Source organism: Amphiura filiformis, unplaced genomic scaffold, assembly GCF_039555335.1.
Source record: "Amphiura filiformis unplaced genomic scaffold, Afil_fr2py scaffold_179, whole genome shotgun sequence".
Classification (NCBI taxonomy): domain Eukaryota; kingdom Metazoa; phylum Echinodermata; class Ophiuroidea; order Amphilepidida; family Amphiuridae; genus Amphiura; species Amphiura filiformis.
This window is the reverse complement of record NW_027305643.1, coordinates 38,351-110,439: the sequence shown is the minus strand read 5'-3', so window position 1 is coordinate 110,439 and position 72,089 is coordinate 38,351. Positions and strand designations below refer to the sequence as shown.

The 72,089-nt window shown below is 37.8% G+C and overlaps 1 protein-coding gene and 3 long non-coding RNA genes across 4 annotated transcripts; 1 reads left to right on the top strand and 3 right to left on the bottom strand.

Annotated features, from left to right (window-relative positions):
- Positions 1–2,178: 2,178 nt before the first annotated feature.
- On the bottom strand, positions 2,179–8,899 carry LOC140145234 (uncharacterized). The gene is made up of 3 exons (XR_011858007.1): positions 8,871–8,899; positions 6,749–6,869; positions 2,179–2,200 (listed from the first exon to the last, which is right to left on the bottom strand). It is a non-coding gene; the product is annotated as an uncharacterized lncRNA (long non-coding RNA).
- An 18,702-nt stretch (positions 8,900–27,601) lies between these two features.
- On the bottom strand, positions 27,602–32,825 carry LOC140145231 (uncharacterized). The gene is made up of 3 exons (XR_011858006.1): positions 32,778–32,825; positions 31,528–31,639; positions 27,602–28,490 (listed from the first exon to the last, which is right to left on the bottom strand). It is a non-coding gene; the product is annotated as an uncharacterized lncRNA (long non-coding RNA).
- Positions 32,826–32,850: 25 nt separating this feature from the next.
- On the bottom strand, positions 32,851–45,057 carry LOC140145230 (uncharacterized). The gene is made up of 4 exons (XR_011858005.1): positions 44,859–45,057; positions 40,390–40,488; positions 34,252–34,432; positions 32,851–32,965 (listed from the first exon to the last, which is right to left on the bottom strand). It is a non-coding gene; the product is annotated as an uncharacterized lncRNA (long non-coding RNA).
- Positions 45,058–45,363: 306 nt separating this feature from the next.
- On the top strand, positions 45,364–67,734 carry LOC140145239 (maleylacetoacetate isomerase-like). Its single transcript, XM_072167009.1, has 7 exons — positions 45,364–45,370; positions 45,842–45,903; positions 47,437–47,517; positions 50,929–51,006; positions 53,422–53,469; positions 65,730–65,911; positions 67,201–67,734. The coding sequence occupies exons 1-7, from the start codon at positions 45,364–45,366 to the stop codon at positions 67,349–67,351; spliced, it is 609 nt and encodes a 202-aa protein (XP_072023110.1). The 3' UTR covers positions 67,352–67,734.
- Positions 67,735–72,089: the final 4,355 nt, after the last annotated feature.

Below are 72,089 nucleotides of genomic sequence, written 5' to 3'. Positions count from 1 at the left end.
ACCAAATTATAACAATTTCCATCCAACCATTATTTGATTTTGAAATTTCAAATCCAATTATTTTCATCAAATATATGGCATGAAAATCACCAACTAAAAAGTGCTGAGCATTTCCCAGGGAGGTGAAAAGCGCATATCTAAGGCTATTAAGACCCCCTTTTCAGCATTGCTGTCACCCAAAGACCCCATTTTCCCCCATTTATCACTGGTTTTGTTACTTATTTTGAAATAACAAAGCCATTTAGAACTAGAAATTCAATGTTTCAGTCTTCTTTTAGCACACACAAAAAGACCTCATTTTAAAAAGGTTTCACATAATAAAGTCTAAAAGTCCTGACTCACTCAATCAATGACTCAGCGGTTTTGTACATTTTGCTCTTTTTTGACAGATATTCTTGGGAGGTGAGCACTTATTTGCTGGAACAGCCCAATGCTTATGGTTTAGGCATGAATTCTACATTTATGTACATTCCACCAGACCCTAGTAAATCCCTGTCATGGTCAGATAACAATGAAAGAAGATGAGAGAAAATAAAAGAAACTTGAGCTTGTTTTTGCCTCACAAAACATTTTTTAACATAGGTTTAGGAACCATGGGGAAGGGGGCTTGTGGGGGCTCAGCCCCCTCAATAACTTTGGTCTGGGGGCTCAGGCCCTCCTATAATTTCAGATAAAGTAAAAAAATATGACCAGATAAGCGGGAAAATGGGTGTTTTGACCTATTTTGCAAAATTTCCTGACACCGGCACCCCCAGTATAGGTCACCAATTTTTTGTCAGCCCCCTCCCCATGTTGAAAATCTTCCTAAGCCTAGATGTTTAATGTATCTGATTTCAACAAGGTGTCATTTAAAAATTGAAGTTTATCCTATAGTGTTTAAGGCAGATGTGTACTCTAGACATTGTTTCTTTCGCAAAATTGAGTTTTTTTTGATATGTTTGTACTTTGTCATGTTTTTATAAATACAAGGAATGAAAATCCAGATTAATAAACTCCAACTGCAATATTTTAAGGATTTTATTTCACTATTCCACTCGTGTTTGAAATTGAAAAGGAAAGAAAATCTTTGTTGTACCAGCAGAATTACCGCGCATACAACAACGCCATGCGTTCTTGCGTATCAGCGCAATTTGTTACTTGCTTCAACATCGCTTCTGGCGTATCGACAGCTTATCTGCATGCTTGGCGCATCAAATGGAAACTTATTCATGGAAACTACTTACAAAACCTAGTGGTCAAATGGCTCCGTAGTCAAGCAGCAAACTAAATTCTGTGGCCTTTTTTTTGAAGACAATGTGCCACCCTATCCTAACATGTTGTTTGGGTCCCAAGTAACATATTTTTTACATGTTTACAAAAATCCAGATGCAGCAGATGGCGGCCATCTTGTTTTTCAAAATGGCGACCATTTTTTCAATAATTTCCCAAATATTTCAAACTGCCCTTCCCCATTGTGAATTTATTGATACAATAGCAATTGTTTTAGGCCTAGGATATTATTTATGATATATGTAACGCTTTTAATATTGCCAGCGATTTTGATATTCAAAATGGCCGCCAAAAAATTCAAAATGGCCACCACATTCAACTTATTTCCTCTATACATACAATGAGGATTATAAAATATAAATTTAAGCAATAACATGTTAATTAATATACCAACAGATACACAAACTCCATACTACACTGCAAATACACACCACACCACCCCACACACCCACCCCACACACCCCACCCCACATTCCAATGCTTACCTTTTATTCACTCTCTATGATAACATTTTATTCCGCAATTTCAAGATGAAAGTGGTTAAAATTTCTGGGATGTTTGCACCTTTAACAAAGCCTTTGGATTTCCGGGTTTTAGCAGTGGTTGTTAGTGACTAGAAATTAAGACTTTTGTGGAGGATAGCTTGGGAGGTGTGCACTTATTTACTGGAATAGCCCTCCAATGCTCTCAAAATATTTGCTTTCTTTATTTTCCCCCATTTTTTTTAAATTATGGTATTTCACCGTAAATTACCACCCCTTAAAGTTACTTACAGATTCAGCACACTCAGTTATCTGGTATTGCACAGTTTAGTCCTGAGGCCATCACTTGAGTGAAATGAGTGAAATCGAGGTGTTTGTTTTGTCCTCATTAACTTCTCAGATGCCGCCAAAACAAACAAGGCTGTTTTTCACCTGTAGTCTTGACTTTTCTACAAAAAACAATACAGTAAAATATCATAAATGAAACTAAACCTAAATTATGTAAAGGATAAACTGTAAAGCAAGGTACATAATTCTCCATGCATATGTAACAAGTATAAATAATATGCTCTGTTAATTAAACTGAGCCTACTAACAACATCAAAGACAAGATTAATCTGGCCAACATTTCTTGTAAATCTTGAATCTTCTAATATCTAACTTAAAATACATAATTTACTGCTTGAAATATGAAATGAAATGATTAAACAATACAGAGAATACATACAGAGAGATCATCAATACATGAAAGTTCCCATAATGCAGCTATTGCCCAATTTTGGTTGCAACATAAGATTTGAATTGTTTCTAAATCCAAAATTCAGATTAGAATGTGTGGAATAAGATGTGTGTATATCCTTGACACCTTCAAGTGAATATCCATTAAAATTGAACTTCTCTATACAATTTAAGGTTTATCCTCTTCAGTCATACCACTTTTCTTAGCATATATCAATAAATGATGTACTATTTATTTACAAACATGTCAAATTGGTTCACTGTGATGTGACACATTTTGGGTGCATCTCATATAAGATACGCTGCATCACATTCCAATTTGTGTGTTTGAGAAATTATGATATCACTTTTTCTGCATGACACTTTATTTTCTGCACAACAATGAAAGGAAATTAAAAACAATTGCATGTTCTAATTGGGTAAACAAAATCCACTGATTTTTTCATTTTTGAAAAATTCCCTGATTGGCTAGAAACCCTGTTTTATATCAAACATCTCTTTGGTTACATTTACAGTCATTTTATGGTGTCATTCACCAGAAAATACCATGGCGCTTATAAGAAATATACACAAAAGTCAAAAAACAAAGAGAACAGTTCAAGAAAACAGAGATGTGGTGCATTGGCAGATTTATGTTCACATGTTGCGAATTTCATGCCGTAGCAGCTGCAATATCAAATCTGCTTTTTTGCCAGTGATTCTGTGGCTATGTCTTTGAATAGCGAGCGGATACTGTCAGAAAAGCAGAGCTCTCAAGGTATGAGCAGGAACATAAGCGTGTATAGTCCAAAATTTGGTTTGGACTTGGGTGTACCCTGTACAAGGACCTATCTACATACAGAGGAAAAAAATTTTAAACAGTACTAATGAGTACTTATTGGCAAACTGGAAGCCAGTGCAAGGTTGTCAGGAGTCCTCCAACACTGTCGTGCATATGGGTAAAGTCAAAATAATGGCACCCGTTAGGTTGCTGATGCCTGCTGTGCAAATGAAAAAGACCAGCAAAGAAATTCATCTTTTAAAATGTGTTTTATGATTGGCCCTTTAACCACAGCAATTTGTAGTGTCATATAGCTGTCATGTAAAAAATAATATGCCCAATTTTCTTTCCCATATGCAGTCGGTCCGACTGCCTGATCAGGAAGTACTGCCCGAATTAGGCAGTATGTTGCCGAAGTCAGGCAGTATGGTATCCAATGCAATGCTCTATTTCAAATAGAGCATCTTTTAACTATCTACCGTTATTTCTTGGTTTAGAGTAAAAAAGTAGGTAAAATATATAAAATTATCAATGAATGTACAATTAGTAATAATTTTTTATCAATTTTAGTTAAAATAAAGTTAATTTGCATATTTATATCAAATTTTTTTAAAATACCGTTAGAAATTGTTTTGATATTTAATTTATTTTTCTCCCGGTGGATTAGCCGGTGAAAAAAATTGTCAACTTCTATGCAGCTCATGTTTGTCAAAGTAAAATGTTCCCCCGATCTTTTATAAAATCACCATGAACAATTTAGTCCTTAGTCTGTTGAATTAGGAAGGGTTACCAAAGCCTGTGTTGCTTCTAACTTCGGCAACATGCTGCCTGATTCGGCAGTACTTCCTGATCAGGCATCGGATGGCCGGACTGATATGGTCAGGAGTGTTACATGTTAAGCGTGACAAGAAAAGAGGTACTTGTATTTTAATCATGTATGTAAAAAATCTACAAGTTAAAAAGTTTTGGTTTTCATGACATTTTGTGAAGTGTCAGCTATTATTAAGTTCCACATTCTTTCATATTAGTCACTTACTTATGAACATGTGAAGACCACATGGTCACGAAAAATAAAAATATGTTCCAAAAATCACTCGTCACCAGATTGTGTAGCATTGTAAGGTAATGATGACAGTAATTATCTATTTCAGTCTGTTTTTAGTAAAAACAACATTTGGGCCAAACTTAGAAAAAATAAAACTTGCATGATATCAAAACCGTTTTTTCTTTTTTAGAGGCGGGTTGAAAAAAGAAATTCTGTCTCGTCAGGAGGTTACATCAGAATTCAACTTGATTTTTTTTCATACACCAAGGTGGCAATATTCATGTGTTACTTTTTATTTTATTAGTGCATTGTGATAGGAACTCAAAAACAAGAAAAATATTCACCATTGCTTGAACATGTTTGCTACAGCTCTCTAAATAGTCAATGTCAGGAGTGTTACACAAATTAATTCTAAGCTATTCACAATAGGTAGCCGCCAGTGGTTTTGCGATGTAATCGTGATGTATCATGGGTAAAGTCGACATCAGATCCAGCATAATACAAATATTACCATGCTATTACATAGGAACATCGTGACAATATTTTTAGTTTGTCAATATAACGGTATTACACGCCGTCGATAGAGAAAAAAATTAATTGTGCACATTTCAAATCACATTATTAAGTATTATTGAGTATAGATTCGCGTGTAACAAGGTCTTTATTTTGACAAACTAAAAATATTATAATAGTATGGTAATATTCAATAATTGCACGGACTTGGATGTCGACCGTTTCCCATGATACATCATGTTTACGCCATAAACCGCTAAGCGCATACTTATTGTGAATAGCGAGAATTAATTGGCAATAATTCAAATTTCTGAAGAAATTACCAGTCTGTTGGTGTTCTTTTAGCACTGAAAATTTATTCCTGAAGCCAAACTGCGGTAATCATGATGTAAAGACCTTCATATTCAAGAAATATGTACATAAAACATGGTTTTTTCATAGCTTTCAAACCAAAATGTTACACTCCTGACAATCAATTGTAAGTAATATAGGCTCAACAATAAAATTGAACTAATGTAATTCAATTTTTTGCCCTTTTGAATAGCCATAGATAGTGTTACCAAAAAATTACTAAAAACTACGTTAGAAAATGTGATTTGCAAATTTATATATATTTGAGGCTTACGGTAGGCCTACTGTAGCAAAGTGTCAGGAGTGTTACAACAACATGCAAGCTGGGCTCAAAAATAAAATTGAGCGTAAATCACCTAAATTCTGTGCCTTTTTGAGAGGGAATTTATAGATTTTTGTCAACAAAAATTACAAACACTGTTTTAGAAAATGTAGTTTATAAAATATTTCAGGCCATACAGGTGATTATATACAGTGTCCAGGAGTGTTACACACATAGCACTAGTTTGATGGATCCTTACATCAATTTGAAGAAGAAAGTGATGCTAAAAACTTCAACACAGTTTTTTGCACATCATATTGCATTATACAAACTTAAACAGAAAATGCGTTTAAGATGTTTTTTTTTGACAAATGTGACCATCCACCACAACTGAGCCCCGGATGTCTCAGTGCCACTATTGAGATATGCCTCAAAACAATAAACAATATAGGAAACAAAGGATTTGTTGACTGTTTTATTGATTTTCACTACTTAAATGTCAAGTACTATAGACGTGATATACGTCATTTTAAAGCTAATTTCACGCAGAATATTTTGGTTGAATGTCTCAAAATGATCATTGGTGACTTCCAGGGCTCCAGTTGTGCTGGATGGTCACAAATAAAACTTTTATTCCAGATTTCCACAAATTTTTAGGTGTTTTAATGAATTTTTTTTTCGAAACTTTGTTTCCATGAGAAAAATTCTCCGGGAAAATTCTACATGACTATCTTATAGTTTAGTGTCTAAGTAAAATTAAAACTCAACGAATTACATATTTGCATAATTTTGTCAAAATATAACAAGGAATGGCATGGATCTTTTGTGTTATGTTTCTAAAAATTTTGGACTACTTTTGCCAATAAACCAGTTGAAAAAATACATTTAGTAACATTACTGAAGTATTTTTTTTATTTTTTCTTGACTTTAGATAGGTTGTGCTTACAATAAGACAACAATTACATCTCTGAACACTGTTTGTATTTTTTACCCTTTTGTCACACTTTGGTGCCATTATTTCTGATTATACCCATATGGCACTAGTTACTAGTTGGTGATATAATATGTCACTTATTAATAATATGTCACTTGTTGGTGGTAATATGTCACTTCTATCTGGTACCAATCCGAGAAAATGAATCACAGAGAATGGCAAAATAGTATGTAGGCCTACTCTTTCAAGGCAGATAGCAACTTTTCTAGGCGTTGTTGACATGGTACCTTCAGGAAAGAAAGTTCCTACTATGAAGACCCTAACTTTTGAGTGAGAACTTTGTTAGTGTTTAGTAGTGTATATTTGTACTGTAATGAATGTATAATGCTCTTACCTCCCATTTTCTCCAATCTTCTCTTTAAAATGTTTGGCTCTTGCACCCAAATGGCTTGCAGAAAAGCTGGGACATCACCTTCAATTTCTTCACTAACATATTTGTCCTTGGCTTTAGTTCACTGTCAAAATCAAGCATAAATAATATATAAATAATATTCTTTATGAACAAATGCTGTGTTCAAATTGTTTTGTTTTTACCAGGCAAGCGGTGGCCGACAGTAATTTAATACGGCAACAGCCAATAGCGTAAACAAAATGACAATATGATGGCAACACTGCCTGCGTTGGGCTTCCGCTTGTCACGTGCCATGGTGCGTTTTAGCTCTATTTGGCCCGTTACAGAAAAAAAATGCCACGAAATATATTTCCCAGTGCAATGTATAGATTTTCACATGAAAATCAATAATTTAGATTCAAAAAATTAATGTGAAGAAAAAAAATATTATAGCCGGTAGTGGAAATCGATCTCGGGACCTTCCTGCGTGGCAGGCGGAGGCGTTAACAAAATATTTTAAATGTTTTCGTTACACCATGTCAAAGCATACATTTGATACATGTGGGGAATCTTTTTTTTGTACATAACATATATACAAAGGTCGTAATGCGTTATTCATACTTAAAAAATTCACTTCAAAAAACAGTATGTTTTGTATCTTAAAATTAGGTTCACTATCGAACCCTCAGCGGATTAAGACTGATAAAATAGTTAAAAGCGCTTGATAACATGCATACACTTTTGGAATTATTTGAGACATTTTTGAAACATTTTGTTTACGTGTAAAACCAATAATGACACGTCAAAATTCAGTCAATCTTTGCCGGCCCCTGTTTTTTACCTTTAGGTGCACTTTTGTACCTCATTTTTTGTAAGTTGCCCACCCCACACAGTAGGCCTAACAATGAATAAATTTCTATCAAAAATTATGGTAGCATTGGTGACAAGTAAGATAGGGCCTATGTATATTATTGGGGCAAGGACTACAACTACTGCACTGGAAATTTTATTTCAGCACAGACAACAGTTGTAGAGTTATAGTCAAAATGAGGAAAACCAATATTTTGATCAATAAGTCAATAACTATGGTACTTGCCTTGAGTTGCTGAATTTTCAGTGCAGTAGTTAACTTATAGTAGGCCTACTTGCCTAGATAATATACATATCTTACTTGTCACCTATTCGGCTATAATTTTTGAGAAAAATGCAAAAAATAGGCATAAAATTAGTTAGGGTGTAGTACCCCTTAATGCATTTGAAAATTTACAATGATTAAAAAAGGGCATTTCAATGACCCACTTTTCTCAAAAAAGTTGAGATTTTTATACCACTTGAAGTCTTGAACCGTCTGGCTACAATTTCCTACATAATGTTTATGTACCAAAATTTCTTGCAGATTATTTCGTTTAGCAAAAATATCGTCAATTAACAGTGGCCTATATATGGGAGCAGTACTTGTAATACACATATTCATGCATAACTCTGAAGCGCAAAATCTGAATCAACTGAAATTTTGGAATATAAGCCTTTTAAGTGATTTATCTGCTGAAAAATGTCATAAAAATAGGATGCTAGGTCTAGGATCACGAAATACTCCTGTAAGTGACTGAAGTAGTTTATAGTTCCATGCTCTATCTCTGTCCACACAGTAACTATCGTCTCATCGTGGATAGCAGATTTCTCGATCAAATGACACACAGACAGTAAGCTTACTTCAACCCAACAAATATAGCCAGCTGCTCAGTCTGATATTGAATATTGTGATCTCTATGCAATATGGCTCTACATGCATTATAGGCCTACCCATTTACATGGCATACGCGCATAGCACTTGCCCGCATAGCACTCACTGACTCAGACATGTATGGCCGTACATGCATAGCCGGTCTCGTTTGTTACTTGCATACAACGAGACCAGATATAAAGAATGTGTACCAAGTGCCCAAAATTCTGAAAACTTCAGAAAAGATTTGGAACTCATACCGCCATATATATATACCTACTATCATGACTATAAAGGAAACAAGTCAGAACTTGGGTGCAAGTAATGTACAATTTCATGAAATATTCATCGCTGATGATGAAACCAAAATCATTTCAAGCATATTTTAGATCAAATAATTACCTTCGATTCGAAATTGTAGTTGCTCTTGCACGATGAACACCTTTTTGCAGCATTATTATTCCATCACGGTTAATGTTTACGTGTGGGTTCGCGAGCATCCATCTTTAAATAATTGCCTCTTAGTCTTTTACCAGTCGTTTCTCTAAATCCACGAAATCTTCCTGTCGGGTTGTTAGCGGTTTACCGCACCATAGCTGAACCATGTTATTGTATGATACCAGGGAAGAACAGATTATACCCCTGGCCCCCGGGGGTCAAACCTTCTTGGGATTCTGAAATATAGACCCAAAATAGGCATTTTGAACAGAGTTTTATGAGGATCGTCACCGTGTGGAAATTTATAAAAGTAATTTTAATACCGGGAGGGGGAGGTACCAGTACATTCTTTATTTTATTTCTCTTTTATTTGACACCACTCGAGATACAAAAAGGACCCAAAATATGAATATTGACCCAGGTCTTATGAGGAGTGTTACCCCCCCAGTGGGGATTTTTTTAAATATAGGGCCTATTCTTTACTTTGTCCTCTTTCATTTGACAAGCTTGGGCAGACATTCGATTGGAAATGCCCCGAATGTAGAAGTCCTTGATTTTTTCGAGACTCGTTCTTCGATTTAGGGGACACAAGTTGCGCGGATGAAGATGACTCTCCATTCAAGAGGAAGGGAAGAACAGACATTGAGACTAGTAATAGAAATCACCTCAACTCGCTGAAAATCCTTGTGATAAACTTCAAAGCATCATGAATAAAGTGGCTGAAATTGGAAGCATTAATCCAAGGAATATAACCCTGACATCATACAGGGTACAGAGACGTGGCTCTCTCGACATACAGGGAACTCTGAGTTTCAGGAAAGACAGGAAGGTGACAGGCATGGGGTGTTCTTTTGCTTGTAAAAAGGGACGCATATAGTCACATAGAACCAGAGTTTGACTCTGAATGTGAATTATTGTGGAGCCAAGTGGAAGTAAAGGAAGGAGAAACCTACTGTTGGGCACCTACTATAAGCCCCACCACAACGACATGGACGCAGTTAAAGGTCTCCCAAAATTCACTTACAACCATCAGTTCCAAACATAAAAGTTTGACATTATTCTGAGTGGCGATGCAAAATCAACCAAATGTTAACTGAATAAACCAGACCGTTATTCCAGACGGTTATGCTTCAAAGGAGGTAGCTGAAGAACTCCTTGACACAGTCTTTGAAAATGGGCTGGACCAGGTGGTTCACAAACCAACTAGGGGCCGGGAGATAACATACTTGACGTGGTTTGGACAAACAACAAAGGAATTATTAAGACCGTTGATGTAGTACCTGGTATAATTGATCACAGCGTGGTATTGCTTGAATTGGATTTAGCTGGAAAAAGGAAAAAAGAAATCCACCGCAGAATCTACCTGAAAAACAAAGCTGACGAAGACAAGAAATTAAAAGAGGACCTGACTCATTTCAAGAAACTTACGAAGCTGACTGGGTCAACTGTCCAAGAGAAATGGGATGCCATTGAGAATCAAATCAAATCTGTCATGGACAAACATGTTCCATCAAAAATGGTCTCTAACAGGCACAGTCTGCCTTGGTTCACGAGGGAGCACAGAAGGTTGTGTAGAAAGCAACAAACGGCGTACAACAAAGCAAAGAGTTCTGGAAAATCAACCGACTGGGAGAAATACAAACTTTGCTCGAAAGAGAGGGGAACATGTTAAAAAGATTACATTGAAAGCTGTCTTAAGGACAATACCAAAGAATTTTGGTCATTTATCAAGAAGCTTCGCCAGGATGGAGGAGGAGTACCAGATCTCAACAAAAATCCTTGCTTTACGAACAAAGGGAAGGCTGAGGCTTTCAGCGACCAATTCAGCAGTGTTTTCACTACGGAGGATTCTACTATACCAAATCTTGCCAGTAGCACCATTCCTCCCATCAAGAAGCTGATCATGTACGAGAAGAATTAGGTACTCAAACAACTTCAGAACCTTAATCCAAATAAGGCATCTGGGGCTGACGGCATTCCAACATGGCTACTCAAGATGGCGAAGCGACAGGAGATTGACACCAATATTCACCAAATTTTCCAAGAGACCCTTGATAAAGGGGGAATTCCACATCAATGAGGTGAAGCCAACGTCAGTGCAATCTACAAAAGGGTGAAAAATCAAAGCCTGAAAACTACAGGCCTGTCTCATTGACCAGCGTTCCGTGCAAGGTGATGGAGCATCATCCATTCTCATGTAATGGGACGCTTGGAACAGAACAGTATTCTTGTTGACAAGCAGCATGGGTTCCGTGCAAGCACTCGACGGAAACTCAACTTATCCTGACATTAAATGGCCTGACCAAAAGAGCATCAGAAGAGGTGAAGTCGCATATATAGCCATCTCAGACTTCGCCAAAGCGTTCGACAAAGTGCCACATCAACGCCTCCTCAAGAAACTTGAGCATTATGGCATCAGGGGTGACATTCAGAAATGGGTAACAAACTTCCTTACTAGACGTACACATCAGAGAGTGGTCTGTGAAGGGACACCTTCAGAGCTGAAAATGTGACTTCAGGGGGTTCCACAAAGGCACAGTCACTGGACCATTGTGGTTCAATGACCTTCCTGCAAACCTCACACAAGTACAGCAAGGTTGTTTGCAGATGATTGCCAATGTGCTTTATACATCTAGCAGTTCACCTGAGGAGCTGACAGTCTTGCAAGACGACCTGACAAGACTTCAGGAGTGGCAAGACAAATGGGGCAGGAAATTCAATCCCAGCAAGTGCTCTGTTATGCATATGCAGATCACCCTCAAGAAAGAAAGACCGCAGATGAACTCACATTCTGTGGAGAAGAAGAACGCAATGAAGTGACTAGCCATCCATTTAGGAGTTCAAATCGACAATCGTCTTCAGTGGAAGGGCACATCAAGATGGCAGCCTCAAAAGCAAGCAGGATCCTGGGCTTCCTTAAGAGAAACATCTGGTTTGCATCACAGGAAACTAAAGTAGCAGCCTATACAGCGGCAGTTAGACCCGTATTAGAATATGCTTCCTGTGTGTGGGATCCATACAGAAGAGGAGATAAGTCCAGCGGAAAGCAGCCAGATTGCTTGAAAGACTACGAGCAGCGCAGCAGTGTAACAAAAATGCTGGAGAAACTTGAGTGGAAGACCTTAGAAGACCGACGCGGAACAAACAGACTGACCATGGGGGGGGGTATCCAAAATCATGAACGACTTGGTCACGCAATCGACGAGGACGACATGATCACCATGTCAACGGAAACCAGAACCAGGGTAGTCATAACTGCATAAAATCCTCAAGATGCAAGGAACAAGGACATCTATTTAAACTCCTTCCTTCCTCGTACTGTGACAGACTGGAACAAGCTCCAGGGGACACCACTTCAGCAGCCACACTTGATATCTTCAAAAACTTAGAGTCCAAAAGTAATTTAGGTACATGTAGTCATATCAATATCAGCTTGAGCAGCATCAAAGTTGGCGAAAGTACAGCAAGACAGACCTGCCGACTTAACCAAGACAAGACAAGACACCACTCGGAAGTAATACCTTCTTGGCATTTGAGATATGAAGAGGAACCAAAATATGAATATTGACACAGGTCTTATGAAGAATTTCACCCCGGTTGGAAAGTTTTTATTATATTCCTTACATTTATCACTTTCATTTGACCCCCACTCGGGGGGTCATACCTTTCGCATTTTGAGAGATATGAATAGGACCCATATGGATATTGACCCGGGTCTTATGATGAGTGTCACCTCGGGCAGGGAAATATTTCTATTGTAATTATTATTCTTTACTTTCTTCTTTTTCATTTGACACACTTGGGGTCATTACCCCGTCATACCATGTGGCATTTCAAAAAATATGTCCATTTCAGACCAAAAGGTAGAGTCAGTAAGTAACGTTAATAAGTTAGTAAGCAAGTAACATTACTATTATAGGCTGATACCATTTTACGCTACCTCCTCACAGTTGAACCATAAATATCTGTACGCACAATGTTCTAATATCTGTGGTTGTGATAAACAAGACTACAGGAGCATAGGCCAAATAAAAAAGTTTCATGCCCTCCCCCGCCATGTCACTTTCTGGGATCAGTCCATATTTTTCTTCAATTTTCAGTTTTAATATACTAAAATAGTAAAATGTTAATGCTAATAAACTAGTTTATTAATTAGCATGAATCCTGCAAGTGCTGTTTTTGTGGAACTCTAAAACTCCTCATAATAAGTACAAAAGGGGTCTCATCATTTTCCCTAGCAGATGCTGAAAACTTCTCGCAATGTCAATTTTACGTGAAAAATGCTGTATTTTGCACAATTTAGCTTTACACGTACGTACTCACACCCACACACAACACCCTTCCTGCTCCCTTTCCAAAAAGGTATGGACATGAAACGAATGTCAATTTATGTGGCCATATCACAGAGCTGTAAAAAGACAGATTAAGGGGTACTACACCCATTGATTTTTTTTTTGGCATTTTGTGAAGAAATTACAAAAAAAAAAAATTAACAAAGTGGTATGCAAAATGACAGGCTAATCTTCTTGTTTTATTGGTGGCATCGGTATCAATGTAGCTTACATGCTTTTAAAGGTAGAAGCCAAAGGTGAATTTGTACATCACTGATGTTTTAAATTCACTTCATTTTGGACAGCTTACTATCAACGGATTTCGTTAAAGTTTTGGAATGGGAATAGGGCATAAGTGGTTCCTGATTTCTTTTATGACTTCATGAACTTGGTGCTCCACACCTATCAAAAAACGAACTGGTTAAGAAAATGCTTCTATTTACAATGTTAAGCTATATTTTGTATTTTTTAACTTGCGACATTATTTCACTGAAACTTAATTAAGCCATAGGTAACAGGTTACCACAACCACACTACAGCAATGTTGAAAAACTTGTATTTCTTGTCACCTATACCACCATATTTAGGTCGTTTTTCCGTAAAGCTTCAGTTTTGTGATTTTGGTAACTAGTTTTATATTTGTTTGTCAATCCATCTCAACTAGGCAATCTAAATTGTACTCACCATTTTACATCCCAAGGTATTTTAGTATATCCACCTTGCACTTTTCAATATCCAGTAAAGACAGAATATCAAATTTTACGCCTCATTAGGATATCACAGACTCTCACATGTATTCAAAATGGATGCTTAAATTTGACCTGAACCAAGTGACCTATAACCTGACCTATGATGAACTCTTTTTAAATCTCTTTTCCAAACAACACATTATAGAAGGTACATATAGTAACTAAATTGACTATGCATCCATTGGGTTAGAGTTTATTTAATTTATTCAGTGTTATTTTGCATGCACGCGCGCTGAATAAATTTTCTATAGAAAATATAACAAAGGATTTAATGTATTCTACTCATGTACTCTACTTGAACATGTTGAATAGAATAAATTATGGTTTTGTTATGAAAACACATCTGAGTTACTAGGATAAAGTTCAGGACATGCAGTGATGAACATATTTATGTACATCATAAATTTGCAAGGAAAAAAGAAGAGGGGTACTGATGAAAATCAGGGTATTATACCCCCTTAAACAACAATGATCAACATGATGAAAGAAATAATTGAACATGTTAAAGAATTTATTGAATTTTTACACCAAGATATAAAGTATTGATTGCTAAAAAACTTTTTGGTTGGCCGTAAGTTAATCTATTAAAGGGGCATTTCGTGATCCACAGCCTCATCCCCCCACTTTTCTCAAAAAAAAAGTTGAGATTTTTATATCACTGGAAACCTCTGGCTACATAATGTTTATGTACAAAATATTTCTTGCAGATTAATTCGTTTTGCAAAGATATCGTGAAATTTGAATTTCGTTCTGGTGCACCAGAACGAAATTACAAACTTTAATCTATGGAGCAGTGTAATACACATAATCATGCATAACTCGCAAACGCAAATCGGAATCAACTGAAATTTTGGAAATAGGCTTTTTTCGTGGATATGTTCTGAAAAATGTCATAAAAAGAGGATGCTAGGATCACGAAACACTCCTTTAAATTAACCACTGCAGAGACCTGAATGAAACACCGACCACCACCCCCGCCCACCGGAACACCCCCACGGGCGAGTTACCCACCCATCCTACGCCACTGGTTAAACACGACTAAGTTAACGGAATTACTTAGTTCTTCTGAGGAGAGTGTACATCTAAGAAATAAATGTGAAATAGAACCTTTTTTGTCCTCTCAGAAGAACCTTCTCTCTTGAACCTCTCAAAAAAGGTTCTTTAATTTGGAGAACCTAAAGGTTCTCTGAAGGACCGAAAACGGTACTGTATCACATTTTGGGGGCAATTTTCGAGTATAGTAGAAAAATTATAAATTTAATTATACCTAAATTAATTAAAAAAAAAAAAAGCTCATCGCACAGATTAAAGAAGACTAAAGTAAAAAAAAAGTAAAAAAAAAAAAAACACCCTAAAACCGCACGCGCATTCCGGCGCATTCACTTTAAGGAAGGGTTTTGAGACGAACTATTAAATTAAGGTGACTTATATATTTTGACTAGGAGGTGCAAAGGGAGACCCCAGGGAGAAATAGGCCCTAAAGGAGAATTCCTACATGCTAATATGTAACAAAAAGTGAATGTCACAAAATAATGAACCAATTTGACATTATCGTTGATAACTCCTATATAAATAACTATAATAGCAAACACGGTAAAAAGAGCATTATGCGTGTGGATGTTTCGGGGTGGGGGGGGGATGTTTCTTGTTATTTCATGTATAATTGAAAACTTGGCATCTTTGTCACTACCATAATATAGGCCTACATCAGAAAGATATACAAAAAGTGCTGGGGACAATGGGGGGAGGAGAATTTTAGCTCCTGAGTCGAACATAATGATTTTGAATTTGAATAGCAACTTTCATTTATCCCTTATTTTTTACCTATTCTTTATAACAAAGCTATTTTAGAGTTCATTCAGCGATTCTTCTTGCAGACTGTTTAAACTATTGCTGTTTAAACCACTAACACGTATGAACATTCACTCGAAAATTATTATTTGTTCTTGTCCCGTTTTAGCGTGCCAATATCAGAAAATATTACCAAAATGATATTCATAACGTAAGTTCCCGGGACTGGAAAGCGTACACGCAAGCACTGATGCATAGTGTAAAATGTGCTGGGCTTTTACTAAAAAAAGCCAAGCCAAGCCTCTCATTCGTTTTAACATGCATTTTCTTCGTCTTCAGTAAAACGATTTTGCAGGCTTAAAAATAGCCTCACTGAAGGCTGGTTCAAAGTGTATATTCGAAGGCGAATATTCGGTTTCGAATAGGCCTACTTTTGGTCGTCAAAATATATGCGGCTTCGAATATAAAACTATGAACCGGAGAAAGATATATTTCTACAAGTCACAGCGTTGCCCGACTGTTAACAAGTATTACCCGTTGACCTAGGTAAGCCAAAAATTTAGAGAACTTTAACGTAGTCAATACAATAATAGGTAAACTCAATATTGAACTACTGTCATGATTTAATGTCTGTAAAATAAAATGAATAAATTAATTAATAAGTTAATAAAGAAATAAATAAGTCAATAAATAAGTCAATAAGTGGCCATGCGTTTTTAAGTGGAGATGTAACATTTTGGGGTTCGTAATATAGGCCTACCCCGGGAGGCCTACAGCCTATGTATATAGTTAAATTTGGTGTCAAACTGAAAAGAATGATGAGACCAATACAGTAAGTATAATAAATGTTGTAAAAACTATTAACATTTGAATAATTGGTATATAATTAGCATAATTTGCGGGGTTGAGGAGCAAATTGAATATAAGTGACCCCAGTGGTCATATAATGCAAAGGTACATTTCTTTTTTTCACATTTGTTTACAATTCACTTCAAACTGCATACTTTAACACCATACAATCATATTCAGGTAATTTAATTTGCTTTGAGAAGCAATTTTGCATATTTTATTTTCTGTAATTATCAAACACATGGCTAATTGTTATCTAATCAAGTATAACATTATAATTATAATTATAGGCCTATTAATAGTAATGCGTTGAGTTTTTAAAAAGTAATATCCGCCTTTTTTCCTTCTTTTTGAAATGACATATTCGTTACAAAAGCAAATCAGCATGGAAAACATTTTTTTTCGTCAGAGGCAGATATTTGGTCTATTCAGTGTGATAAAGCTACAAATAGACGATCTTTTAAATTAATTTTTAAATGGCTTTTCGTTTTTCAACCTTATTGTTTGTATTTGTAATGTTCACACAATCTGATAATGTCCCAACTTATACCTAATGTGAATCGAGCCATTTAACCGGTGCTTGTAGGACAACGATTTTGAATTAAACATGTTAATTGTGATATTTTAATTCCCCTAGAACACCACAGTTAAGTGTCAAGTCCAAAATTGTTTCGTTAAAATTACTCGAAAACCCTCCTAAGAGTTGTAACTGATATACATTTCATAATTTTGGGCAAAGGATAGCCAAATAGTTGACCGAAGTCGTATATTTGAACCAATATTTGACTGAAATCGTATATTAGCATTACCGCCCCTTCGTGGCTTTATTGCAAACAAAAGTGCTGCTAAATGTGAAACAGATTACTTGAAATATATATTTCCAGAGTTGAACAAGTTTCAACTCTACGAATATATTCTGAAATATGTCTATCTGATTGGTTGATGGTCAAGAGGATTACGGCATCCTCAAAGTCTCTTGCTGTAATTCTCTAATCGATATCTATTCTAGGACCGATCTTTTGAAATCCATACAACCGTGTCAAATGAAATAGTCTCGGATCATAATTTGTGCACGATACAACGTTGATACTTCAGATTTCGGAATCTTATTTAAAATAGGCATAAATCACATTGAACAGGTTAGATAATAAAAAAAAAAAAAGTAGATAAAAATAACTATGGGTCGAATTTACATTAATCAGTGTCCTGGGCCAGGATAACATCTTTCGCATTCTAAAACAATACTTCACCAAATGTCCTTGCTTTCATTTTCTCATTTAATTTATATTTATTTTATTAATTTCTTTATTCACTGCCTATGTGGTAAATCGGTATTGCCAAATATTTCTCGTCCATTACCCGTGTTAATCTATTTATTTATTAAAATGCACCATCTATTAAATTCCTGTAATACAATGTATAGTCCTTGTGTATTTGATAACAAAGTTGTTTTTTTATTTTGATTGGAATTAGGGTTCCATAAATTTACAAGGGGTCAGTTTTTTTACGATTTCATATATAAAAATATGTTTGGGCATGGCGGAATTAGTATATGATTAAATATAGACATACTCTTAGGCCCCCTTTTTTAATGTTTGTACATTATTAATATTAATATTAATGTACTAAATGCAAACGAATGTATATATTATTGGATCGTTTTGTAAACATTAATTTTGGCGAGTACTCATAATTATGTCTGGAAAGTCAGGGAAAAAACTAAGGAGTATCGATATTTCCTGGGAAAGTGGATCAGATGAGCATTGAGTAAAACATTCGCTCTAAATGTTTATTTGATTTTTATTTTTTATGAATTTATTACTACTACTGGTAAAGTGCAGAAAAAAAAAAACTCCAAACGCATTCTAGGATTTTTCATCAGCAGCAGTAGAAATTTCTCTTTGCATAGATTTTCGGGTGATCTCGCTTGGATTTAGCAAACAATGAACCGTTCACTTGTACATTTGTAGGTTATGTTTGTAAGCCTAAATATCATATTATTTGCATAAAACATAACTTACCATCACTACAGCATTGTAATGCTATTGCCTGCCAGGCATTTTCCTTTTTCTGGACGTCTTTATATAGTCCCTTACTTTTTATGTCATATAAAATGGATACGCTTGTACCGCACTAATAACGATTTTTTCTTCCAGTTCGTTATCAGCCATTTTGAACTATCCAGGCGTATTTTGCACAACTGTGCAGGGTTAATTTTGAGTTTTTGAAATCATCGTTCTTCGAACGATATTCAGGTGACCTCGAACCTTTCATATAAATCAATAGTATCTCGCTATCAGTTGCGCGATATTTAATCCGATTCAACTCGGCGTGTCATCATGCATTTTTATTCGTTGCCGTATATATTTTGACGTCACAAAAGTATTCGACAACGAATATTCAGCTGATTTGGTGTACTCTTCGAATATTCACTATGAACCGACCCTGAGGCTCCCCATGACGTGACATATTATATCATGTATTCATTTAGCTACCGTATTATATTCAGCAGATTGGTAATCGAAACTGGTAACTAGTGACATAAAGAAATTTGTAAATTCCTTGGTCTTGTTTAAGGAGAAGAAACATTTATTTGTTGTTATTTTCATTTTCCCTTTACTTTAAAGCCGGATGTTTATTCTCTATCAAAAACATATAAATTTGTAGGCGGGTTTTTCAAATGTCGGAATGAAATGCGCGCAAATTGAAGTGGAGTAAATTACAAAATATCCAGGAAGTTGGACATATTGGAGTTTAAAAAAAACTGGAGTTGGAGTCGAGTGAGGTAGGAAGGGCTTAAATTAATGTTAGAAAGTTAGTTTGAACAGAAAAAAAATTAAAGTAACGCACGCAGCAAACATAAAAATTAAACGGTAGGCCTATAGTAGCGAGTCACTTCATTTTTTCACAGAAGGTATAACTATTGAATGTGGCATTTATAAAAACGTTCAATGATGGGAAACTTGGTGGTCTGGTTCGTACATAAATATCGATTCTTTGCTCTATTGCACTTATTTTTACTTACCCTGTATATTTAAACAGTTTTTAATTTTTTCTCTTTCATGTGACACCACTCAGGGGGTCATAGGCCTACCTTCTTGGTATTTGGAAATATGTCTATTTTAGACCAAAAGGTTGCTGAGTAAGGAAGTGAGAAAGACTACGACCATTTCATGGTTTAGCAAAAACTAAAGTAAAAAAAAGAAAAAGAAAAAAAGAAGGGAATTGAGACGCATTTTTAAATCAAGAAAGACTTATGTAATTTTGATGAGGAGGTGCAATGGAGACCCCAGTAATTCCTTACATGCTTTCATGAAATAGGCTATGTAACAAAAAAAAAGTGAATGGGGGGGGGTCAAGACCAATTGTAAGGGGGGGGGGTGTAAACATTGACAAAAACGGTCCAAATTCAAAATGGGCTAAAAGTACAAAAAAGGCCTAACAACCTTAAATACCGGGCGGCCACCATGGGGGGGGCTTAGCTACGCCACTGCTCCTGAGTCGAACATAATTTGCATCTTAATAACAACTTTCATTTATCACTCATTGTTTTACCTATTCTTAAAAACAAAGTCATTTTATATTTAGGGTTCATTCAGCGACTTTACTTGCAGATTCATTTAGGCCTACTAAGCAAAATAACGTCAAAGAAACTTACAGCACAGTGGCCTATGTAGGAAAAATGAGGCATAGGCCTATGCCTATTCATCATGCATAATTCAACTGAAATTTTGGGAATAAAAGTTTTTGTGGATATAGGCCTACTCAAACATTAAGAGGATAGGTCTACTAGAATCATAAAAATACTCCTGGTACACACCCGGCGTACACGCGTTATGAAATGAACGTGCCCAGATATATATCCCGTATACATGCTATGCAACCCGACAAGATTTTTCTGTACTTAACGTAGCGCGAATAGAGGGCGGTATGTTTCTGATGAAATGAACGTAAAATCGAGCCCACACTGTGTGAAACGACTCAAACAAGCGGTACCCTAAACGAGCCGTAAGCCTATGTCCCGTATGCTATGCTACAACACGACAGTTTCTCTGTACTTTTAAGGGATCTAGAATGAGCGTTTATGGCGTTTCGACAGTATTTTTTGTGGGACATGAGAGCACCTCAGACGTATCGAATTGCATTCTGAATACGTAGCATGTCTTTCTGATATCAAATAATTTTCATTTTTTGAAATTCACGATATAGGCCTAATACAAATTTTATGACAAATTATTAAAAATTTGATAATTTGATATTTTAAAATTTTTGATATATAACAGTCCTAGAAATAAATTTTATAAATCTAATGATATATTCTTACAGTGTATGTAGCTGGGAGGAAAAGCCGACGATCAATTGAAAATTTTGACCTTTTATATTGAAGATATGGATTTTTTTCCCAAAAAAAGACCTTTTTTTTGGTGTTTTGGGGAAAAATCCATATCTTCAATACGAAAGGTCAAAATTTTCAATTGATCGTCGTATTTTTCATCCCACCTACATACACTTTAAGTATAAATCATCAGATTTATAAAGTTTAGGCCTACTTCAAGTACTGTTAAATATCAAAAATATAAATTTTTAATGATTTGCCATAAAATGTGTATTACATTGCGAATTTCAAAAAATCTAAATTATTTGATATCAGAAGGCCATTCTTCGTATTCAGAATGCAATTCGATATGTCTGATCTAATGTCCCACAATAAATACTGTCCAAACCTTGTTTGTCGGGTTTAAAAGTTTAGATTATGTTGCATTTAGGCCTATCCCAGCAAACACAAAACATTTTCGACTTATGATCCGCAAAAGGTTAGAAAAATGTTATTTAATTAAGTGTTGGCAAACTATTTGGCAACAAATGTTTGCAAAAATATTTTATAGGCCTATAACATAACATTTTGAAAACATTTTAAAAACATTGTTGTAGGCCTATTAGTGTATCATCGGAATTTCAAACGAAACGTTTCATGACCCCTGGTCCGACATTATAATGTTATTAAAACGTTTTTATCTAAAACAAACCCCAAAAAATAACTTGTTTAAAACGTTTTGAAACGTTTTTGCGTTTGCTGGGACAACATTGTAATTTTTGAGACGATGTTTTGTAGTATATTATCATCTGGCACAGGTCCTATCATACTTGCCATACAGCTGGCGAATGGAGAAAATGGGCATTTCAAGTACCCAATTTGAAAATAAGACCAAGGGTTAAAATGGTGACTGTGTGCTATTTTCTAAATTGCATCAGGCATGGTTAAAACATAGGAGACTGATTTTTTTTTTTAAATTCGCGACATAATACAAATTTTATGGCAAATTATATATTTTTTATTTTTGAGATTTAAACTGTCCTCGAAGTAAACTTTATCAATCTATCGATATAGCCTATAGGCCTGTGTACTTAAAGTGTATGTAGCTGAGAGGAAAAGTTCCATTTCACGCCATATTTTAGCTTCTGGAATTGGCAATCATGGTAATAAGTAGGCCTATGTGCGCCTTTGTTTGTAAAAAGTTAGGCTATGAGCGAAAACACATGATTCACTGTACAGGATCAAATAGCAACGTTTGCACATAATACTTCAATTATGAAATGTCAAGATTTTTAAAGTATTTTAAGTACATATAATTAAATTTGTAAAGTTTACTTCGAGGACTGTTAAATAACAAAAATTGAAAAAAATATCAATATTTATTTTTGAGACACCCTGTATGACTGATTAGAATAGATGTGCTTTAAGAATTAATTTACAAGGTCAAAGGTCACTTAATGGATGCATCATGTTTATTAATTCTCTATAGTATTGTGTTTGTTGGGTGTTCTACGTTATGGATATGTTTATAATACCATGAATAGGCCTACTGTAAGGGACCGATCGTTATTTACGGCAGGGGGGGGTAATGGGCGTTTTGGAAAAATATCGACACAAAAAATTCGCGTTCCCCTTCGCGTCCGCTCAAAATTTTCGGATTCCCCCTTGTTTTCCCGAATTTTCCATTTAAAACTTAACATTCCCCCCTCCTGGTTCACCGAAAATTTCGCATTCCCCCCTCAAGACCCAAAAAGATTTCAGATTCCCCCCCCTCAAAACGCCCATTACCCCCTGTCGTAAATAACGATCACTCCTAAGCAATTTTAGACTGTGCCATAATTTTCATCTCGCGAAAAATGTTACACATTACCGGCCCAACTCAAAACGCATGGCCAAATACATAAATAATTAATTAAATAAAGAAATAAATAAATATATAAATAAATAAATAATAAATAACATAACATAACATAACATAACATAACATAACATAACATAACATAACATAACATAACATAACATAACATAAGAACTCGCAATTATGAATGTCACCCCGGGTTGTGAAATATTGTTATTATATTCTTTACGTTAAGTTTCTCTTTCATGTGACACCACTCAGGGGGGGTCATACCTTCTCGACATTTGGAGCCCGGGATCACTTCAATATGAAATGGATATAGGTGTAGGGCTGGTACTTTCGCAGTAAGGGACATTTGGTGAGAGCAAAATATAAAACTAGAGCGGTTACCGCACCATAGCTGAACCATGATGCTTCAACAGTATTGTGGAATATCACTGTAACCCGGGGGGCTCATACCTTCTTGAGAGATATGAAAAGGATAAAAGGACCCAAAATAGGAATATCGACCCAGGTCTTATGAGGAGTGTGACCCCTTGTGGGGAAATAATTTTAATGCATTCTATTCTTTATCTTTCATTTGACACCACTCGGGGCCATACCTTCTTGGCATTTCGAGATATGAAAAGGACCCAAAAGTAAGGGACATTTGGTGAGAGCAAAATATAAAACTAGAGCGGTTACCGCACCATAGCTGAACCATGATGCTTCAACAGTATTGTGGAATATCACTGTAACCCGGGGGGCTCATACCTTCTTGAGAGATATGAAAAGGATAAAAGGACCCAAAATATGAATATTAACCCGGGGCTTATGAGGGAGTGTCACCCCCGGTGGGGAAAATAATTTTAATACATTCTTTACTTCTTTCTCTTTCATTTGACACCACCCAGGGGGTCATACCTTCTTGGCATTTCGAGATATGAAAAGGACCCAAAATATGTATAATTATTGACTCATGAAACTATTTTCATATTCGTTACTTTGTTTTCTTTCATTTGACACCACTGGGGTACATACCTTCTTGGCATTTTGAGATATGAAAAGGACCCATATAAATATTGAGCCAGGGCTTATTATGAGTGCCCACCGGGTGGAAAAATATTTTTATTATATTCTTTACTTCTTCCTCTTTCATTTGACACCACTTCGGGGTACATACCATCGTGGCATATACAGATATGTCCATTTCAGACCAAAAGGTTGGTAATTAAGTAAGTATTATAAGTAAGTAATAAGTAACGTACACTAATATAGGCTGATACCATTTCATGGTTCAGCAAAATATGGGGTCATTGCGTAAGAGCATGTGTTTTGGCATTCAGGTGCATATCAATTTGTAAGCGCTCTTTTATCACAGTTCATTGAATTTATAACCGCATGACAAAACAGGCGAAAATAGTAACTTTTTGCACAAGATTTGCAATTTAAAGAGAATTGGGCATTGCTTATTCTAGTGACGCTAGTGTATGGACAATATAAGTGTGCTTTTTCATTTAATGACATAAAATTTGACAAATATTTTAAGGAACACTTGAGGCTTTGACTTTTAAACCTACATTTTGGTCAAAAAATGTGCTTGGACAGGTAGTTTTCAACAGATTTACCGCATTCGCCTTGCTATAACATTGAATTGCGTTATCTGTTGACCTAGTGACGAAAAAGTGTTTTTAGGGGAAGTGTTAGCTTTCGTTTGATATAAAAACCAATCAAAGAGGCCCATTTTTCAGCTAGAAGCTCCACAGCTCTCTTATTGCTATGCACTCAACCGCGTAGTGTAATCAAAGACTGGTGGAGACATTCACTGCTTGTTCTCTGCTTGGAAGCTCTTGGACGAAAATGTGTGCTCAGGTGTATCGAGGTGGAAACTGAACGCATGATGGTTTATAAGAGAAACGTTTTTGTATAGAAACCTTTCCATATGAGAGCAAAATGTACAAACTATGGGGTCATTGGGTGAGAGACGAACCATTTGGATCAAAATTAGGGGGCATTTGGTGAGAATAGGACCTTTTTTAAAATGGGGTCTGGGTGAGAGCAAAAAAAAAAGCCTCGAAAATTGAATTTAGATGACTCGTTGGTGTTCATATGTAAGTATACTAGTATAGGGTCTTTGGGTGACAAATCGAAAGGAAAAAATATGGGGTCTTTGGGTGACAGAGCATATGCACATCAAAAATATGGTTTCTTTGGGTGACAGTGGTGCTGAAAAGGGGCTCTTAACAGGCCTATATATACGCGTCACCTCCAAAGTGGGAGTGCCTCCCCCCGGATTTGGAGATATGTCCATTTCAGACCGTTGTTGACTACGTCAGTAAGGAAGAAAGTAAATTAGAATAATAGGCTGAGACCATTTCATGGTTCAGGAAAAATACATGTATGTTTGACTCCACGGTTAGCTCTGCCACAAAAACCATTTGGGGGGGGGGGGGTGAATCCAAAAAACATTCGAAATGTCCCCTTCCCCCATCTGAAAAATTCCTGGCTTCGCTGCTGCTTGGTGGCAAAGCCCATGATTGAGGGAAATGCTCACTCCTTCGTAGCCGTCTAGCGTCTCTGGATCATTGTGTCCATTCCTCCTGACACCTTGATTTTATTGGACCAATCATTTTCGAATTTGGATATTTTTCCTAAAAACTTGCCACCCGGGCCCCCAACCCCATCAGAACAAACCTTCACTGAAAACTACACAATTTCGGGCAAAAATAAATTGCCGAATTTTACACCCATGCCTCCACAGAAAAAGATCCTATCAATTTTAAATTTGCGTTTTCTTTCATGTTCGATCACACCTTTCCATGAAAAAAAAGCTCACCCATAAAATTGTCTAATAATTGATCAGTCCTTTACTGTAGGCCGTATGCAGACTTTTTACTAGACGTATAATATTTGATGTAACATATCTCTACGTTATTTAATCTATTGGCATTCTATTTCCAGTAATGTTTAACAAATGTTTGATGACGTAAAAGCGATAATATATTTCTACCAGATATTATACGTAACATATTATCGATTTTACGTCATCAAACATTCGTTAGAACTTAAACATTACTGGAAATAGAATGGGACTAGATTATATAACGTAGATACATCAAATATTATACGTCTAATACTCAGAGTCTGCATACTGCCTAAACACCAGTCACCATGAAAACAAACTCATAGATACATGCTCTTTTGTATTCTTATTCAATGTCATTTTATTTTTCTAACATGCAAAAAACACACAAAAAGTAACTACTCCAAAATTGTAGTCAGTGTATAATTCAGACACAAAATACACAAGTTTGCCAAACCTAAAACAAGTGATACATTTTTATATTAAAAATGTTATTTTTAAAATCAGGGTCAATAGGAAACTAGAAAATATGCACTTTCCGCTGATACAAAGATCTCCATTTTGATGAGGAGAAGTGGAGATGCCGTTGATTATACCATCCTTTTTTAATTCACAGGACTAGATGAACATTTTTGACCACTATACGCTGGCAAAGTTACGTAATTAATCGAATTAATTACCATAGCAATAGGTACGTGAAAACAATTTTGAACATATCGCGCTGCACTACAAGCAGGTTACACTCATCACTGAATACAATACTGGTCTTTTCAAAGATACTAATCTTACAGGTGCAAGTGATCAGCATGATGTGGTTCAATGCAGAGGTACCGTGTGAACGTATCAGTGCAGCAGCGTAATCCGATTATTACGTAACTTCGCCAGCGTATACAATTTTTTACCCAACTTAACCAGGGCCTAACCAGCTTGGTTGATTGGTTTCTATCCTGAAAATATTCTTTGTGGTCTTGACTATATACTATTCTGCCAAAGTATAGATTTTTTAGCAGTGTGCACAATTGTTGCAATTTTCCTGTTTGCACTACCAGCAGACCATTTAAAAATAACTTCATGTCCAGGGTCATGAGAACACATTTAAAAACTTTCTTAGTACTAATATTGCTGGCAAAAAAACCCCCAAATAAACATTTGATTTTTGAAAACAAATTTTGAAAATGTTCGGAATTATTTTCAAAACTTCCAGTCAAAATCAATACATTTTGGCCAAAAAATGCAAAAAATTAATTGAGTAACTCGGCAAGATTAAAAATAAAAATCTTTCGCAATGCAAAATCTAGGTCGGGCAACCTAAGACATGGTGACATCCGCAACTTTTGTCACATACGCAACACTAAAAAATTATGGCCAAAGAGGGCTAGCCATTTTTAAAAAATTTGATAGCGGGCCAAAGATGTACATTGTATTTCTAATTAAAGCTTTCGAAGATGTTAAATCTCAAAATAATAACAGAAATAGCATTTTTATTGGTTGCGGATGTGGCATTCGTGGTGGGGTGGCCTCAAAATGAGCTCTTGTTTACATACATGTATGTTGTTATTTTAAGGTCATGTCTGCATTATATCAAACATCAGTATATTTGTAGACTTTATAATTAATATTGTCCAGCATCCACTGTTACATACACTACAGGTACATGAATAACCTACAACACATCTATCTCTGCTAGACCTAATAAGTTCCTTGTATAGACCCTATCAAATAAACTCACTCTGGAACGGTACTATAACAATTGAAATAGCAGATATTGTTGGTGGACACTTTTAAGTGACAGAGGGAAAGGTCTTCAGTTCGATTCCGCAACCATTCTTTAGAATTGGCCTATGGTACCTTATGGTTGACAGAATTTTATTTAAATGAGGACACAACGTAGTTATTTGAATTCTTCTACACGTTCCTGTGAATTGAGCAATGCAATTGTTGCTAAAGCTCCCTACCATTCGCAAGGAGCTGTGAACTGCATTTTTTTTGCTGCTTCAACCAACAATACATCGTATACCCTTAAAGGGGCATTTCGTGATCCACAGCCTCATCCCCCACTTTTCTCAAAAAAAGTTGAGATTTTTATATCACTGGAAACCTCTGGCTACATAATGTTTATGTACAAAATATTTCTTGCAGATTAATTCGTTTAGCAAAGATATCGTGAAATTTGAATTTCGTTCTGGTGCACCAGAACGAAATTACAACGCATTGTCTATGGAGCAGTGTAATACACATAATCATGCATAACTCGCGAACGCAAAATCGGAATCAACTGAAATTTTGGGAATATGTTTTTTCGTGGATATCTAATGAAAAATGACATAAATAGAGGATGCTAGGATCACGAAATACTCCTTTAAATGAAGCAACATAATTTGTGGAACTAATAATTAATACTAGCGAGCTGGTTCCACCAGTAACAAACTACATAATCATCTAGATTAATGTCATATAATCCCAGATTGCACTTATACATGTATATGAGATCAACATATTCTCTTCTAAAACTTAATTCTGTTAACGTTTCTTTGTACTCAGTCTTGGGTTAAAAGTTTAACAGCAGGTGACTACTACTAGCTAGTCCTCTAAGCCTAATTGATAGGTATAGGCCTACTGTACATGTACATGTTTACATGTAGATCCTACCAGCCATTTTGTTGACAAGTTGTCTATTTCTGTCAAATTTTAATTCGCTTGCCTAGTTGAAGTGCCAACATGCTATATGGCACAGGTGTTTGCATTTACTTTACACATCGTCATCACTCATCACTACAGTATCATCATCTCGATCTATCTCTTGCTTTAGCTTGTTGATGCAGATGATTCCTTCCAAGTTCAAATTTCATCTGTAAAGAAATAAACCAAAATATAAATTAAAAATTTCATTTTTGAAAATCAGATTGTTCAAATTTAAATGTGATTTTTTTTATTTAGATCCGATTCTTTTTTATTTATATTGATTTGTTTAATTTTTTTTTATTTTGAGAACTATACCCCATGATAGAGTCAAAAGAGACCAGTGAAAAGCTAGACATAATGCGCAATCCTATCAGGTATTAATATTCGAAACATGTTTTTACATTTTCAAAGAAAATATTTGGTAAAATCATGGGAAAAACCTGTAGCATTCTACATCTTGAAGGTGAATTTTGGCAATATATAAAAATGACATCATAGAGGTATTTTAATTGTATCCAGAAGTTGTAGAAGCATTAGGGATGAGGTAAAACCATCAATTTAAGAAAGAAATTAACTTACATTTATGATTTATCAAAAATTGTTTTTTGAAACAAGTCATGTGATTTAAATTGCGATTTGATTCAACATGATTTAAATCACGAAACCCGGAATGATTCCATGAAATTTGATTTGTTTTATGATTCTCAATTATCCAGTAGCTGAAATTTACATAGTAGTTGATTTACAGAGCTACAATTCAACTGTAAAGTAGGTAGCTGCAAGTGTAACTTGAAACAAGAATTGTCTTTAAAAAGGCATTAAAGACAAAGTTCACGGATCAGGTATACAGGCTGTATCAAAATGATTATGGACATGACTGGACATAACGGGATGCGTTATGTGTCATAGGTCATATAACAGGGCGCATTATGTGTCATAGGTCACATAACAGGGTACGTGATGTGTCATAGGTCATATAACAGGGCGGGTTGTGTCATGTCATAGGTCACATATGATAGGTCACATAACTGAGCGCACAGAATTAAAGACACAGAATAGGGACTTGACCACCATATTAATACAGGCATGAATGGAGCAAAAATTGGGGTATTCGGTTTCCCTCGGAATGCACTCGAGGCATTCGTTGTCATGCAAGTGCGACATGGATGAAGGGTGCATTTGAGAGACGCACTTGATGCGACCTGCACACGAGTACTAAGATGCTTCAGGTCTGAGGTGAGACGCCACATTGTTTTCGTTCGTCTCCGCGCACCGTCGGCAAGGACCCGAATACCCCCAATTTTCTCCCCCTAGCTGACGGAGCGATTGTATGTGGCGGTATAGGGAGTCCCGGTTCTCCTTCTCTAATTCTGTGGCCATAGGTCATATAACGGGGTGCGTTATGTGTCATAGGTCATATAACGGGCACGTTATATGTCATAGGTCACATAACGGGTACGTTATGTGTCATAGTTCACATAACAGGGCATGTTATGTGTCATAGGTCATATAACGGGCGCGTTATGTGTCATAGGTCATATATCGGGGTGCGTTATGTATCATAGGTCCATAACGGGGCATGTTATGCATCATAGGTCACATAACTGGCGCGTTATGGTATGCATCATAGGTCACATAACGGGGCATGTTGTGTCATAGGTCATATAACGGGGCACGTTATGTGTCGTAGGTCACATAACCGTGTGCATTATGTGTCATAGGTCACATAACAGGGCATGTTATGTGTCATAGGTCACATAACAGGGCATGTTATGTGTCATAGGGGCATGTTATGTGTCATAGGTCATACATCAGGGCACGTTATGTGACATAGGTCACATAACTGGGCGTGTTGTGTCATAGGTCATACAATGGGGTGTGTTATGTGTCATAGGTCATATAACGGGGCACTTTATGTGTCATATGTTATATAATGGGCATGTTATGTGTCATATGTCATATAACAGGGTGCGTAATGTGTCATAGGTCATATAATGGGGCGTGTTATGTGTCATAGGTCATATAACAGGGGCGCGTTTTGTGTCATTGGTCATATAACGGGGCGTGTTATGTGTCATAGGTCACATAACCGGGCGCATTATGTGTCATAGGTCACATAACGGGGCACGTTATGTGTCATAGGTCATATAATGGGGCGCGTTACGTGTCATATAATGGGGTGCATTGTGTCATAGGTCACATAACGGGGCACGTTATGTGTCATAGGTCACATAACGGGGCACGTTATGTGTCATAGGTCACATAACGGGGCACGTTATGTGTCATAGGTCACATAACGGGGGCGTTATGTGACATACGTTACATAACGGGCGCATTATGTGTCATATGTCATATAACGGGTGCGTTATGTGTCATAGGTCATATAACAAGGCATGTTATGTGTCACAGGTCACATAACAGGGTGCATTATGTGTCATAGGTCACATAACGGGTGCGTTATGTGTCATAGGTCACATATCGGGGCACGTTATGTGTCAGAGGTCATATAACAGGGCGCGTTATGTGTCATAGGTCATATAACGGAACAACTATCATACTATAGCCTAACCTAACCAGGGGAAGATGAGAGAGTTTAATGTCCAAATTTGTCATTATATAGTGCCCCAATTATTGACAGAAAATATAAGCAAATGTTATGGGTAGATATGTATCAATTTCTATGAAGCATGAAGGTTATGGTTAAATCATGTTCAAGAATTATAAACTAATTTTTATTTGGCCCCACCTCACAGTGGCCCCGGCTTTTGGTAGTAAATTGGCTTAATGAAAAGTCCAGTGTATTTGTCCTATATGCCCAGCCTCATACACTGTACAGTCACATTGCTAGATTAAATGGGCTAAATTGTTCTTGATATGTGAGGCAGGATTAGAAAAGACATTCAAACGAGGGTATGAGATATTAAGAAATATTTCTAGCCTCTTAACCACAGGGTTGGTGGGCTACAATAGCTATTCAAAGACACATGGTATATAAGGGATAAATTGTGCATAGGAGATGAGAGTGGAAGTGAAATTAGAAGTTCACTCCATGAACAAAAACAAGGTATAATTCTGGACCATTGTTTGAGGTATCAGTAATCATTCTGGACCATTTTGAGGTATACATTTATGAAGTCTATTTGCATTAGGCTGTATGACCTAATCCTTTTATCATCCAATAAAGCAGTTACGCATTGTACATACCGGACTTTTGATGTTCAGTTGAGTTCATCACTAAAACAGTAAACATTCTGATTTGTAAGCCAGTTGCTGCATTACTAAACAGTTCACTTCAAGTTGACATCACTGATATCACCTAGTGTGGAAATTCAAGAAATAAGATTTTATAAAATGGAGCAACCTTTTACAAGAACAAGCATTTATCCTCCAGGTTTCTGAAAAAGGGCTTCTCCATGCTGCACTTGCATGTAAAAGAATCCTAGCTCCAAAGTTACATGGGAGGTGGGACTGATCAGTACCAAATTCAAAATGTATTTAAAGGGAGTCTCCGGCAATCACAACATTATTCCTTATATGTTAGAAAAATAATTATCAAGCACGAATCACATGGTTTTATTTAAAACAAACTCATAGTGACTATAAAAGGAATAAAACATCCGTTTCTCAACACGCGATATTCAAAATTCCCAGGCGCCGAGTGCAATGATGTCCCAGTAATACAATGAAGGCTGACGGCAATTGAACACAAAATAACCATTACGTCATTGCACTTAGACAATTTCGGCCCGGGAATTTTGAATATCGCGTGTTGAGAGCTGACTGTTTTTATTCGTGTTTATGGTCAATATGAGTTTGGTTTAAATAAAACAATGTGATTTGTGCTTGATAATTATTTTTCTAACATATAAGGCACAATGTTATGATTGCCGGAGTCTCTTTAATAGAGGTTATCTGTGTTCTATAAGCTGCATATCCTACATTGACTCCTATACCTTGTTTAGGACTTTCAAAAGAAGTACCTGCATGTGCAACCGTGACTATTTCAAAATAGCCCGCCAAAGTCATGCAGGTAACTCCGAGGTTGTGCATTGAATTAGTTTGAATGAGGAATACTACGGGAACCAGCGCCTTTTGTTCGAAGTCACGCATGAGTAAAGTGGATAACTTCTATTATCTGGCTATTTATTTGCACGCTTAAAGTAAACTGCGCAGTGAGCACCCTTTGGATAAGTGCTGCAAATTTCTTCATGCACACATTGTGTACATCCCAGCTGCGCGATGCTTGGTGCAATAATAGATCAATGTAATACGAACAGCAAGCTAAATACACACATTGTAAGCGCTGGAGTGAAATCACAATTTTCTTCATATTACCTCATTTGTTTAGCTCAAAATTAAAAGGGGGCAATGTGATTACTGTGATAAGTGAAAACTAACATTTAGGAATCTATGAAAATCACACATTATGGCTTTAGTCCAGTGCTAGCACTCACTTTATCTGACCCATATAATGTTTCGTCCAACTCCAGTGCTGGTCGAGATTTGCTGTGAACATACCACGTTGGATGATTTTGTGTCGGTAAAAGAGAATCATTGAAGCACTTTTTCACCAGTTATCAAGAGCTGTGTAGCCTAGCTGTGTTGTGCCATGCAAAACCAGACCGAAGTGAGAAACAAATCCCTGAGAAAAACAAACAAATTGCATATGTATAACAGAATAATCATTTTATAAGAGTTGGAAAGAATAACTTTTTGATACTAAGTAAATCCCTATAATCTAAGTATTCTTCTTCCTGGTCCTGGTAAATGTGTGTACGTGTGGTAGAGTTTGAAAAACACTGAGGGTGTCCCTATGAACTATGTTACAATATTGTTTTACCTTTTAAATTGACAAATCTCAATAAGAGCCAAATCAAAAACAGGCCAACATTTTAGGTGTTATGATAAAAAGCATATATAGTGAGAACCAATCAGAGCAAGCATTAGTAAATTACTAGCTGTGCATAAATATGGTATAATTGCACTGGCGCGCAGTGTTTTCGGACGTGTTTATTTTCTTTCGGGTGGATGCATTTATATTTGTTTGCATTTTCCAACATTTTTACTGACAATTTTGTTATAAGAATTGCAAAAATCACAGGTTTTTTTAGTCGTGTATGAAATAGGTTAATAAATACTTATCGCGTGTTACTCGAGAAATTGTAAAAATAATGCACTTGTACTGAGATGTTGATGCGTCTAATGCACTCCCCCTTTGGGGCTCGTGCATTAGACGCATCAACATCTCCGTACGCGTGCATTATTTTGTACAATTTCACTCCCAACAAGTGATAGTCCCTGGGATTAAGTCCCACTTTTGTCACTGATCTACATACTATATAGATAATGGGGTTCAGAGCTGTTCAGACATCTATTTTAAGAGTTACAAGTATATATACAATCACGGTACATCATTTTGTCTCCTACAGTTTGTCCACTCTGAAGTACAAAGTGCCAACGCACGCGTATGCCGTGCGTTAACAGTGCGTATATAGTGCTGCGTCTCTGCTGCAGGTATGCGTGCCTTCAAAGTCGGCAAAATGTGTGCGTCCGCGTCGGTACTTTGTACTTCAGAGTAGACTGACTATAAAAGGTGAAGGAAGTGTTTGATATTCGCATAGAAGTAGTGATGTTACACATTACGTTTTGTAACTTGGAGAGATTTGATAATGTCCCACCTCCTTTTCAACCAAATCGATGGTAACACTTGTAGTGAGGGATCAACATTTAATCATAAATTGCCTCAGGCAAAACTCACATCCTGGGAACTAAATACCACACCAGGTCATTTTTATGTATTACTCATTGACCCATGTGTGCCATACTGCCTTTAGCTATAATGACAGCCATGGTGATGTGGTCAACTCATTGACAGATACCAACCTCAGGAGGGAATCATTTTTGATCAATTCTCTTTGTGATACTTGCCATCTTGTCATCCGTGCCCTCATCTTGTCTAAAATCGACTATGGACTAGCTCCTATAGGGTCAAACATAACTGACATTCAGTGTATTCAACGCATCCACTGGGCTGTGAAGATGATATGTCAAGTGCGTAAACATGCAAGATCATGCCACTCCATGTTTGGAAGAACTGCATTAAGGTTGCCTGTGGAAAACAGAATTTGTTTTAAAGTACTTTTAATCATTTACAAATGCATGAATCATATGGCTCCTATAATTACATCTCCTCTTGTATCACTCTCAATCAACCTGGTAGAGCTGGACTGTGCTCAGCATCTGACACAACACGACTGACAGAGCACAATACATTGTACATCTAAACTGCTGAAGTCTGCGGAGCGCAGGGCCTTCTACTATAATGCTCCCGGAATGTGGAATCGTTTACCAATCAATATCCGTGAATGCTGTTTTTAAGAAGGCTCTTAAGAAACATTTGTATAATTCTTTCTAATTGCTCTGTTGCTCTCTATATATTTTGCTTGTGTATTTTGGGCTTTTGACACCGGGTTTTGCCACCTTCAATATTGTGTGCACTGTGCAGCGCTACGCTCTTGTAGCAGCACTTTATAAATGCTAAATATGTATGTATGTAGGTAGGTAGGTGAGTGAAACATAATGAGGATTAATTACCATAACAAAGTTACACTATTTTTGAATGTAATTGTCCTTCACTATAATCAGGCCACACTCACCACCTGTATATTTGCTCAATCATTGATTGAATATATAATACCGCTCTTTGAAACATAGCTGCAATGGACTCGGCATAATATGAAATTACTATTCGTAGTGTAGTAATAATCGGATTAACTACAACCTTGGCGAAAAAGGTTGCCACACCTGAGCGTTAATTGGCCAACATCCTTCCACGCTCCCCTATTGCAATGTTGATTTGGACAAAATCGTCATCATTTCTACATTACAGTCTCCCAACATTGAAAAATGGGGGGTGGGGAAGGGGCAAGTGTAATCTGAATGTGCATTTGCAACTATTATACAAAATAATACCGAACTATCACATATTTAGCTTCGATTGCGTGCTTTTAACACCAGAACGTGCTGGTGTGGCAACGAATTTCCGCCAGAGTTGTCTCTAATCACGTATAAAAAAATCATCTGAAATTACGTTTTCGTTCATATCTTTAGAACGGAATGCCGGATTCACGTGCAATTTTCACAGAGTCTTAGCCTGTTTATGTTCTCTGTACTAAATATTATTATTTTCATGTAATTTATACATGGCTTGGTCTATGTGTCCTATTATTTATAAAGATGCCAAAATAATGCAAAATATGTGAAAAATATCAATCGCCATTACATGCTGTCTACTGAAGATAGTACGTGTACGCAAAATTTTAAAACTATTTTAATGATGACGAAATAGCGTGAAGTTTAAGTATTAGACCTAATAATAATAATAGCAAGGATCAGAAGAGGAAAATTATAATCATAGAAAAGTCATCAGACGGATTCGAACCCCTGATCTCGCTGATCTACAGATTTCAAGGCGGCGACGTAACCGCTGAGCCAAGAAGAAGTCGTTGAATTCGTGAGCATTTCTAATGTATTAATGTTAATTTAAAATTATGCAATGCGTATATGTACACTAAAACAGGTGATTTAATTCTCATTCACCTACAATTTCAATTGTTATGCCGTTCTGGTTGGTTTAACCTAATACAGAGATGTTATAACCTTATAGTAGAATTAACATGTCATACAAATGCATTTAAGATCAGTAACCCATTGCACATATGGAGATGAGGTTGATGATTTAACGGTGGACGGTCGACACAAACAAATTAAAAGAAATTTAGATTATTTTCTTTATTTAAGATTTGTCCAACGTGGGGAAAGGTGGTGAATCAAAATTCCAAGTTTATTTTTATAACCCTAAATACATTGCCAACATATATAATCGTTGTAAATCGATGAAATTATGTGTATTGGACACGTTTCAGGTCAATTTGATACCATATGCATTGCATAATTTTAAACTAACATTAATATATTAGATATGGCTTGGAATTCATTCACATCTCCGTGGCTCGGCGGTAAAGGCGCCGACTTCTAAACTACAGGCTACGGGTTCGAGCCCCGCTGTTAGTTTTGTTAAAATTAATATTTTTCCTCTCTTAATCCTTCGTATTATTGTTGGCCTAATAGTTAAACTTCGCGCTATTTCATCATCATTCAAAGATGATGAAATTTTCGGTGTACTATATTCAGTAGACAGCATGTAATGGCAAATGAGAAGGTTTTTTGACACATTTTGCATTATTTTGGCATCTTAATAATTAATAATATACATAGGCCGGTCCGCGTGAAAATGATATGAAAAAAGTTATTTACGCTTAATTTTAACATGGATAAAATGGACAATATCCACTAAAAACCTGTGTGTAGCAGCAACTTGATACGATTTTCCGTTACTGATATTTAACAGAAAATCATGCAGTTTAGAGCCCTAATTACGAAATGTGTGTAATTGAGCATAAATGGTGATTTGAGGGACCACTCCCTAAATAAACTAAATAAACCAAGTACTTTGTCAACAATTTTATTATGATTCAAAAGAATATTATCTACTCCCAAATCGTGTACAATATGAAGATCATACGACATTCCGTTTTTGAGTTATGAGACAAAAACGAAATTTAGATGAAATATTTTGCATTCGGCAGAGACAACCTTGGCGAAAAAGGTTGCCACACCTGAGCGTTAATTGGCCAACATCCTTCCCCGCTCCCCTATTGCAATGTTGATTTGGACAAAATCGTCATCATTTCTACATTACAGTCTCCCAACATTGAAAAATGGGGGGTGGGGAAGGGGCAAGTGTAATCTGAATGTGCATTTGCAACTATTATACAAAATAATACCGAACTATCACATATTTAGCTTCGATTGCGTGCTTTTAACACCAGAACGTGCTGGTGTGGCAACGAATTTCCGCCAGAGTTGTAGCTACCATATATAGCAATAGGTGCACAATTTTTTAATATATGGCGCTGCACTAGTACGCTCATGCGGTTTGTACCACTGCAACAGCATTGAACCACAGATGTCAAAGAGCACATAAATCATATGCTTTGGAACGGGGAGGGGGGCTCAGCCCCCTGAATATTAATTTTTGTGGGAGCCTGAATACCTTTCAGCCCAATAATCCTATAGGTGGAGTTACCAAATTGTGATAAAATCAAGGAAAGAGTGTTTGTGACCTATATTGGCCCACTAAAAAGTTTTAAATTTTTAGCTCCCCAAATGTAAACAAGAGCACCAATGGTGCTGTAGTAGGTTTGTTATGGGTTATGGTCAGGAATTGAAATTCATTGTGTTGGTGGTTACAGTGTGCAGGTTTTATTTGTTATGTTGTTTGTAAGTGCAGTTGTTAATTTATATTAGTTTGTTGGCAGGGCTGTGATAAAGAGTGTAGTTTAGTTTATTACCTTCATTGCACATAAAAATATCAAATTGTGGTGTGCTGCAAAAGGGCAACCGCGAACAGGCACGCAGGCCCACTAGATGGGGTCCCTTATACACACACCAAGTAAAAGAACTAAAATTACACAGTACATAATTATAAACACATTTAAAAAACACTATAAAATACATTAGAAATACAGTATTGTACTAAAATTGAGTTGCCAAATTACTTCAAGACATCGCAGAATTCAAATAAGCACCAGTGAAATTGCACAAAGTAGGTATACTGACAAGTTAATTTAAGATGTAGTTGGTAGTGGTGTAACTCTCTTATTGATTGTAGATATTTGTTAGTGTATTTGGTGCTGTTGACAGGTTTTTGGCTGGTTGCATTGGGCAGGCAATGTAGATTTGGTATAATTGGATTGTTTCATGTTTGCTGGTTTGTAGTTTATAGTTGAGGGTATTTTATAGGGTTGAGTTGTGTGGAGTTGGTTGCTGGGAATGTTAGGACTTTTGTTGTGTGAGTGCGTATTTTTGAAGTTGTGGAGTTAAATGTACCATCTATAACCAATATATAGTAACCAATATACAGTAACCTGTATACAACTGCGCCATACAAATAAATATATAATATATTGCACAATAATCTGGGAAAATGTAGTTTTGCCAGAGGTAAGGTTCAATAAAATTGTAGCATATTTGTTCATTTTATGTCACATTATGTTAAAAATATGCATAAACTAGGTATGTGGGAAGTGAACCTGTGTACTTTGTGTGCCGCTAAATATGGGTGGTTTAATTCTTGGGTTTGCTGTGAGCAGTTACATCCATTTTTTTTTATTGAAACATGTAGATATTTTCATTTACAGTGTATTATAGATCTGTAGTTACAGCCCTTTATACGTGAATTTAGTTTTTTAATCACATTGTAAATGATTGGAATTAACTGATTGGAATTAAGGGTATTAATTTGCTCCACAGATAATTCCATTATCTGTGTTTGCTCAGTCATTTTATTGATACGAGAAATGTACAACAACTTAAGGTGGTTTTAAATGCAAATTAAAGATCTACACGGGACTGTTTTCATCTTTGGCACAGAAGATAATATAATCAGATTGTAAATGATTGAAATTAACTGATTGGAATTAAGCGTATTAATTTACTCCACAGATAATTCCATTATCAATGTTTGCTCAGTAATTTTATTGATACTGAGAAATTTACAACTTAAGGTGGTTTAAAATGCAAATTAAAGATCTATGGATCGTTTTCATCTTTGGCACAGAAGAAGATAATTATTTTTAAAGATTTTCGGCAGTGTTTTCAGCACCCTACCTCCTCTGATTATTGCTCTCCAGGGACCGAGAAATTTCAGACCTGGATACTGCTCTCATATGGTTGAAATTGCACATGTCCAAATAAATTAGGAAATGGTGTCAAATCGTTCAAGAACATCACAAATGACCTCCCTGCTGATTTTCCCGTAAAAAGTTTGTAAGTAATGTGGAATCTGTGGCCAAAAAACAAAAATTTCACTTTGACCCCCGGGGGGAATTCCACTGGTATTTTTTTTACGGGAAAATCAGTGGAGGTGCGCAGGAACATGACTCAACATGTGAGTATACTTTTATTGGGACAAATGAAGTGATTTACGACTCGAAAAAACAGCAAAAAACTTTCAATGTGATTGGTCAGAAGCCAATAGCGACTGCTTGGTTACCATGGCAATGGTTTTATTACCTTCATAACATGGCCAACATATCCCTACATAAGTACAAACTGACTTGAGATTGTATCATGAAAGGTTTTGGAGATATTTGCAAAAATGTTGGAATTCATGATTTCCCTAAACCTTGCCTTTAACACCACCTTAACAATGACCTAACAAGTAGGTGTTAATATGTTAAAAAGACATCAAGTCTGGACATTAATTTCTTACATGCTATAGTCAATCACTTTTCCTCACATTTCTAAGTTTATATTTACAGTGTACAGGATCTGTTCTAGACCAATAAATGATTAAATGTTGTAGCATTAAATGTGTTAATTGAAAAACTAGAAAGGTGTTAATATGTTACAAAGACACAAAGTCTGGACTAGCATTAAATGTGTCAGTGCCAATGATATAAACTAAGTTTTGCTACAATCGTTCTGAATGTGCACTAATTTGGAGAATTTGAGACACTAATTGCTCATGGCTCGCGCACAGAAGTAGGGGCCTATAGACAGCACGAGCCCAATTGGTGCTTTATCTATTGACTTGCCAAATGCAAGGCAAAGCAACACTGAAAAGCAAACAGTAGCCGCACTGAAGCAGTAAAGTTCAACATCACTTTTACAAAATCGCCAGATCAAGGAGTTTGTACAGTGTTTGTAATATGAAAAGCACCACAAATAGTCTGCATAGGAGACTATTCCATGAAATTTGGTAAAAATTTTCGTAACAAAATGCTCCAAAAATGACACTTTCCGTCCGAATTTTCCTAGCTAAATAAGTAACAATCATGAACGATCATGCAAAGATTGCTGCCTCAAATTACCAGATCCATTGCTCAAACGATGTAGCAAGAGAAAGAAAAAAACATGCAGAAATCTGGACCATGACAATAGCATCATTTGCGTTGCAAATGTGCTAAAAATCTTCCTAAGCCAATGCAAATGTTGATTTACCTTGTTTTGCAGATGCAATCAAAATTCAGTATCTTTTGTCGCTGTCATAATTCCCATTCAAAAAATTGGTGGACCAGTACAATAGATTTCTCAGCCATTCTAAGTGTATATAAAGCAAACATAATGTAAAACATACAAAATAAATCATTTTAAGCATATTACTATTGTATCATGAGCTGGACAATGGTCTATCTTTAGAACTCAGCAAGAAAAGTAGTGCTATTTTTATTAATTCAAATTAATCAATTAATTTTGATCCCATGGTGGATGCCATTCCTGGGGAAGATATTTGGAGAGTTTTAATATGTTAAGATGTCACATTAGGAGTTACACAAACATATTTGATGAGATTTGGTCATGGCATAGAATGTTGGGTGCAGCCTGTCACTCAGATTCAGAAGACTTGGTAGTCAGAAGACCTGCTATTCAGAAAACCCATTTTTCAGAAGGCCCGCTAGTCAGAATTTTCTGAGCAGCAGGCCTTCTGAATAATGGACTTTCTGAATAGTGTGCTTTTTGTTGTATATTTTATGTAAAAGTCTCGCTACTCAGAATTTTTTTCCCGACTAGCATTTTTTGGCTAGCGGGCAGTATCCGATCCTTTACCCATTACGCAGAATGCCCACTATGACTATAATATAGTGGCCTGCTTTTATCATTTGAAAGAACTGAGTTAGCCCTAACCTTAACCTAACCTCTAACTCTAATGTTACCCTGAGAACTGGGTTTTCTGAGTGGCAGGTTGTCTGGGTGTGATTCTTCAAAAGGGCTCATTAATTTGTTAATCAGAAGACCCGCTACTCAGAATATATTTTCTGAGTAGTGGGCCTTCTGATTAATGGGTTTTCTGATTAGCGGGTCTTCTGGTTAGCATGTCATTTTTTAAAAGGAAAATAAGCCCACAATTCTGAATAGCGGACCTTGGGTGATAGGTTTTCTGTTTTCTGAATAGTGGGCTTTCTCACTGAGTGGGGATACAAAAAATGTAGTCAATGTGAGTTCAAATATGGTGAGTTGTTATCTTCAGAGTATTGGAAATCAAGAGTTAGCTAATGTAGAAGATTGGATATGTAGCATTTTATGTGCATTGGTTATGGTTGGAATCGGAAGTGAAAGAACCTTATTAGTGTGTTCTTAATGTGGTGAGTTAAGTCAGAGTATCATACTGGAGTTGTGTTTGGTAAAACTGTGATGTGTATCATGCACAGGATATGTTTGTAGGCCTACTTTTAAAGTGTGGAGGGTCATTTAACTTGAAAGTTACGTGTGGTGAGTTGTCAGCAGCAGACTCAGACTTTTATTTGATTGTATGTATTGAAAATTGATCAAAAGGAAAGGATATTTTATGATCTGATTTTGGCAACTCACCATATTTGACCTCTCAAAAGGACCTACTCCCACTAAAAAATACTAATAATGGGAACATGCCCCATGAAAGCCTTTCCAACATGGGGGGACTGATCGAGCCCTCATCCATGGACCAAAGTTCTGCGTAACTTGATGGGCGTCCAGGGAGTGTAGACCCTGTGGGGTGGGTCCCATACCTCACTTCGATACTTTTAAACATGCTCACAGTTGACAGGAGTTCAATTTAAACAGTTTGACACACATGTTTGTAACATAAATGTGTGTCAATCAAACCATGAAGTTATATCATCCTGACAACTGTGTGCGTGAATTTAAAACAATCATCATTGCAGTATGACCAAGATTGTGCACATTGTAAAGTTTTTGAGTTTGGCAATCCGGGGGGCACTCCCACTTTGGAGGTGATGCATATGTAGGGCTGTTAAGATCCCTTTTCAGCGTCGCTGTCACCCAAAGACCCCATATCTTTTACTAACAAATTATGCTCTGTCACCGGATGCCCGGAAGACACCCTATTTTTGCATTTGATCTGTCAAGTTCAATTTGAACAGCAGCTTTCATTTATCACTGATTTGATTACTTTTAGCCATTTAGATTTAGATTTAGAACTAGAAATTTGATGTTTGAGGTTTCTGTGGCGCTGTTTCGGCTCTAACACAAAAGTTCCATTAAAAAATTGTTCTCACCCAATGACCCAAATTTTTTTACATTTTGCTCCCACCCAATGCCAAAATCATGCTCTCATCCAATGGGGGCATTGAGAGGGCAAAGTGAATTTTTTTGGGGGGCAAAACCAACAAATTTTGTGCAAAATTACTGCAAAAGGTGACATTTTCGTAATTTTGGCTTTTTACTGGGGGAGGGGCAACGGGGCCGGGTAGGGCGTTGGCGAGAGTTTTGGTGACCGTATGTGAGACGACAGGCAAGACCAATATTTTGCGTAGTGGATGCCGGCGCACACTACGATAAAAATTGGACCTGTCTGTCGTCCATCATACGTAGAGGATAGTAAAAACAAAAATTCCTATCATTTGTTGTCATTCTTTAGTCAGTTACCGTAAATTATTATTTTAACTAAAACTAGTTTCATTTAATTTAGGGGAAAATAAATTAACTATAAAACAAACAGCCATGAAAACTTCCCTTATTCTAAAATTAACAAATTCAGTTGCGCGTACTGTGTGGCGTATTACTTCGCAGAACTTCGTGCAGCTAGTGCGCATCTCTCGACAAGCGTGTTGCGTAATGATGCATGTACGCGCACCATATCCTCTACCATGTTTTAGACGACATACAGGAACTCAATGAAATGCAGTGCTTACAAGCTAAACCACAGCCACTGGCTAAAATCAGAATTAACAATTTTATATCTAGGCCTATGCGTTGCAGAAACTATACGGTATGTCTAATCTAGTCTGTTATATAGACATAGAGTTGCAGCTAAACTATATGCGGTCGCATGTCATAAGTTCGGTATGCTAAAAGGGTGGAGGGATTACACTTTTCTGAAAATTGTGATACAAATTTGATTGGCTATTTCCGTAACCCCATATCCTACAACAGTGATTCATACCTCATTTTAAGCCTAATATTATACTCTTTCAGTCTACTGAAGCATATAATTATACATTATTCAGTAAAAAAATCACATCAGTTGAAATGAAAAATGCCAGGGGTGGAGGAGCAGGCGGATGTGGAGCAGGCGGATGCGGGAGTGTACAATAGGGCCTATGTGAAAATTCACATGTCAGCATGTCAAAACTACTGGTTACTTTTTCAAATCTAGAGAGGGTATGATGTATTGACAGCTTTTAATGTTGAATTTGTAAAATTAAAACAATTACTGACTACTTAAGGTGGTACTACACCCCCTGATAATTTTTTTGACTAATTTTGCCTTTTTCTCAAAAAGTAACTACACACTGGTAACAAAAGTTATATGTATATTATTGGGGCAAGGATTCCAATTACTTCACTGAAATTTCAGTGATTCAAGACAAGGGTCATTATATATGTTAAGAAATGAGTAAGTGCGTTCTAGCGGTACCTCTTTTCTTATCATAAATAACGTACCGCTTGTCTTGAGTCACTGAAATTCCAGTGTAGTAACTGGATTCCTTACCCTCTAATATACATGACTTTTGTTACCAGTGTGATATTATTTTTGAGAAAAATGCAAAAAAGTCACAAATTTATCAAGGTGTGTAGTACCACCTTAAAGGGTTATATGTTCCATTTTTTCATTTTTAATGAAATCCTAGTTGAATTTCAGTATTTTTAGCAATATGCTAATGTACATTTCCCTTCTTGATATTCATTTCTTCAATAATAGAATAACCATCTTGCTAATTACTCGTAAAAAGGTCATTGACCTTCACAATGTAATTAACTTACATACAATTATTTAAAGTTCATTTGAAGCATCAATGTATTGAGAACATATCCTCCAAATCTGATGACATTCTTGCATAAAATAAAAATTTTACAGTCATTTTTGTAATTGAGGTCCGATTTGAGAAAAACACATTTGAAACTTGAGATCTACATAGACACTCTGTGTATTAATTAATTACTAATTAAGCATTATCTCACAAATTAAGCATGTGTTAAGGTTAAAAATGGTGTGAATTATTAGAGATTGTCAATATATACAACATATCCAAAAACACATTTTTTGTCATTTTTGACCATGTAATGGAAATTGTACCCAACTCACGACATGCGACCATGCCTATTATCTAAGTATTAAATTCTTGGCCAAGCTGGAACATAGTGCGCTAAGTGAGGTACAGTAGAAAGCATGCACTCATGTTACATGATTGCGTATGGTACATGATTTGTACGCTATGGATGCAACAAGTATGTTCGAGCTTGGCCAAGAATTACTTTATAGTATGTCTGCCAATGCCAATGCGCTTGCGCCACGCCTCTCAGCAGCAAGCGGCAGGGTAGTATGAAACCAGAGACCTTGCAAATGATTTACAGTTATACATGAGAATATTAAGCTTAGTAGTACCAATGTAATCATGCAGTTGTGCATGGTACACCTCTACATGTGTCTACATTCATCATTCATGACATTAAAGAAAATTTAAGCTTACCTGAATTGCAATGTATAAATTCACATGATTCATGAATTGTAACATCATTCAAACACCTCGTCTATACAGTACATTACGAATTAGATCGATTGAAGACCTTCCTACACATGTAAACTGTCATGACGAATCATTTTCCACGAACCACGGACGCGGGTTTTTGTCGAAAGTGAAACACCATATATAAAATCAGTAGGGCCAAAAATAGAGCTACACAGCCATGACAGCGTTGACACAGCTACACTGAGCCCGTGACTGGGCTGATGAAATCGATTGATTGATAAACAAGGTCTTCGGTCCGGAAGTCAGAAGTTGCCAGTCATAGAGCTGGGTTTGAGGCAATGGAACTTTTAACACAGGTGACCCTGGGTCATTTGGATGCCCTAAGTCCTAATTTATACTAATAATCTCATCCCCACAAAGTTAGGGCATAAAAAAAAAAACATGCATGATGAAAAATTGAAATTAACTTCACAAAAAATACTTATATTACACAATAGTTATCTGTATGACACGTAAATACGTTTAGCGTACTTAATCCCTGAAATTAGCTAATATGAAACAGTTTTGAGTCGAGTGTTGCCTGCCCATTTAGGGCGTATGCCCTAACTCGCTATTTGTAATTATTATTATTATTATCATTATTGTTATTATTATTATTATTATTATTATTGTTATTATTGTTATTATTATTATTATTATTATTATTATTATTATTAGTGTTATTAGTAGTGTTATTATTATTAACATATATTATTATTATTATTATTATTGTTATTGTTATTATTATTATTATTATTATCATTAGTGTTATTATTATTATTATTATTATTATTATTATTATTATTATTATTTTGTTGTTATTATTATTGTTGTTGTTGTTGTTGTTGTTGTTGTTGTTGTTGTTGTTGTTGTTGTTGTTGTTGTTAAAATGTACCCAGAAACATCTAAAATGTAGTTAACCCTACACATTTTTCCTTTTTTAGCACTGGCTTTGAAAGGTATCGATTATGAATATAGAGCTGTCAATATTTTGAAAGATGAACAGGTATGTGTTCAAAGACCAACCTGGTCTTTCTAATATTCAGTCTGTATGCGACTGAATCCATACTCACAATCAGTCTTTATGAGACTGAATATAAGGCAGTAAGGGAACACACCACTAAATCAATGCGCCATTTGTGCAACCCTACTGAGTTCCGGTAAAATACAGAAAGTTTTTGAGGTATTATGGGCTGCTCTTTGGACTAATAATCAGAAAGAGTAGCGAATTATAGCTTAAATAAAAGTGTAAAGTCTGTGCCTGAATTTGAATCACTAAAAAAGTCGCATTTTTATAATTATCGAGAAAATAGGTCCGCGTATTAAAAAAAAAATGGGCAGAAACGGGTTTACAGTCATGAGAGCATGTCAAAAACAACGAGGGCGCTGTTTAGCGGCTCCTACCGGGAAAACGAGACGGAAGACTACCCATACATTGAAACATATGTTAAACTTTCATCGATTTGTAATCGACTGGTTATCATTAAATTTCTCAAAAAGGTCTATTGCCATTTGGTCTAATACCATTTGGTATAATTCCCGTTTAGTCTATATTCAATTTGTCTATTACCAGAAAGGCTAATTCCCACTTAGTCTAATAATCATAGAGTCTAATGTCCATTTAGTCTAACATTGTTTGGTCTAATAACCAGTATGTCTACTAACCATATAGTCTAATAACCATTTGGTCTAATATTTCTTCAATAACCGTTTGCTCTAATAACCGTTTGGTCTAATAACCGTTAGGTCTAATACTTGTATGGTCTAATAACCATTTAGTCTAATACAATTTCGTCTATTTATTAATAAACTAAATGCTTGTAAGACTAAAATGGTTTGTAGACCAAATGGGTATTAGACCAAATGGCTATTAGACCTATTGGGTATAGACCAAATGGGTATTAGACTAAATGGTTGTTAGACTAAATGGCTTTAGACTTAATGGTTATTAGACTAAATGGTCATCGGACCAAATGGTTATCGGACCAAATGGTTATAGGACCAAATGATTATTGGACGTAGTGGATATAGACCTAATGGGTTTAGACGAAATGGATGTAGACAAAATGGATATTAGACAAAATGGTATTGGACCAAATGGCAAATCCCCCCCTCAAAAAGGGCCAAAAAGGCATCAAAACGAGCAAATAAAACTGGTGTTTTTACACGTATTTAAATGGGGCGATTATTTAGTGGTGTGCGCCCGTAAGTATCGTCCTCATTTCGTCCTCATGTTACATTAAGGAAAGGGTTAGTGTGTTAGGGTGACAGGCTGTCTCTAGTAGGTGACGGGCTGTCGATAACTATAGCCCGTCCGCCATATGGACGCACACCACCATTTCAGCGTCCCATTGAAACACACGTGAAAACATGTCTATGTATCATTGATAACTGTATGAATCTTGAGCTGACAGATTGATCCGTGTTGACCATCACACTGCATAATTATAGCTTCTTAAACATATTAAGATGAATCTACTTATATGCTTTCTGCAATTACAAAATTAATCAACGTAAGTCACACACATTCTCTTCACAGCATAGTGATAAATTCAAAGCTAAAACCCCCTCAGGCCAAGTACCCTGCCTTGAGATTGATGGAGGGAAACTAACCCAATCGGTGAGTATAAAACATGCTACAAACCTCTTGAACGGTTTTTTTTTTCAGAGCCACCGAATCTTCAGTAGGAATGACACCTTTTATAGACCTTTTTCCCTCTTTCCCATCATGCCCTATTCCAGGGGGGTATGAGTGTCGCAAAATACATCATCTCCCCGGGGGAGTACAGGGTTATGTTCATTACATTCTGGAATACGGACATTTCGCCCGGTGCCTTCATCACAAAAAAGGAATCACCGATAATCATGATAATGTCGCACGATCACTAATACCTTTCGGGGATAAAAAAACAACAACAACATTTCTATGCCTTATTGACATGGTGTCGTCGCGAAAAAAAGTTTCCTGTTATTGAATCCTAACTTTGTATACATTTTATAGACCTAGGGCGTGATCACATCATGCACTTTTGATGTAGGGACGTGGAGTCGACCCTACATTGAAACCACTTCCCAGTGTAGTGTGAACACAAAGTAAGTGGATTCGACCCTACATCAACAATGTGGATCGAAACTACCTGGTTGAGGTAGTTTCGACCCTAGGAGGTGGGTTAAATTTCGTAATGTGAACACGATAATGTGGAGTCGATCCACATATACCGGAAGTGGCTGTGGTCGTACGGGCCGAAATGGTGAACGTCAATGGAACAAAACGAACTGAAGACGTCACCAATCAATCGATATTGGGGTCCAGCATTCGAGTCATCCGCACCCAAACGCAATTACCGCGCCGGCGCGCGCGATCAACTTTGCGCCACGCTAGGCGTCCTGCGCGGAATTACCAGCTCGCAGTACGCGTGTAGTTCTTCACGGTGTAAAAAGTAAACAAAATTGTGAAACAAAATAAAGATTGAATTTTAAATAGCATCGCTGTTTTTCCGTATATATCTTTTGTATTTTATGGCATCAAAACAAACTGGGACAAAGGTAACTAGTATACAGTTCCCGTTTAAACAATTATTTTATGGATGCTAAAGTGAAATATGACAAAACAGAGGAGAAAATACGCTGTATTTGGTATTTTTACACCGTGGACACGTGAGAAACGCACGTGTAGTTTGTTTACATCTCAGACCCCAATATCGATAGGTGACATCATCAGAAAAAGGTCTATAAATCGCTTCTGAGGTGATGGCTTTACGAAATTTGGTATCTATGCTGCGTGGTACTACATGTGAGTCGTTCTACATGTAACATCCGGGTATGTGGATTCGCTCCACTTACGTCATAACCCACTTTCGATGTAGATTAGCTTGCTAGTGTGAACGCGAACTCAATGTGGATTCGATGTGGATCGACACCACTTCACTACCTAGGTACGAACCCACATTGTGTAATGTGAACACGCCCCTAGAGGTGGAAAACTAATGACGGGACACGCAGTGATATTTTGTCGGCGTCCGTTTCACTTTTTTCGGAGATGAAAATAAAATGTAAACAATAATCTCTTACACAGATGTTCTGCATTGCTCCGTAACTGCATCACTCGTGTATTCAATAATTGCATAATTAGTAACATCGATGGCCTTTACGATAATCCGCATATATGGAATCAGTATGCCCATATTAAGACAAAATAATTGCAAAGACCATCGGATGCACACGATGTATGAGGTTGATGAACTACGTCATACGCCCTGGAATAGTGCATTGTGGGATAGAGGGGAAAGACGCGAAGGCACGCAGCGCTGGCGTGATTGTTTGACACGGCACGATCGAACAATCGGCCGTCGTGAATATGCGAGAACCAGTCACCGTATACAATACACGGGACCTTTGACTGGTGGTACGCTCTCTGTTTTTCTCTCCTCTGTGTAGACACCGCAATCAACTGAGGTTCAAAGTTCAGTCAATTATGACTTCGTTGTGTATAGAACATTTTGTTATTGTCGAAAATGTGTACATTAGTACAGGATACAGGTACATATATTGAATAATGGCGGGCAAGGTAAGCTTTTGCTTTAATCAAATTATGTCTTCTCAACTCATCAATTGGCGTGCAGGTTTACTATCTTGTGGTTATTATTTTATGCACCATTTGGTTACCTTTATACGCTGGCGAAGTGACGTAGTTAATCGCTACCATAGCAGCTCATAGCAATAGATGAATACAATTTTGACTATATTGCCCCGCACTACAACGTTCATGCGGTACCAATGCATTAATGTCAAAGAAAAGCTAAACGAGCATCTAGCGCCATCTGTAAAGAAAGTAATCATACTTATGAGACCATTTTTGGACCATAATGTACCCAAACTACGTCATACGCCCTGGAATAGTGCATTGTGGGATAGAGGGGAAAGGGTCAATAAACGACTCTCTGCAGAGCCACAAACCTTTAGTGAACAAGGTTCAGTCCGATTTAACAACTCTTTTCATAACCACCAAATATTTAGCAGGAAAGAGAGAGCTACTATAAACGACTATTTTCAGAGCCACAAACCTTTCAGTGAACAAGGGGCAGTCCGATTGAACGGCTCTTTTCAGAGCCACCAAATCTTCAGTAGACAAGAAGTCGCGTACTATAAATGACTATTTTCAGAGCCACAAACCTTCAGTGAACAATAGGCAGTCCGACTGAACGGCTCTTTTCAGAACCACAAATCTTTAGTACGTAATAGACACCTACTATAAACGACTCAATTCAGAGCCACCAACCTTCAGTTTCCAAGGGGGAGTTCGATTGAACGGCTCTTTTCAGAGCCACCAAATCTGTAGTAGGAAAGGAACCTTCTATAAACGACTCTTTTCAGAGCAATCACTTAATTTTTTATGTAGATATAGGGCAATCTACTTGTATATCATTAGGGGCCTCGTGCCAAGTATGATACTTGGTATATCAAGGGGCCTCGTGCCAAGTATGATACTTGGTAGACAAAAAGGTGAAGGTAAAAGTTCATGCTTAGCTTTTTTCAGCCACTACCAATTTACACTTAGGGGAAGTGAAGCAAACGGAATTAAGTACCTTGTACAAGGACACAACACGTTGACTGTGATGTAACTTGAACCTATAACATTATGATTACGAGTTTATAAACAACGGCCAGTTTATAAGCAAAAACTCCCAATATGCTGATGAGCGGTATGAGCTAATCCTGACGAAATTGAGTTTCACACATGTACCTGTCTAACAGGAACCCGTAGAAATTCGGATCTGCAGTATACCATTAACATAGTTCCTGGCACTTCCTTTGCTTAATTGACATTCAATATTTTACTCGATGTTGTAAAAAAAATTTCTCATACGTTTGTGTAACCAATTCCATTGGCATAAAAGTTCGAAAATCAATTTCAGACGGGCACGATACATGAGATTATGTATAGTTTGTTTGTCCACAAATGTGATTCCATTTGGTCACAAACATAATAATTACCATGTCTTATTAACGATAAGGATTGTCATATTTTCAGCTCGCCATTATTGAGTATTTGGAGGAAACAAGACCTAAACCTGCACTTCTCCCAGCAGATCCCAAAGAGAGAGCGATCGTAAGTACAATGCCTGAAATGTTTGAAGTTTACACAGGGGCGTAGCAAGAGCCTCGGGGCCCGTGGACAAGGAGCAGTGCGGGATGGGACCCTTTTAACATCTCCTTTATCATCCCTTTATCAGCCTTAGCTTCTGAACCCTTGGGCCTCTAGACTTCGTCCACCCTGTTCATCCGCTTGCTACGCCCGTTAGTTTGCATAATGAAAACATCAATTATCGACAGGGCCGTCGATAATTTTTTTTTCTGGTATATGGCCGAATTTACCTCTTGGTGGCTCATGGGTAAGGCAACATTATTGCCACCTCTGGCTCTTCGGATAGAAAAACACCCCTCTCCTACAACTGTATCCGTTTTTTCCAAGCTGTCCCCAGAATTCCTTTACCGGGGAAAGCGCACGAAAACTTGACAAAGTGCGCACGTAGCGGGTGAAAATTTCAATGCTAAAATTCAACGGGGAATGTACCGGAGTCACCGAGCCAGGGGAAAAATTTCCAAATCGTCCCACTGATCTGAAAGAACATTACTGTGACAAATGCGCGCGGAGCGCGCGAAAAATTGCAATATCAATTCTAAAATGAACAAAATTTAGGACAACTTGTGCCCTAAAATCGTGCCAAAGGAAGATTCATCTAGGCCTTTTACAACTTTTGGTTAATTTAGTCCCGTTATTTTTATCCAATATACAAGTTTAATGCTCCATACTTTCCGGGCATCAGAGGAGCTGCCCTAGCACTTGAATTATTCATGATTTACATTATAGAAAGGATGGAATTATAACTATCATTTTTGAGATTCGTGTTCAAGTTCAAGATGAAAAAAAAAGAAATTTCCAAGGGGACGTTTCTCATATCTACTCACAGAATGGTTTTAGCGATTAATGCGCGCGGCAATTTGGCATACTAAATGGGCCAAAATGGGGTTCATTTTGGGTCTAAAATAGACCAAAAGGAAGATGCAAATCGTAAATTTATCTGTCGACCGAGCAGGGGAGGACTCAAGAGACTGACTTGCCACCCTGTCCTATGGCTAATCTCAATTGGTGCTGATGAACGGTGGCGTAGATGGCTTTTTGACATTGAGGGAGATGGGGATGAAAAATTTTTCTTGAAGTATAGTGAATCCAGCAACCTTTGGCGACAGAATAAGTTTATGGTATTGAAGCTTAACTGGTGAAATATGGTGCAAAAGTGGAATAAATTCGCGCAAAAAATGACACATTTGTGGCTAAAATGGCCAAATATGAGGTTAATTTGGTCAGAAACCCACATACAGGCGTCAACATTGGGCCCCAAGCAAAATATTGAAGGGATTTATCCCCCACCCCCCGGGATCTACGCCTGCTGATAAAGGGTTCGGTGTGGACATGGTGGAGGTGATTACTGGTGATGGGAGGCGCACATATTTTGCCGATCTTGTAAAATATTAGTTCTTTGTCTGCATCACCTCAACGCGCCTGGCCAACATCATTGTAGGCCCAATATAGCTGCCCAACCGGCCCAATAGGCGCTATATTACGAACTTATTGTAGTTTTTACCTCCTCTCTCCCTCTCTCCACCCACTCTCTCCCTGAGACGAATATATATATATATATTTATCATACCACTAAGGGAAACATCAAAGAACACCGCTAACCTGATATATTTTCGTATCTAGTCAGTGAGTGCGTATTTTACGCTTTATATCTAGTCAGTGAGAGCGTATTTCGCAAGCCCGATACGCGTGTACGGCGAGGTACGCGTATAAAGGCGATTCGCGTAAACCGGGCGCGTAAAATGCACGCAATCTGTAATACGCGGAACAGTCATCTATTTTTGTAATGTTTTTCCTATTTAGCAGCAATTAATATGTTTAAAAACGTAATTATTTCAATATTTAGAATGACTTAGTGGTATGATAAATTCGTTATTAGGTTCAGCGTCGGTATGGTACGGGAAATTATCGTGCGCTCAGTGTCATACTGTACACCCTTCTCGGACGATAATTTCCTGTACCATACCTCCGCTTCACCTAATAACTAATAATATTCGTCTCAGCTTTCTCCCTCCCTCCCTCTCCCTCTCTCCTCTCCCCCTCTTTCTCTTCCCCTTCTCTCTCCCTTCTCTTCCTTTCTCTCTCTTTTTCCTTTTTTTGGGATCGCCAGGGGGTGTCGCACCCCTGCACCCCCCATGGCGACGGGCCTGATTATCGAAGCATGTGTAAAATCATAAGTGAAGAGGTAAAGAAGATGACGAAGAAAAAGATAATACTGGATGATGATGATGATGATGATGATGATGATGATGATGATGATGATGATGATGATGATGATGATGATGATGATGATGATTTAGTGCGATATCTTGTCATTTATAAGCTTTGTTCTGATCAGCATCAATTATTCAACTAAGAATTTGTTTGTTTTCATCACTTCAGGTCCGCCAGATTTCTGAAGTCATCGCGTCAGGCATTCAGCCAAACCAAGTAATGTGATTATTTTTCTTATTTTGCCTGACCCGATCCATCCATATCACTCATTAATAAACCATTATGGCATACATCATGTTTCGACTATTTGAATGGTTTTGCCATCTTTTGTCATTTAATAATTTGTATAAAATAGCAGAAATTTTTCTTTGGGTCCTAAGGAGTCAAAATTTCAATGGTCACATATCTCTAGAATGCCCAATTAATGAGATATAGGATCCAAAGAAAAATTTCTGCCATTTTATACTTTGATTAAAGGAAAAAAAAATTAATTGCGGTAGTACGCAACTTCACGCTTATACTGGGTCGTTAATGGTCTCTATCTTCGACTATATACAACGATATAAATTATTATATTGTATTATATGTTATAAAATTTATATACCTTTTCATCCGTTTGACTTCCTTTTGCAATAATTGAAGGAAATCTCTTAAAATGCCTCTCCGTTTTTACCATATTTATTTATGATTTAGATATTCTACCACACATTTAAAGTTGATTCTTCACCACATATTTAGAGTTGAATCTTCTACCATACATTTAGAGTTGAATCTTCTACCGCACATTTAGAGTTGAACCATCTATAACACATTTTATATTTAGAGTTTAGTCTCCTACCACACATTTAGAGTTGAATCTTCTACCTCACATGCATTGTAGAGTTGAATCTTCTACAGCACATTTAGAGTTCAATCTACCACAAATTTAGAATTGAATCTTCTACCACATATTTAGAGTTGAATAGAGTTGAATCTTCTACCGCACATTTAGAGTTGAATCTTCTACAGCACATTTAGAGTTCAATCTACCACAAATTTAGATTTGAATCTTCTACCACATATTTAGAGTTGAATAGAGTTGAATCTTCTACCGCACATTTAGAGTTGAATATTCTACCACATATTTAGAGTTGAATATTCTACCACGTTAGAGCTGAATAGAGTTGAATCTTCTACCACACATTTAGAGTTCAATCGTCTACAGCACATAGACATTGATAGAGTTGAATCTCCTACCACATATTTAGATTTAAACCTGCTACCAGAGTCAGACCAATAGCTTCTTGTATATGGCAGGGCCTATACTAATCATTTTAGGATAACATTAGTGTCAGAAATAGTTTCTGTTTTGTGTGTTTGCGACTGCTGCCGAGTTGAAGTTGATTGCGAACTATTTTGAATTGCGAATGACGGCTGCGATGGAATGAGAGTATCACAACCAAAGCTTTACTTGTCTGAATGCTTTGCGAGCTGATTAAGTTGCTGAGATATTGGCATTTGAAAAGTGTACTCTGTAAAGTGGCCTGCATGCTATTGACCAAATTCAGCTCAACATGCTCAAGGTCACGGAATTTGCGGCAAAAATGTGGAATTTGACTTTTTTCTGATGACTTCACCTGGGGGCACAAAAAGTATCCAGTCAAGAGGTCGGGTGTACATCCATTCTGTTTTAAATTAGCATGGAAAGACCCGTTCGCGAATTTGGGCGCCACCTTAGACTCAGGTACACTTTTGTTTTTGTTGTTGTGTCTGGATTTATTTTAATCGTCATGATTCAATGAACATGCAAGCAGCTTTGATGTTTTAGTAGTTGTATACTATGACCATAACGACACATGAACTCACCCCCACACACCATGCACACACACACAGCAGCAAATGAAACAAAGTTTTTCATGTGAGTTAAAGATACTGTCTGTTTCAATCACTACTGTCTGTATATAATATATATAGTTAGTTAGTTAGCGCCCTCCAATGATGCTTTGCATCAAAGTGTTCTTGTTTAGTACTGGATGGACTGGAGTTATACATATCATAATTACAAAACTAGAAACCACTTGTGTTTGACCAAACACGAATATCTATGCCCGTGATCCCACCCCTTAACCAAGCACCCTCCTTGTCCCATCATGAAAACCTTTTGAAGTGGTCCAAGGAACCAAAATCAAAATGCCTACACATTCCCTTTTCAGGGAGTCTTTGTCAAGTGATCAGTTTTCTTGACGTACGATTCAGACCGTTATCATTGCAAACACAGGTAGCTAACAAAATACTACCTATTGCGCTACACTGTGTTAATATGTTTTACCAATTTTGCATTTTAAAGTCTTTAGACTTTGACCTCTGGGGATGCGGCTAATATAGAATACATCAAGGGTCATGGGTCATCATTGTACCAAATATGAACCCTGAGGGCGCTGTAGTTCTTGAGCTACAGCTGTTTGAAATTTTACACATATTGCTCACTGTAGCCCATGACCTTTGACCTCTGGGGTCAATGCTACTGCAGGAAATATCTAAGGGTCATGGGTCATCATTGTACCAAGCATGAACCCTGAGGGCGCTATAGTTCTTGAGCAAGAGCAGTTTTAAAAATTTACACATATTGGCCCCTGTAGCCTGTGACCTTTGACCTCTGGGGTCGAGGCTACATTAAGTTACATCTAGGGGTCATGGGCCATCTATATACTAAGTATGAACCCAGAGGGCGCTATAGTTCTTGAGCTAGAGCCGTTTGAAATTTTACACATATTGCCCCCTGTAGCCCACGACCTTTGACCTCTGGGGTCGGGGGGGTACCCTAGGATGATGCTAGGGGTCACGGGCCATCACTATACCAAGTGGGGGCCCCGAGGCTACTTTGGTTCTTGAGCTAGAGGAGTGCAAAAAGTGATCTTGAGAAGAAGAAGAAGAAGGAGAAGGAGAAGACTAGAAACCACAGTTGTGTTTGACCAAACACGAGTATCTATGCCCGTGATGACCACACCTAACCCCCTTCCCCTATTCACAAACGAAAACTTGGTGAGCACCATGTGAAACCCCTTGTTTTAAACTTTCATTTGATATACATGTAATGCTCATAACACTAGACTGGCCCACACTCTCTCTAATACCCTACCAAGCCTTCACTCTCATTTATACCCCACCAGACCCTCACTCTCTCTAAAACACCACCAGACTGGACCACACTCTCTCTGATACCCCACCAGACCCTCACTCTCTCTTATACTCCACCAGAAACTCACTCGCTCTAAAACACCACCAGGCTGACCCATACTCTCTCTAATACCCCACCAAGCCTTCACTCTCTCTTATACTCCACTATACACTCACTCTCTCTAAAACACCACCAGACTGGCACACACTCTCTCTTATACCCTACCAAGCCTTCACTCTCTCTTATATCCCACCAGACCATCAATCTCTCTAAAACACCACCAGACTGGACCACACTCTCTCTAATACCCCACCAGATCCTCACTCTCTCTTATACGCCACCAGACACTCACTCGCTCTAAAACACCACCAGGCTGACCCAAACTCTCTCTAATACCCCGCCCAGCCATCACTCTCTCTTATACTCCACCAGACACTCACTCGCTCTAAAACACCAACAGGCTGACCCATACTCTCTCTAATACCCCACCAAGCCTTCACTCTCTTATACTCCACCAGACACTCACTCGCTCTAAAACACCAACAGGCTGACCAATACTCTCTTTAATACCCCACCAAGCCTTCACTCTCTCTTATACTCCACCAGACACTCACTCGCTCTAAAACACCACCAGGCGGACCCAAACTCTCTCTAATACCCCACCCAGCCATCACTCTCTCTTATACTCCACCAGACACTCACTCGCTCTAAAACACCAACAGGCTGACCCATACTCTCTCTAATACCCCACCAAGCCTTCACTCTCTCTTATACTCCACCAGACACTCACTCGCTCTAAAACACCACCAGGCTGACCCAAACTCTCTAATACCCCACCAGATCCTCACTCTCTCTTATACTCCACCAGACACTCACTCGCTCTAAAACACCATCAGGCTGACACATACTCTCTCTAATGCCCCACCAGACCCCCACTCTCTCTTATACTCCACCAGACACTCACACGCTCTAAAACATCAACAGGCTGACCCATACTCTCTCTAATACCCCACCAAGCCTTCACTCTCTCTTATACTCCACTATACACTCACTCTCTCTAAAACACCACCAGGCTGACCCATACTCTTCTCTAATACCCTACCAAGCCTTCACTCTCTCTTATACCTCATCAGACCATCAATCTCTCTAAAACAAACCAGACTGGACCACATTCGCTCTTATACCCCACCAGACCATCACTCTCTCTTATACTCCACCAGACACTCACTCGCTCTAAAACACCACCAGGCTGACCCAAACTCTCTCTAATACCCCACCAAGCCATCACTCTCTCTTATACTCCACCAGACACTCACTAGCTCTAAAACACTACCAGACTGGCACACACTCTTTCTAATACCCCACCAGACCCTCACTCTCTCTTATACGCCACCAGACACTCACTCGCTCTAAAACACCACCAGGCTGACCCAAACTCTCTCTAATACCCTGCCCAGCCATCACTCTCTCTTATACTCCACCAGACACTCACTCGCTCTAAAACACCAACAGGCTGACCAATACTCTCTAATACCCCACCAAGCCTTCACTCTCTTATACTCCACCAGACACTCACTCGCTCTAAAACACCAACAGGCTGACCAATACTCTCTTTAATACCCCACCAAGCCTTCACTCTCTCTTATACTCCACCAGACACTCACTCGCTCTAAAACACCACCAGGCGGACCCAAACTCTCTCTAATACCCCACCCAGCCATCACTCTCTCTTATACTCCACCAGACACTCACTCGCTCTAAAACACCAACAGGCTGACCCATACTCTCTCTAATACCCCACCAAGCCTTCACTCTCTCTTATACTCCACCAGACACTCACTCGCTCTAAAACACCACCAGGCTGACCCAAACTCTCTCTAATACCCCACCCAGCCATCACTCTCTCTTATACTCCACCAGACACTCACTAGCTCTAAAACACCCCCAGATTGGCGCACACTCTCTCTAATACCTCACCAGACCCTCACTCTCTTATAATCCACCAGACACTCACTCGCTCTAAAACACCACCAGGCTGACCCAAATTCTCTCTAATACCCCACCCAGCCATCACTCTCTTATACTCCACCAGACACTCACTAGCTCTAAAACACCCCCAGATTGGCGCACACTCTCTCTAATACCTCACCAGACCCTCACTCTCTCTTATAATCCACCAGACACTCACTCGCTCTAAAACACCACCAGGCTGGCCCAAACTCTCTCTAATACCCCACCAAGACATCACTCTCTCTTATACTCCATCAGACCCTCACTCTCTCTGAAACACCACCAGACTGGAGAATACCCCTTTAATCCCAAACTATTGTGTCCCTTTAAGCGGATAACCTCTTAACCCCATTGTACGTCTTGACGTATATTTGAAGCCTTCATCATTGCAAATACAGGTAGCTACCAAAATGCTACCTATTGCGATACACTGTGTTAACCGGTCGTACCTATTTTGCTTTTTAAAGCATATGAACTTTGACCTCTGGGGTTGCGGCTAGCATAGCATACTTCTAGGGTCATAGGCCATCATTGTACCAAGTATGAACCCTGAGGGCGCTATAGTATTTGAGCTAGAGCTGTTTGAAATTTTACATATTGCCCCCTGTAGCCCATGACCTTTGACCTCTGGGGTCGGGGGGGTACCCTAGGATGTTTCTAGGGGTCATGGGCCATCATTGCACCAAGTATGGGCCCCAAGGCTACTTTAGTTCTTGAGCTAGAGGAGGGCAAAGGACTGATCTTGAGAAGGAGAAGGAGAACTAGAAACCACGGTTGTGTTTGACCAAACACGAATATCTATGCCCGTGACCACACCTAATAACCCCCTTCCCCTATTCACAAACGAAAACTTGGTGAGCACCATGTGAAACCCCTTGTTTTAAACTTTCATTTGATATGTACATGTAATGCTCATAACACTAGACTGGCCCACACTCTCTCTAATACCCTACCAAGCCTTCACTCTCATTTATACCCCACCAGACCATCACTCTCTCTAAAACACCACACGACTGGACCACACTCTCTCTGATACCCCACCAGACCCTCACTCTCTCTTATACTCCACCAGAAACTCACTCGCTCTAAAACACCACCAGGCTGACCCATACTCTCTCTAATACCCCACCAAGCCTTCACTCTCTCTTATACTCCACTATACACTCACTCTCTCTAAAACACCACCAGACTGGCCCACACTCTCTCTTATACCCTACCAAGCCTTCACTCTCTCTTATACCCCATCAGACCATCAATCTCTCTAAAACACCACCAGACTGGACCACACTCTCTCTAATACCCCACCAGACCCTGACGCTATCTTATACTCCACCAGACACTCACTCGCTCTAAAACACCACCAGACTGGCTTACACTCTCTCCAATACCCCACCAGACCCTCACTCTCTCTTATACTCCACCAGACCATCACTCTCTCTAAAACGCCACCAGACTGGACCTCACTCTCTCTAATACCCCTCCAGACCCTCACTCTCTCTTATACTCCACCAGACACTCACTCACTCTAAAACACCACCAGACTGGCCCACACTCTCTCTATAATACCCCACCAGACCCTCACTCTCTCTTATACTACACCAGACACTCACTCGCTCTAAAACACCACCAGGCTGACCCAAACTCTCTCTAATACCCCACCCAGCCATCACTCTCTCTTATACTCCACCAGACACTCACTAGCTCTAAAACACCACCAGACTGGACCACACTCTCTCTAATACCCCACCAGACCCTCACTCTCTCTTATACTCCACCAGACACTCACTAGCTCTAAAACACCACCAGACTGGCGCACACTCTCTCTAATACCTCACCAGAAACTCACTCTCTCTTATAATCCACCAGACACTCACTCGCTCTAAAACACCCCCAGGCTGGCCCAAACTCTCTCTAATACCCCACCAAGCCATCACTCTCTCTTATACTCCATCAGACCCTCACTCTCTGAAACACCACCAGACTGGAGAATACCCCTTTAATCCCAAAACATTGTGTCCCTTTAAGCGGTTAACCTCTTAACCCCATTGTACGTCTTGACGTATATTTGAAACCTTCATCATTGCAAATACAGGTAGCTACCAAAATGCTACCTATTGCGTTACACTGTGTTAACCGGTCGTACCTATTTTGCTTTTTAAAGCATATGAACTTTGACCTCTGGGGTTGTGGCTAGCATAGCATACTTCTAGGGTCATAGGCCATCATTGTACCAAGTATGAACCCTGAGGGCGCTATAGTTTTTGAGCTAGAGCTGTTTGAAATTTTACACATATTGCCCCCTGTAGCCCATGACCTTTGACCTCTGGGGTCGGGGTACCCTAGGATGTATCTAGGGGTCATGGGCCATCATTGTACCAAGTATGGGCCCAGGGGCTACTTTAGTTCCTGAGCTAGAGGGGTGCAAAGGACTGATCTTGAGAAGGAGAAGGAGAAGGAGGAGAAGGAGAAGGAGAATCCGAAGACTAAACAGAACAAATACAATATCTATGCCCCGTTGCACGGGCATAGATAAGAAGGAGAAGGAGAATCCGAAGACTAAACAGAACAAATACAATATCTATGCCCCGTTAACACGGGCATAGATAACTAGATGGCACAGTTGTGTTTGACCAAACACGAATATCTATGCCCGTGTTTCCCACCCTAACCCACCATGACACTCTTAATCCATCATGACACCCCGTATTCTAAAAGGGCTATCAGTATACCAACGAAAAAATTTTAATTAATTAATTAAAAATCAAATAATACCCCTTTAATTGCATTTGCTGTGTAAACGCTTGAGGGCGCTCCTCCTTAAATAATGCAACAAACATGTTCCAAACAAAAAATCCCCCCCCCCCCAAAAAAATCCAAAACAATTTAAATACCCCTTTAATTCCAAAACGGATTGTCCCTTTAATGTCGGTTCCATCACCCCCTCGGCCCTTAACTTACCATGACACCTTTAATCCACCCTGATACTCTGTAATATTTTTGATTCTAAAAGGGCTATCAGTATACTGACTAAAATATTAAAATATCAACTTGAAAATCAAGGAATGCACCTTTAATTGCATTTGCTGTGTAAACGCTTGAGGGCGCTCCTCCTTAAATAAATCATTAAACATGTTCCATGCAAAAAAAAAATCAAAAAAAAAAAATCAAAAATTTCTGATTACCCCTTTAATCCTAAAACGGAGTGTCCCTTTAATGGCTGTTCCATTGAATTTACATACTCCATCTGGAAAAGCTTTATAACAATACCTATATACATAAGAATCAATTGGACACATGCTAATAAGCTATTGTCACATCCTGATTTAAGTATCCTTGGCAATAGCGCGATGAGCACAAGGCTAACATCCTATATACCTTCAAGGTTGACATCCTATATACCTCTTACGTAGAGATGGTGACATTCCTAAATATACACATATTGCTCCCTGTAGCCTATGACCTTTGACCTCTGGGGTCACTGCTAACATATAATACTTTTAGGGGTCATGGGTCATAAATATACTAAGTATGAACCCTGAGGGCGCTATAGTTCTTGAGCTAGAGATGTTTCAAATTTTACACATATTGCCCCCTGTAGCCCATGACCTTTGACCTTTGGGGTCGGGGGGGTACCCTAGGATGTATCTAGGGGTCATGGGCCATCATTATACCAAGTATGGGCCCCGAAGCTACTTTAGTTCTTGAGCTAGAGGAGTGCAAAGGAAGCGTCTTGAGAAGGAGAAGAAGAAGAAGAAGAAGAAAGAGGAGGAGAAGAATAAAGAGCATAAGCAGAATATCTATGCCCCGTTATCACGGGCATAGATAACTAGATGGCACAGTTGTGTTTGACCAAACACGAATATCTATGCCCGTGTTTCCCACCCTAACCCACCATGACACTCTTAATCCATCATGACACCCCGTATTCTAAAAGGGCTATCAGTATACCAACGAAAAAATTTTAATTAATTAATTAAAAATCAAATAATACCCTTTAATTGCATTTGCTGTGTAAACGCTTGAGGGCGCTCCTCCTTAAATAATGCAACAAACATGTTCCAAACAAAAATCCCCCAAAAAAATCCAAAACAATTTAAATACCCCTTTAATTCCAAAACGGATTGTCCCTTTAATGTCGGTTCCATCACCCCCTCGGCCCTTAACTTACCATGACACCTTTAATCCACCCTGATACTCTGTAATATTTTTGATTCTAAAAGGGCTATCAGTATACTGACTAAAATATTAAAATATCAACTTGAAAATCAAGGAATGCACCTTTAATTGCATTTGCTGTGTAAACGCTTGAGGGCGCTCCTCCTTAAATAAATCATTAAACATGTTCCATGCAAAAAAAAAATCAAAAAAAAAAAAACAAAAATCTGATTACCCCTTTAATCCTAAAACGGAGTGTCCCTTTAATGGCTGTTCCATTGAATTTACATACTCCATCTGGAAAAGCTTTATAACAATACCTATATACATAAGAATCAATTGGACACATGCTAATAAGCTATTGTCACATCCTGATTTAAGTATCCTTGGCAATAGCGCGATGAGCACAAGGCTAACATCCTATATACCTTCAAGGTTGACATCCTATATACCTCTTACGTAGAGATGGTGACATTCCTAAATATACACATATTGCTCCCTGTAGCCTATGACCTTTGACCTCTGGGGTCACTGCTAACATATAATACTTTTAGGGGTCATGGGTCATAAATATACTAAGTATGAACCCTGAGGGCGCTATAGTTCTTGAGCTAGAGATGTTTCAAATTTTACACATATTGCCCCCTGTAGCCCATGACCTTTGACCTCTGGGGTCGGGGGTACCAAAGGATGTTTCTAGGGGTCATGGGCCATCATTATACCAAGTATGGGCCCCGAGGCTACTTTAGTTCTTGAGCTAGAGGAGTGCAAAGGACTGATCTTGAGAAGGAGAAGAAGAAGAAAGAGGAGGAGAAGAATAAAGAGCATAAGCAGAATATCTATGCCCCGTTAACACGGGCATAGATAACTAGATGGCACAGTTGTGTTTGACCAAACACGAATATCTATGCCCGTGTTTCCCACCCTAACACTCTTAATCCATCATGACACCCCGTATTCTAAAAGGGCTATCAGTATACCAACAACAAAAAATTAAAATTAATTAATTAAAAATCAAATAATACCCCTTTAATTGCATTTGCTGTGTAAACGCTTGAGGGCGCTCCTCCTTAAATAATGCAACAAACATGTTCCAAACAAAAATCAAAAAATAAAAAAATTAAAAAAAATCTAAATACTCCTTTAATTCCAAAACGGATTGTCCCTTTAATGGCTGTTCCATCACCCCCTCGGCCCTTAACTTACCATGACACCTTTAATCCACCCTGACACTCTGTAATATTTTTGATTCTAAAAGGGCTATCAGTATACTGACTAAAATATTAAAATATTAACTTGAAAATCAAGGAATGCACCTTTAATTGCATTTGCTGTGTAAACGCTTGAGGGCGCTCCTCCTTAAATAAATCAATAAACATATTCCATGCAAAAAAAATCAAAAAAAAAAAATCAAAAAATCTGAATACCCCTTTAATCCTAAAACGGAGTGTCCCTTTAATGGCTGTTCCATTTAATTTACATACTCCATCTGGAATAGCTTTATAACAATACCTATATACATAAGAATCAATTGGACACATGCTAATAAGCTATTGTCACATCCTGATTTAAGTATCCTTGGCAATAGCGCGATAAGCACAAGGCTAACATCCTATATACCTTCAAGGTTGACATCCTATATACCTCTTACGTAGAGATGGTGACATTCCCAAATATACACATACTGCTCCCTGTAGCCTATGACCTTTGACCTCTGGGGTCAATGCTAACATATAATACATTTAGGGGTCATGGGTCATAATTATACTAAGTATGAACCCTGAGGGCGCTATAGTTCTTGAGCTAGAGATGTTTCAAATTTTACACATATTGCCCCCTGTAGCCCATGACCTTTGACCTTTGGGGTCGGGGGTACCCTAGGATGCATCTAGGGGTCATGGGCTATCATTATACAAAGTATGGGCCCCTGAGGCTACTTTAGTTCTTGAGCTAGAGGAGTGCAAAGGAAGCGTCTTGAGAAGGAGAAGAAGAAGAAGAAGAAAGAGGAGGAGAAGAATAAAGAGCATAAGCAGAATATCTATGCCCCGTTAGCACGGGCATAGATAACTAAACAGAACAAATACAATATCTATGCCACCGTTCCACGGGCATAGATAATGATTGAAATTCACTGTCATGAGTCAAGAAAGAGTAGATTTATTTATTTTCATTACCAGTAGGCCATTAGCGGAACTGTGTCCTTTTAAGGACTCTTCTTGTCAGTCTAGTTTGTTTCTGTAGCATGGTAGCTGATGGTGGGATCTGTAATCATGAATCACTGAAGACGAATCTTGATCCTCTTCAATGGATGGCTTCACTCTTTTGTATGAGGATTCCACACTGTTCAGCAGTCTGCTATAAATCAGGACAGGCTTATGGGCCTAAGTGTCAGTGAAACATTTAAAATTTTACAAATTGAGTTCGGGCCCTTTTTTGTTTTAAAAAGCAATGATATAGGCCCTATAATGTAGAAATGATGCACCAAATGGCTTCAATTGGACCTTCATTTTTCAAAACTTCTGAGGGGGATCATCCCCTCCTGTTTTTGAAAAAAAAGTGGTTTCAATTGGCCTGTCATTTCAAAAATTTTCATTTTTTTCGGATTTTTGAAACTAAAATTTTACACAAAAATAATGAAATAATGGTCCACCATTTGGATTCAATTAGGTCTTCATTTTCCAAATTTTTCTTACTTCTGAGGGGGCCACATCCCCATCAGACACCCCTGCGTGACTCAACTTTATGGGTAGGCCTACATATAAAGCAATAATTAATAAGATCAAAGTCAAAATCTATCTACGGATGGCTTCAACAGTTTTTTGGCAAATTTTGGGCTTTTTCAAACTAAAACTTTACACAACAAGTTTATCACGACTTCACACTTTACACGGCTTCAATTGGGTGACAATCGTCGCGCACGCGCGACGATTGGCGGTCATTTTCTGTAATTTTATATATTTTTCTAAAATTGACCCACCCCCTGACTGCTCTGGATCCGCCACTGCCAACCCGTCAGTGATACTTTAATAGATAAATAAATATTGCTTTTAACTATTCCAAAGACACATTTTTATAGTGTATCCTTTCATTCACCAATATACAATTCAACCAACCAACTACATGGCATACATCTTATGACATTACAATTTTGCAGAATCGAAGTGTGATTCAGGCTTTGGAAGCTAGCAGAAGGGGACAATGGGGTCATGATATTGTCGATAAAGGTTTACGCACTCTAGAAACATTTCTGCAAAAAACGGCTGGCAAATATTGCGTTGGTGATGTAGTAACTATGGCAGATTTATGTTTGGTGCCACAAGTATACAATGGAATCAGGTATGACAAATACTTTGGTAATACTGTGCAATAATGTGTGATTTGCATAAAGAATAGATTCTTATTTTAAATGTTTGTTTTCACTGATCACATTATCCTCTTTTAATTTTGAGCCAAACAAATGTATATAACAAAGAAAATTGCAATTCATTCCAACGGCTACAATGCGTGTACTACGCTCGCCGATCGTATTACATGTAACTGCACGGAGCATCGCGCTCAACCTGTGTACATACAAGCTGACATCAACGGTACATGTTTATGTTAGCAAGTACTCGATCGTTGAACTCTGAATAAAACCGGATCGACCCGGTTTTAATACAAAAGTTAAATTTTACTGTTATTAAAGCACTTCAGGCTTAGTCTTTTACGTGGTATTTTAGTATACCACTGAGCATTATAATTATGCAAAAAGTAGAAATCCGAGTAAAATTGAGGGCGTCGCTGTGAAGCAAATCACATATTATGGCTTTAAGAAACCCTAAATGTGATATGTAATATGTTCCTATATAGAGAGATTGTACGCTATAGGTTTACATGACTGACGACAAAGCATTGTAAATTTACCACTTTGTCGGTACTCTCTAAATGTAACCAAGTGAACCAAAAGAGCCTGAATTTCACTCCAAAAGAGTAGGAGTCTCCGGCAATCATAACATTATGCCGTATATATTAGACAAATAATTATCAAGCACCAATCACTTGGTTTTATTTAAAACAAAATCATATTATTCATAAAAACGAATAAAAACAGCCGGCTCTCAACATGCGATATTCAAAGTTCCGGCGCCGAAATTGTCTAAGTGCAATGACGTAATAGTTATTTGTGCTCAATTGTCGTCAGCCTTCATTGTATACTGGGACGTCATTGCACTAAACAGTCTCAGCGCCCGGGAATTTTGAATATCGCGTGTTGAGAGACGGATGTTTTATTCGCTTTTATAGTCACTATGAGTTTGTTTTAAATAAAACCTCGTGATTCGTGCTTAATAATTATTTTTCTTACATAAGGTATAATGTTGTGATTGCCTGAGACTTCCTTTAATGAGCCATGCGAAGGCCAACTCGTTTGGAGTGATCCTTTATATGACTCCTTGAAGAGTGAAATGTCACTCTTTTGGAGTGAAATTCACTCTTTTGGGGTAACGATTTCACACTTTTTGGCGTGCATATACTCACTCTTTTACATTTAGGGAGCACTTTGTAAGACGTCATGAGCTATTGCAATAATTATACTGTCTGTATCGAATAATTTGTGTAATGATATTGTTCTTTACTATTCTTTTAAGGTTTGGGGTGGACCTGTCTCATTTCTCTACAATACAACGTATCAACAAGGCCTTAATGGAGTTAGATGCCTTTCAGATATCACATCCGACCAAACAGCCCGATTGTCCAGAGGATTTTAACCCTTCTGCTGATCCGATAATAATGAAATAAAACCACGCAGTAAATTGATTAAAGAGTTTAACTTCTACACTACACTATTTTTCGCTCACCTGGAACGTTTTCACTAGTTCGACTAGCGTCTTCAGCAGATGTGTTTGCGTGATATGGGTGACTTTTGATAATTGATTTATGGTGGGTCTTGGGCCACAGTAAGTGGTCAGAGAATTCCTGTAAAAGCTTATAAAGCATGCTGAGGCGTGCGGATTAATGACTCAAGGGCAAAATCACACGAATGCAGAACAATAATACACTGTTTGATTAAGTTAACAAAATCTGAATCTTTAATGAAAAGTATAATATGATTTACAATGATTCTGCAACATAAACATATAATGTACTATATGTATTCACTTTATAAATCACTCTAACGCTTATTACTTATCCGACAGTCTTTTTCTTGCAGATTACAAAGTTCTGTCGCACTCAATGTTCCGGACGACTGATGTATATTCCCAATTCAAACTTGTCTTGCGAAGATCACTGTTCAGCGGAAGTCTACTGTAGACTTAAATTTATATATCCATTGCGTATAAAATCCTCGCACAGATGCCAATTTCCAAAATGTTGCTGCTTTAACCAATCAATCATTTTCTCCAGGAAATATGCTTTTTTTCTGCACTGATCCACTTTATTGACCAGACCTTTATAAACCAGACTCCAGCAAGTCGACAGAAGGATATTATTCCCTTGGGGAGGACGAACACTTTCATGTGCTCAAAATCTTCTTCGTTATTGCTGTATAAATAGCCCATTTTTTGGCTATGCAAAATAACTGGCTCACTGGTACTTTTTTGAAGATACATAGACTGAGTGTTAACATTTTATAGTTTATAGTTGTAGTTGTAGTTTATAGTTGTAGTTATAGTTGTAGTTATAGTTGGAATTATAGTTGAGTTTAATGTTGTAGTTGGAATTATAGTTGAGTTTATAGTTGTAGTTGTAATTATAGTTGAGTTTATAGTTGTAGTTGGAATTATAGTTGAGTTTATAGTTGTAGTTGGAATTATAGTTGAGTTTATAGTTGGCTAGATCGAGTTATAACTAAAGACATTCTCTGTACCATTGTTGAAATTATGCCATAGCTTCCCATAATGCATTGTTGAAACTATATGCTATACCTATACTCATAATGCATTGCTGTAGATTGTATTTGAATGCTTTCCCATAATGCATTGTTGGAACTCTTGCCCATAATGCATTGTTGGAACTCTTGCCCATAATGCATTTTTAAAACCATGTTATTGTCATGTTAAATACGTACCATATGTATTCTTCCCAGAATGCATCAGCTGTACCTTATATTCCCATACAAAGTATTGTTGAAATTATGCCATAGCTTCCCATAATGCATTGTTGATACTATGCTATACCTGTAGTCAAATGCCATAGCTTCCCATAATGCCATAGCTTCCCATAAAATTATGGAATTATTTGATTCCCATGAAATTATGCCATAGCTTCCCATAATGCATTGTTGATACTATGCTATACCTGTAGTCAAATGCCTTCCATATTGCATTCCGTACCCTGTACTGGAATGCTTCCCCATAATGCATTGTTGAAACTATGATATAGTTTCCCATAATGCATTGTTGAAACTATATGCTATACCCATACTGATGAAATGGTGTCCTTTGATACCTGTATACCATGTATACAGGTCTAACCAACCAATTATAACAATTAGCCTCAATCCCTTTGGCATTGCTCATAATTCTGCATTTTTTTCAATATGATGAAGCCCTTCCTGGGTTCACTGTGAAATGTTACATGAGTCCTTTTTGTCAAGGTAAACAAAGATAATAAACTGGGGTCCTAGGAGTTCTATAACTTCATGCTTGGAGTTGAGACACACAGTGAGGGGTCAATGTGTTGCAGGAAATGAAAGCCTCTGGGTGGTCAAATCATGGCCAAAACAGCAACCCATTTATGCAATTTATAGATAGCTCATGTCACTTCATGACTTAATTAATTTTTAATATAGCATGATCCTTCAATTCAAAGACCCAGAAGAGCAGAGGCATACCAGCATCAGCAGTAATAGGGAGTGGGAGTCTGGGAGGGGCTGGTCCAGGGGGGGCACTCAACACAAATGACCATACGGGTATGCTCCCCGGAGAGGCCCGCCTTTTTGGATTTCGCAGCTCCGAAAGACCCCCTATATTTGACCATAATAGAACTCCGAAAGACCCTTGATTTTGATAATTTCAGCTCTGAAAGGTTTTTTTTTCAGGCGATTTTCAACCAGAAAGCCAAGGTCATGAAGATAGACCCTTGATTTGGACTGTTCGCAGCTCCAAAAGTCCCTGTTTTACTTGTTCGCAGCTCCAAAAGACCCCCTTTTATCGCCAGTCAGCTCCCAAAGACCCACCACCTCAAAATTTCGGGGGAGCATACCCACCAAAATATTTTGATGTGCCCTCCCCGGAGGCTGGTCGATATTGCCTCGGCTCAAAATACTGGGACAAAATTGACAAAAAGTATCTTCTTTTGGCCTGGTTAGACCACAATTTTTAAACATTCTAATTTTGACCCAAAATTTCTCAGTGAATATCAACAATATTTTAGTAGAGGGACAGCATGAAGATTTGGAAATTTTTCACCTCTTGGCCCCTTCTAGCTCCTTCTTAATTCTCCCACTACTGTAGAAGAGTTTTATACGCTGTCTTTTGAAGGTGAAAATAAATAGGGTTCTATGTACAGGCCTGTCAGTGGTTTTACTTTTGGCTCCATCACCCAAACACCCCTCATCATGAGCTGTGGGGATTTGGCACTTTAAAAGAGGGGGCAGTACCCCGGGCAGTACAGAAATGTGTGCAAAATGTCATGCTTGCTATGCTCGCAAATAAACTATTTAGGGACCGTTCACAAACACTTGTAAGGGAGGAAAAAAAAAAAAAAAAGGGGCACCATTATGTATCATTGGCCCCTGGGCACCACAACCCCTGAACTACACCACTGAACACTAATTAAACTAATAGAGTGCAATTTGCTCTAATTATGTTATGCTATAAAAATGGTACTAAATGGCACGTACCGCATTGTTACACCCACCCCACTATCATGACTATTTTAGCAGTCTAGGCATGGTAGGTGATCTGATCACTACTAATCATGCTAATAGTCTCCCACAGTGAAAACATTTAATATGGCCATAAAACTAATTCCCCTTTGTTGTGCCCTCAAGTAATTTACCCAGGTCATCCATAAAAAAGAGTGTCTGATGTTGGAGTATAGTCTAAGAAGATTTGAATCTATAGACCTAGGTTTTGAATTTAGGTTTAATACCTGATCATCATGAAAGAGTTCTTACTTCTGTGATCATATGTAGCATAGGTGAAATATTCGATTCAACCCTAACTCTAAACATGGAAGTACTATAGTACTTCCATGCTCTAAACCTACAACTACTATAAAGTAACTATAAACTCAACTATAACTCTAGACTCAACTATAACTCTCTAATTATAACTCTCAATCCAGCTACAATTCTAACTGCAACTATAAATGCAACTATAATCCAACTACAATTATAAATGATTATAAAAATGTGATTACAACTATAACTAAAACTATAACTACAATGTCCTGCCAAAAATCGCTTGACCCCCCCTTTCGACCTGCCAAAAAAATGCTTGCCCCCCTTTTGGCCTGCCAAAAAATATTTGCCCCCCCTATAATTCACCCCGGGGTACACATAATTATTGCACCACCCCTAAATGATCATATTAAATAACTCAGGACACATCACACTACGCGCTCGCTATCTTCATACAAGATCTGGACCATTCTGATTATATCTCATGGAATTCCATAACTAGCCATAATTCTCCACATGCTTTCTCGATGCATGCAGTCAAATGCTTTTTCAGAGTCCACAAACGTAACATATAAGGTTGACTGCCATTCAACAACTTGCTCAATTATATTCGGCAAAACAAAAATCTGATCTAGTGCACTTCTTCCACATTCCAAATCCAGCCTGTTCGTCTCTCGATCACATACTTTTGTTGGGACAGAGGTCAACATAATGATCCCTAGGCAATTAACACATTATGTGAGATCCCCTTTTTTGATAACTTGGCAATGTGCTTTTCCAGTTGAAATCCACACTATCTCCATGGAAGAATTTGGAAATACCTTCCACAGGAGTATATGTTTTTAAATTATAATTGGTCAGAGTCACTCAGAGTTAATCATTTTGAAACCCATACTCCCCCTGTATTATATCTTAAGCTGCATCACAACTGGAGTGAGCATTAATTCAAATGGAATGGTGGGAATTTTACGGCAGGGACCTTTTAGGTTGTGCCTAAACGTCTACTCGTCAAGGGAGCCCGGGGGGGCACTCAAATATGACAGTGTACGCATGCGTGACCAAATTTTTTCAAACACCCCCTAAACATGCTAAACGAGTTTTACCCTACCAGCAAATTTAGCCCCTTAATACGGTAAATTAATATAGCTAGAATTTACCCCCTAATGAGTTTTTGGCTAGTAAAATGCAACAAATGTACCCTTTTTGGACTCGTAATTTACCAAAAATTTGAAAAGGTACCCATAACAAGTTGTTCGGTTTCCGAAAACTACCCTTATTCTTGAAAATCAGTGTTTTTAAGTCCCTAATGCGTCACGCGCGTAACTTGCCTTGCCTAAAAAGGGCCCCTTTTTACTTGTTTTGTTGGTCACGCATGTGTACAAACCATTTCTACTCGTCAAGGGAGCCCAT

Coding starts and splice junctions, on each gene's coding strand:
- LOC140145239 (XM_072167009.1), top strand. Junction 45,904..47,436: donor ATATTTTGAAAGATGAACAG/GTATGTGTTCAA, acceptor TTCTCTTCACAG/CATAGTGATAAATTCAAAGC. Junction 65,912..67,200: donor CAAGTATACAATGGAATCAG/GTATGACAAATA, acceptor TATTCTTTTAAG/GTTTGGGGTGGACCTGTCTC.